Source organism: Canis lupus, chromosome 5 (genome assembly GCF_003254725.2).
Source record: "Canis lupus dingo isolate Sandy chromosome 5, ASM325472v2, whole genome shotgun sequence".
NCBI classification, from domain to species: Eukaryota; Metazoa; Chordata; class Mammalia; order Carnivora; family Canidae; genus Canis; species Canis lupus.
In genome coordinates this window covers 8,582,110-8,632,758 of record NC_064247.1, presented here as the reverse complement: position 1 = coordinate 8,632,758, position 50,649 = coordinate 8,582,110, and the positions used below count along the sequence as shown (strand labels likewise).

General features: G+C 42.6%; 3 protein-coding genes across 14 annotated transcripts; 2 read left to right on the top strand and 1 right to left on the bottom strand.

The window, feature by feature from the left end:
• The first annotated feature begins 10,427 nt into the window (after nt 1–10,427).
• HYLS1 (HYLS1 centriolar and ciliogenesis associated) lies at nt 10,428–26,344 on the top strand. Of its 10 annotated transcripts, none has more exons than XM_025464997.3 (5): nt 10,428–10,547; nt 11,794–11,921; nt 15,993–16,042; nt 22,083–22,200; nt 25,048–26,344. In XM_025464997.3, exons 4-5 carry the CDS (start codon nt 22,187–22,189, stop codon nt 25,973–25,975), a joined length of 942 nt encoding a protein of 313 aa, XP_025320782.1. In that variant the 5' UTR covers nt 10,428–10,547; nt 11,794–11,921; nt 15,993–16,042; nt 22,083–22,186; the 3' UTR covers nt 25,976–26,344. The 10 variants fall into 10 exon arrangements, with proteins under 10 accessions (XP_025320782.1, XP_025320780.1, XP_025320784.1 ...); XM_025464995.3 differs by having other exon boundaries at nt 10,461–10,547; nt 11,790–11,921; XM_025464999.3 differs by having other exon boundaries at nt 10,461–10,547; nt 11,790–11,921; nt 22,070–22,200.
• On the bottom strand, nt 18,635–29,581 carry PUS3 (pseudouridine synthase 3). Of its 2 annotated transcripts, XM_049109784.1 has the most exons (7): nt 29,240–29,581; nt 28,384–28,606; nt 23,889–23,941; nt 21,155–21,590; nt 20,482–21,047; nt 19,429–19,619; nt 18,635–19,294 (listed from the first exon to the last, which is right to left on the bottom strand). In XM_049109784.1, exons 2-7 carry the CDS (start codon nt 28,429–28,431, stop codon nt 18,984–18,986), a joined length of 1,605 nt encoding a protein of 534 aa, XP_048965741.1. In that variant the 5' UTR covers nt 28,432–28,606; nt 29,240–29,581; the 3' UTR covers nt 18,635–18,983. The 2 variants fall into 2 exon arrangements, with proteins under 2 accessions (XP_048965741.1, XP_025320779.1); XM_025464994.3 differs by lacking the exon at nt 23,889–23,941 and having other exon boundaries at nt 29,240–29,580.
• Nucleotides 29,582–29,744: 163 nt separating this feature from the next.
• On the top strand, nt 29,745–49,953 carry DDX25 (DEAD-box helicase 25). Of its 2 annotated transcripts, none has more exons than XM_025464991.3 (12): nt 29,745–29,891; nt 30,474–30,540; nt 30,793–30,837; nt 31,339–31,474; nt 33,038–33,130; nt 33,215–33,317; nt 34,788–34,902; nt 36,086–36,263; nt 44,101–44,338; nt 45,869–46,031; nt 48,089–48,277; nt 49,658–49,953. In XM_025464991.3, the coding sequence occupies exons 1-12, from the start codon at nt 29,829–29,831 to the stop codon at nt 49,717–49,719; spliced, it is 1,452 nt and encodes a 483-aa protein (XP_025320776.1). In that variant the 5' UTR covers nt 29,745–29,828; the 3' UTR covers nt 49,720–49,953. The 2 variants fall into 2 exon arrangements, with proteins under 2 accessions (XP_025320776.1, XP_025320777.1); XM_025464992.3 differs by lacking the exon at nt 29,745–29,891 and adding an exon at nt 29,999–30,091.
• The last annotated feature ends 696 nt before the right edge of the window (nt 49,954–50,649 follow it).

Sequence of the window (50,649 nt, the reverse complement as noted above, 5' to 3'; positions counted from 1 at the left end):
CGGTGTTACCTAGGCAGAGGGGAGAGGGCCGTGCATACAGCACCGAGGAAACAGATGGCTAACGGCTTTCATAGTAAAATATCATTATGGAAATTTAGATTTCTGAAGAAGAGCTCTGATCATTTCTCACTGTTAATTTGAGGAGAAAAATATAAGGCATAGAATTGACATCCTAGGCTTAAGCTTAGCTTTCTTTTTTATTTTCTTTTATATTTTATTTTATTTTATTAAAATTTTATTTATTTATTCATGAGAGACACGCAGAGAGAGAAGCAGACTTCCTATGGGGAGCCCGATGTGGGACTCGATCCCGGGACTCCCAGGATCACGCCCTGGGCTGAAGGCAGACGCTCAACCGCTGAGCTACCCAGGTGTCCTTATATTTTATCTTATTTTGTACTGCACTGCATTGCATTTTTTTCAATGGTAAGTATGCTCTGTAATCCCCATCACCTATTGTACCCATCACCCCAACCACCTCCCCTGTAGTAATCATCCACTGGATTTCTAGTTAAGAATCTGTTTCTTGGTTTCTCTTTTTCCTTTGCATGTTTGTTTTCTTAAATTCTGCAAGAGTGAGATCATATGGTACTTGTCTTTCTCTGACTTATTTTGTTTTATACTCTCCAGTTCTTTTCATGTTGTCACAAATGGCAAGATTTCGTTATCTTCTATGACTGAATAATACACCGTTACATATATATGCCTCATCTTGTTTATCCATTCATCAGTTGACACACACTTGGGCTGTTGTACATAATTTGCAATAAACATAGGGGTGCATATATCCCTTTGAATTAGTGTTTTTTGTATTTTGGGGGCAAATACCCAGTAGTGCAATTACTGGATTGTAGAGTAGTTCTATTTTAAAATTTTGAGGAACCTCCATACGGTCTTCTACAACAGTTTGCATTTCCACTAGCAGTGGAAAAGGATTCCTTTTTTTTCCACCTCCTCACCAATACTTGTATCTTGTGCTTATTTTAACCATTCTGACAGGTATGAGGTGATTATCTCACTGTAGTTTTAATTGGGTGATGAGGGGTGATGTTGAGCATCTTTTCATGTGTCCATTGGTCATCTATATATCTTCCTTGGAGAAATGTCTGTTTATGCCTTTTGCCCATTTTAAAATAGGAATATTTGGTTTTGGGGGATTGGCTTGTATCAGTTCTTTATTTTGGATAATAACTCTTTAGCAGACATATCATTTGTAAATATCTTCTCCCATTCAGTAGGTTGCCTTTTAATTATTTCCTTCGCTGCACAGAAACATTTTATTTTGATGTAGTTCCAATAGTTTATTTTTGTTTTTATCTCTCTTGCTTCAGGAGACATGCTTACAAAAGTGTTGCTGTGAGAAAGTATTGCCTGTGCTCTCTTCAAGGATTTCTATGGTTTCAGGTCTCATGTTTCGGTCTTTTCCATTTTGAGTTTACTTTTGTATATGGTATAAGGAAGTGGTCCAATTTTCCCAACACCATTTGTTGAAGAGATTTTTAAAAAAAGATTTTTAAAAGATTTTATTTATTTACTCATGAGAGACACAGAAAGAGAGGCAGAGGGAGAAGCAGGCTCCCTATGGGGAGCCCGATGTGGGACTCGATCCTGGAACCCTAGTATCATGCCCTGAGCTGAAGGCAGACGCTCAAACATTAAGCCACCCAGGCATCCCAAGAGACTGTTTTTTACTCACTGTATATTCATTTTTCCTTTGTCAAACCTTACTCGACCATATAATTGTGGGTTTATTTCTGGGTTTTCTGCTCTGTTCCATTAATCTATATAAGTGTCTGTTTTTATGCCAGTGCTGTACTGTTTTAATTACTATCACTTTGTAATAGAACCTGAAGTCTGAAATTGTGATCTTCCAGTTTTGGGTTGTTTTTTTTTTTTTAAGATTTTATTTATTTATTTGAGAGAGAGAGAGAGACAGGCAGAGGGAGAAGCAGGCTCTATGCAGGAGCATAGAGCCTGACGTGGGACTCCATCCTGGGTCTCTAGGATCACGCCCTGGGCTGAAGGTGGTGCTAAACCACTGAGCCACCAGGGCTGCCCCTGTTTTCTTTTTCAAGGTTGCGTTGGTTATTTGAGGCCTGAAGTGAGTCTCTTGGGCCTTGTTTTTTTTTTATTGTTTTTTTTGTTTGTTTGTTTGTTTTAATCCATTCTGCCACCCTATGTCTTTTATTGGAGCATTTTACTCTATTAACATTCAAAGTAATTATTGATAGATATATATTTATTGCCATTTTGTTATTTGTTTTGCGGTTGTTTCCATAGATTTTCTCCAATCCTTTCCCCCTTGCTCTCTACTCTCATGATAAGTTCACTTTCTTTAGTGATATACTTGGATTCCTTTCTCTTTATTCTTTGCATATCTATTACTGGTTTCTGATTTGTGGTCACATTAGTTTTGTATATCACCTCTTCTGCATATAGCAGTGTATATTGTTGATGGTCGCTTAAGTATGAACCCATTCTGTACTTCTCTCCTCCCACATTTTAGTATTCAGTGTTATATTTTACAAATCCCTTGACTGATACTCACAGAAGTACTTAGGTTTACTACTTTTGTGTCTTTTTCTTTTCATACTTTCACTTATGGTCTTCCTTTCCACTAAGAGTCCCTTTTAATATATCTCGTAGGGCTAGTTTAGTAGTCATGAACTCCTTGAGTTTTTGTCTGTCTGAGGAACTTTTTATCTCTCTTTCTATTCTGAAGGATAAGCCTTGCTGGATAGAGTATTCTTGGCTGCAGATTTTTCTCTTTTAGCACTTTGAATGTATCTTGCCACTCCTTTAGCCCTGCAGAGTTTCTGCTGAAAAAATCTACTGAAAATCTAATGGGGTTTGCCTCCTATATGTAACTGTCTTCTTTTTTCTTGCTGCTTTTAAATTTTTTCCTTACCACTAATTTTCTTCATTTTAATTACTATATGTCTTGGTTTGTACCTCCTGGGATTGAATTTCTGGGAGGAATCTCTGTGCCTCCTGGATCTTGATACCAGTTGCCTTACCCAGATTAGAGAAGTTTATTTCTTCAAATAAAGTTTCTGCTCCCTTTTCTCTCTCTCTCCTTCTTCTGAGATCTCAAAAATACAAATATTATTACACTGTATGGAATCACTGAGTTCCCTAAGAGTATTCTGAATGTGCATAGTTTCCTTTCCTCTCCTTCACTCAGCTTGATTCCTTTCCATTACTCTGTCTTCCAGGTAATTAATTTGTTCCCCTGCTTCATTTAACTTGCTATATATTCCACCTGGTTTAATTTAAATTCCCTTTACGATGTTCTTGATCTCTGATTGATTCTTTTTTATCTCTGTGTTAAGGGTCTCACTGATATCCTCCACTCTCTTCTCCAGTCCAGTGAATATCTTTATAGTCATTACCTTAAATTATCTTTTTTAAAAAAGATTTTATTTACTTATTCATGAGACACAGAGAGGGGAGGGCAGAGACACAGGCAGGAGAAGAAGCAGGCTCCACGCAGGGAGTCCGATGTGGGACTTGATCCCGGGACTCCAGAATCATGCCCTGGGCCGAAGGCAGACGCTCAACCACTAAGCCACCCAGGGATCCCTACCTTAAATTATCTTATCAGGAATATTACTTGTACCCATTTCACTTAGGTCTCTTGCTGTGGTTTGGTCCTGTTCTTTCATTTGGGACATATTTCTCTGTCTCATTTTGTCTAGCTCTCTCTGCCTGTTTCTCTGTGTTAGATGTCAGCTACTTCTCGGGCAACCAGGTAGCTTAGTGGTTAAGCATTTGCCTTTGGCTCAGGTCATGGTCCCTGGGTCCTGGGATTGAGTCCTGCATCAGGCTCCCCACGGGGATCCTGCTTCTCCCTCTATCTGTGTCTCTGTCTCTCTTTCTGTGTCTCTCATGAATAAATAAATAAAATATTTTTTAAAAAAAGAAGTCAGCTACTTCTCTTGCCCTTAATGATAACAGCCTTATTAAGAAGTCCTGTAGTGCCCTGCAGTGCAGTGTACCCTGTTCCTCAGGACCTGGAGTTTCTGTGAGTATCTCCTATGTGTGTTGCCTGTTTTGCCTCTTTCTTCTTTAGTCCAATTGTCTATAGAGGCTCTCTTTGGTCCCCAGCAGGGGTGGAGTGCATTTTAAGAAGATGTGAGTGGTCTGTTTATGAAACAAGACCTGCCCCTACCACTGCTGGATTTGAGATCCTGTAAAATACACGGTTGGGAGTTGTGTTTTTGGCAGGTTTTGCCTGGGTCTTCTAGGGGAGGGCCCACAGCACCAGGACTGAGATAAGCATGACTCCCAAGGCAGATCTGCTAAAGCATGGGGGCAGGAGGCAGGGTTGATGTAAGCAAAACAGGTAGTGTCTCAGCCATGCTGGGTCCTGCAGATGGCATGTGTTTGTGCCGGGCAGCAGGGGAGGAAAACGGTGCCTGCTAGCTCCTTTGTTCCTGGAGGGGTCTCCTCATAATCCCTGTCTCCCTGGGCCATGCTCCAAGATGAGAGAATCGCCCTCCCTCCCATCTGCCCCCAGCATTTTTCAAAATGTTGGTTCTACAGCATACCTGCATGGGCTGTTTGTTGTGTTGTCTCTTTAAGGGTGAGGATTCCATTTCCTAAAGCCCTCTGGGATCTCCCAGAGCTAAGCCTGCCAATTTTTCAAATTGCAGGTTTGAAATCCTTCTGGTTGTAAAGAACTAATAAAATTTGTGCCTTTTGCTTTCAAAGGCAAATGTTATGGGGATTCATCCTCCCTGCTCATGGGCTCCTCAGTGTGAAAGTCTGTCTTTCACCCTTCTCTGTGCTACTGGCTCTTTCCCTACCATGGATGGTATAATCCATTTCACTCCCAGACTGTGTCTTTGCCTTCCTTATCTTCTTTGATGTGGTCGCTAACTCCAATTTTAGTTGTGAAATTTGTTTTAGTCTTGGGATCATTTTTCTGAGTGATTTATGCTGGTGAGAATGTCTACCCATACTGGTGGGACAAGGCAACCTTAGGGTCCTCCTCTGCCATCTTCTCAGCTGATCTCTTAAGCTTAGCTTTCTTGGCAGGAGCTAAGGTAGGACCTAGCCACTGACATCCTGCCACTGACATCTTGCACACAGGTCCTGAGGCTTCTGAGACTGGAGAAAATACAAAAAAGAATAAAATTTACCTTACTTTTGGTTCCTGCAATAGCCAACTTTATTGTCCATGAGTGAATTGGGATTTGTTTCACAAGGAGAGTAGAACAAAGTCAGGAGATAATACTCAATGATTGACATTCAAAAACAGATTATGGAGAAGACAACTAGATAATTGTTCTAGAAAAAAAAAAGAAAAAGGATTTGTCAACTCTCATTAGCTCCTCCTTTAACAAGTCAACAACTAAAACTGGAGAACTCAGAGAAAATCCTTTCAATGGTTTAGAGCAATTGTCCCATAAACCTATGATGTCCAGGTCTCTGCCATAGAAGAATATACATGATTCAAAGGAAAAAATAAATGGCCTCCACTCAGTCAAGGGTGGGGGAGACAACAGCAAGAGAACAAATATCTCATTTGCCCCTGCTGGGCTCTAGGAGTGGCAATTTGACAGCGTGGCAGAGGAAAATGTTGCCCTATTCCCTGACTGGGACTTTGAGGTGGGGAGGTAGTCCCTTCACACACTGTCTTTTACCAGTTTTGGATAGAGGCTTAATGTTGTAGTCTGGGAGTTAGGTGGTTAGAGGAAGAGATTAAAACGTTTAGGGAAAAAAAATGTTTAGGGAAACTAGAATGTTAGAGTGGACTGTCATTTAAGACCTACTTAACCCTGGGGTTGCGGGGGCAGGGGTGTGTGATTCAGAAGACATACCCCTCACCAATACTTTGACAAATAAATTTGTGAGGGGAGTCCCAGCATCCTTAAAGAGCTCTGTGATCACCCTTCTCCTATAGGCCAGACCTTACAGTGGGAACTGCAGTCACTCAACTGGAAAACCTAAATGCATTGGGAAAAAAATGGACCCCAGGATGGCAGAAGCCATGTGGTGACACCCAAACACCAAAAGCATAGTGGGCCTGGTTACTATAACAGGCAGCAGTCTGACAGTTCGACCTATGCAGACTTACGGCATTGGCTAGCTCATCCTAGCATTCCTACAGGTGAAATAGAGAGGAAGTCTAACGAATTCTTACTTGATCTGTACCAGCAAGAAAGTTCTACATCAGCGATCAAAAGTCTAACTTGAATCATGGAAAGAGAGAGCCATGGCCACTTCAATCAATTCATTGACTTGAGCAAGTTTACAGACCCAGAATCCCTTGGATGAAGGGAAGGTCTCTTTGAAGCACACTATTGAAAATGCATCCTGTCATTCCTGCCAGCCTGGCCTAAAGGGCCCTATGGCCTTCTACCTGGGGAACTGTGCACTGGGGACAAGGAAATAATCAAACCTTTCAGGACTACTAGAAACTAGCTCTGAATTGACAGTAATTCCAGGAAACCCAAAACATCACTGTGGCCCACAGAGTAGGGGCTTAGGTCAGGTGATCAATGGAGTTTTAGCTCAGGTCCATCTCATAGTGGGCCCAGTGGGTCCAGTGGGTCTGTGTTTCCTTTTCCAATTCCAAAATGCAGAAGCCCCTCATTGGTTCCCTGACTGTGGTGTGGGAGCTATTATGGCAGGCAAGGTCAAACAGAAGCCATTAGAAATGCCTCTACCTAGGAAAATGGTGAACCCAAAGCAATTCTTAGGAGGGACTACAGAGATTAGTGCCAACATCAACGATACAATGGAGGCAGAGACAATGATTCCCACCACATCCCTATTCAGCTCTCCTAACTGGCCTGGTGCAGAAGACAGATGGACTCAGACAATAGCAGTGGGCGGTGACTCCAACTGCAGCAGCCCTAACAGATGTGGTGTGGTTGCCTGAGCAAATTAATACGTCCCCTGGTACAGCTACAAATGTTGTTGTTGTTGTTGTTGTTTTTTCTCTATAGCTGTCCATGCACTCACCAGAAGCAGTTTGATTTCAACCAGCAAGGCCAGAAATATATCTTTACTGTCCTACCTCATGGACAAAACTCTCCAGCCCTATGGCAATTTAGTTCAGAGGGGATCTTCATTGCCCTTCATTGCCTTTCCCTTCCACAGGATATCACACTGGTCCTATTATAATGATGACATAATCCCAACAGTCTGGACCTACAGAGCAAGAAGTAGCAAGCGCTCTGACATACTGGTAAAACATTTGCGTGTCAGAAGGAATGAATCCAATAAAAATCCAGGGGCCTTCTACCTCAGTGAAATTTCTAAGGGTTCTGTGACATGAGGCATGTTGAGATATCCCTTCTAAGGCAAACGGTAAGTTCGTTGTTTCATCAGATGTTGGGGGCAACGTATTCCTTATTTGGATGTGCTACTCTGGCCCATTTGCTGAGTGACCAAAACAGCTGCTAGTTTTGGGTAAGGCCCAGAAAAGAGAAGGCTCTGCAATAGGCCCAAGCAGCTTCACAAGTGGCTCTGCCCCTGGACCATATGATCCAGCACATCCGATGGTGCATAGTGTCAGTGGCAGACAGGTATGCTGTTTAGAGCCCCTGCCAGGCACTTACAGGTCAATTGTGGCACAGGCCTGTAGAATTTTGGGGCAAGGCCCTGCCATCCTCTACAGATAACTGCTCTCCTTTTGAGAATAGCTCTTGGCCTGCTACTAGGCCTCAACAGAAACTACTTTTCCATGGGACACCAAGTTACCAGGAGACCTGAGCTGTCCAGTGTGAACTGGATGTTATCTGACTCACCTGCTGACTTCTCATCCTATTAAATTGTATTTACACAGTTCTTGTAATGTTGGTCAAGATAATTTAACAGATTTACCCTCCTGCTTAAAGCCACTTAAAAAATGACTAGATTACAGTACATGGTTCTTGAGGCATTGGATTGGGGCAATGTAGGTCAGTGATTCCTGAGGCACAGAAAACAAAGGAGGTGAGCCGTCTGACTGTCCCAACTGATACCTGAAGATTTTGCAGGTTATAGAAGTGTGCCTGAGTCAAAGAGACAAAACTGAATCTGGGAAGACCAGGTGGCTACAGCTCACAGAGGAGGGACCTGCATACTGACTGGCACATGTGAAGAAGCTGCACAAGGCCGGAAGCACCATACAAAAGCACCATACTCATTCCCAACAAACCAGAGTGGAAAAGCTCACAAACCCAAAGAAAAAAAAAAGATCATTTCTGGAGAAATGATAATACTACTGAAAGGAATATTGGATATCTTATGGGTGAATCCATAGGGAAACAATGAATAGCATTTTAGATATGCTGTATTTGGGAAGACAAAAAGATATTCATATACAAATCTTAGTATACAGCTAAGATAAATTTTAGAAACCAGGAAAGAGGTAATAATTGAAAATAAATATTTTGAAATTATCTTATGTAAAATGAGTAGTGGAAGCAATAAAACTATTAAGCTCTCAGGGGACCTGGGTGGCTCAATCGGTTAAGTGTCTGACTCTTGATTTCACTCAAGTCATGATTGCAGGGTTATGAGACGAGTTTCAAGAAGAGCGTAGCCTGTCTTCTCTTTTCATTTTATACTGTGTCCTGGAAGATCTCATTCTCACCCATTACTTAAATAAGTATCCACCCACACGCAAATATCACCTTGCATCTAACCTCCACACTCAGATTTCCAACTGCCTAGTTTTACCTCCACCTGGATGTCTCAGGGGTATCTCAAATTCACCATGCCCCAAATCTAATTCTGCCCCTCAAAATATGGTCTTCTTCCAGTATTCCCTATCTCAGGACATGGCATCCAGTAGCCAAACCTAGAAAGCTACAAATAATCCATTACCTATTTTTCATAAATGAACCCCAGCCAATTCATGGTCAAGTCATTATGGTTTTATCCCCTAAATATCTCTGTCTGTCCTCTTCTTGCTATCTTTGGCTATTACCATCATAGCTTAACCCACCACCATCTTTGCCGGGAATACTTCAACTGCTTCCCATTTGGACTTCACATAATCTTGTCCCTCTCAAATGCATTCTCCTCAATGCAGCCAAGAAATATTTCAAATACACACGTGAGTATGTTACGTAACACATCCCAAACTTCACTTCAGTGAGTTTCCATAGTTCTTGGAATAAAGATGAAATTTTTTGTCTTGGTTTACGTGACCTACATAATCTGGCCCTTGCCTACCTCTCCAGTTTCATCTTTACCCTTTTTCTCTTTGCTGGTCTTGAATCTTCCAAGCTTCCATCTCCAATAGGCCTTTGCATATGCTTTTCCTTCTCACTAGAAATCTCTTTTCACTCCCATCTCTCCCCCCACACAGAATATTTCCCCTACTCATCCTTTAGCTCTTTGCTCAGTGGAACCATGTTAAATCTCTCTGTTATTAGATGTTTTAATTAGGCCATTCGCCTCTCCTTAGCACTGAACAAAATCGTAATTTTACAATAATTTGTGATTGTTTGATAGCTGTCATTTTCTCCTATCCAACTGGAAGCTTCATAAGGAGGGGATGATGTCTTTTTATTCATCACCAAGTCACTAACACATAGCACCGTACCTACCACAGTTAATACACAATCAGTATTGTGAAACCTAACGAAGATACCTCTTTTAAAATGGAGCAGAGAGGCCAGAAAGGGGAGGTCTCATGTCCTATAACTCATTGTCAATTGTAAATCCCTAATAAAGAGGAGATGTGCCTTGCCTTCCCAACAAGAAGCCTTTATTTGACTACCCCAGAAAAAGGAAGGTAGGTACCTATGTACCTAGCAACAACCTAGCCAATGAAGACTTTCACAACTCAGCCAATGAAAATCCACAATACTTCAAATTCCCAGTTTACTCCCAATAAACTTTTTGCTTATAACAACCCCTCCTAACTTCCTCCTTTTCTTTATAAAAGAACATTCTTCTCCTTTGATCTCTGTACTTGTCCATCATTTTGCTATAACCGGCATGTTCCAAGTTGCAATCCCCTGCTATTCCCAAATAAACACATTTTTGCTGGCAAAAGAACTGAGTTTTATTTTTTAAGGTTAACAGTGTTCAATAAATATTTACTGAACAAATTAGCAAACACTCTCCAAAGAAATAAAAGAGAACTGGAACTAAGCAAAATAATTGGAGATGACTGTTAAGATCACTAGCAACATCTGAGAGTACAGTCTGAATATACTGATGAGGATAGAACAACTGAGCAATAGAGACAGAGATCAGACGAGAAAGCTGACAGGATCAAGGGCAGCAGCATCCACAGAAGCTGTTTTCATTAGGCCATTGTTCTCTGTATTTCCAAGACTAAACAAAGCCAAATTACAAATGTCAGAGATAGGAGATAATGAGTCAAATAAGAGAGGGCTATAGCTGAAGGAGTTTAAAAATGTCAACAAAGGGGTGAGGTAAGCAAACATATCATAAAGGAGGGATTAACTTAAGGATGACAATATAACCAGTTGAAAGTAGTATTTCAATGCAAAGATAAAGATGCTGATGGGTTTATAAACAGCTAAACCTATGCAGGGAAAGCATCTGAAAGAGAGCTGCGTTATAATCAAAAGGTAAGGAAACCATATTAAACTGCATTAATCAGCAAAATCCAGATTATGGGAAACTCCATAGGACCAACAACATGGTTCCTTTAATAAACTGCACAAGAAGAAAATGGAAGTGGAACTTACAAAAAAAAAAACTTAAAAGATCAACCAATTACAACATGTGGACTTTTTTTTAAAAATAGGTTTTATTTATTTATTTGAGAGAGAGAGCATAGCGGGGTGGGGGGAGTAGAGGGAAAGGGAGAAGCAGACTTTCTGCTGAGCAGGGAGCCTAACATGGGGCTTGATCCCAGGACCCTGAGTCATGACCAGAGTCAAAGGCAGATGCTTAAACAACTGAGCTACCCAGGGGTCCCTCACAACATGTGGACTTGATTCGATTGTGGTTGAAACCAGCTATCTAAAGAAAAAAGAGACAAGAAGAAAGTCGAACGCTGGATATTTGATGATATTAAGGAAATACATTAGATATTTTAGGTGTGATAACAGTATTGTGGTTATGCTTTTGAAAAGTCTTTTTTATAGATTATTTATATGTAATATAGATTTCAGATGCCTGGTATTTGCTTCAAAATAATACATGGGGAGGTATGTGGATAGTGATGTAGAAACAAGATTGGTCATGAGTTAAAAGTTATTGGGACCAGGCACTGAGTTCATGGAGCTTCCTTCTATACAATTTGTTTTTAAGGGTGCAATTTTGTTTTCAAGAATAGGATTTTCTTCCATACACTCTATTTTAGATGACCTTGGTTATGGTTTCTTAACCTGGGTTCTTGGGTTCAATGAATTTCAGAGAATCACGAAGATTATTAAATCAGATCTAGGTAAGGATGGAGCATGAAGTGATCCACCAAGAAACAAGGATTGAGTTGAACACAAGATACGACTTGAAATATGACAGGAGATAGACCCTTCAAGTTGCTATTTTTTTTAACATTTTATTTTTCATGAGAGACAGAGAGAGAGAGAGAGAAGAAGAGAAAGAGTGAGAGAGGCAAAGACATAGGCAGAGGGGGAAGCAGGCTCCATGCAGGGAGCCTGATGTGGGACTTGATCCTGTGACTCCAGGGTCATGCCCTGAGCCACCCAGGCGTCCCTCAAGTTCCTATCGATTAAAGGTTTTCAAAGGTCAAACTTTAACATAAAGGATAACAAGAAAATAATTGGGGGTGGAGGAGAAAGGAGCATGTTGAATGGTCAAAGTAGTAGGTAAGAAAAAATGACTGTGCTCTTGTTTCTAAGACAGATTGGCGAGATTTGATGTCCAAGAAAAAGTCATGCAAGGTATAAGATGACCAAACTAGAACAAAGGATATTGGCTCATGAGGAAAGAAAAGAACGAGCGGCATTCGTGTTGATACTGGAGACCTAGGGGTAGGGTCATTCAAATCTTTACAACCTACTTTCTGCCACCTTGCTTATTCCTTTTTCTTTCCCCCAACAAATCCAAAGTGACTCAGAAGTCACTGGAAGGCCCCTGAGACTAAAGGGAAAAGTGTTCGGAGAAAAAGGATTAAATATTATCCCGTCTCTCTTGTAGAATCTTGGATTTAAGAAATAATATAAATGTGTCAGGGGATCCCTGGGTGGCTCAGCGGTTTAGCCCCTGCCGTTGGCCCAGGGCAGGATCCTGGAGACCCGGGATCGAGTCCCACATCGGGCTCCCTGCATGGAGCCTGCTTCTCCCTCTGCCTGTGTCTCTGCCTCTCTCTGTCTATCATGAATAAATAAATAAAATCTTTTTTTTAAAGAAATAATACAAATGTGTCAACCAGCAGCTCCTTGTGTGAAGTGGGATAGAGAACGCGCTGACCCGCAGGACACAGGTCATGTTGCAGGGCAGTGACTAGAATGTCGGTCCGTGGGGACCCCTACGAATTTTCTAGGTCTCAACCTCAGCAATTCCCAAAGCGGGTACATGTAACAAAACAAAATAAAAAATGTTTTTAAAGAATAAGGCTATGGGAAGGGAGCAGGCAGGTGCATTCTGGAGGAAGGCCGCGAGTGCTTCCAGCAGGGAGGTCGGCGCAGCTGCAGCAAGGACGCAGGGGCCTCGGTGGGGACGGGAGACGGTCACGGTCGGAGAGCCTGGACACGGGCCACGGAAGGGGCGCGATGCGCGTCCGTGCTTTTCAAGGAAGCTGCGTGGGTCGGACCCCAGGCCGACCTGCTGCAGACGCGGGTCCCCGGGGCGGCTTCCGAGCTCCGGGAGCTTCGCGCCCCCCGCAGCCGCCCGGAGCAGGGAAGCGCGGAAGCGCAGTCCGCGCAGGTGGCCTGAACGTGGGGCCGCCCCTCCGCAGACCCAGCCAGCGGGTCGCTAACGGAGTTAGGGACGCCGCCTCAAGTCCCCGGGCTTCCTCCCGCCCCAGGGCGAAGGCCCGGGGAGGACGGGCACCAATCAGAACGTCGGCGGGGCAGACGCTCACCCTCGGAGCCAATAGGAGAGCTGGGGGGCGGGGCCGAGGGCGCTGGGGGGCGGGGCCGAGGGCGCCGGTTCGCTCTTCGGGTTCAAACCGCGGCTGCGGCGGTGGGCGGTGGGCGGTGGGCGGTGGCCTGCGGCCTGGGCGCGGGGCGGGCTGTGCGCCTGCGCGAGCTGCGGGCTAACGGAAGCCTGCGGAGCTGCGCTGCCGGGCGGCTGGACGCGGGACGCGGGGCGGCGAGCGGCCCTCGGCGGGGCGGGTAAGCCGGCGGAGGCCGGGGCGGGCGCACGGGGCGGGGGGCCGCGAGCATCCGAGGCCGGCGCGCCGGCCAGGTGGGCGCTCGGGGGCTTGGAGGTGCGGGGACCGGACCCTTCCCAGCCCCGGTGACGCCCTTGGTGAACTTGTGGCCGCAGCCTGGCGTGCAGCCCTCTCCCTGGGCGGCTAGGAGGCCGTGGGGAATCCAAGGGCCCTATAGTCCTACCCGCAGGAGGAAAAAACAAAAACAAAACAAAACAAAAAACACTTTTTTTTCCTTATTATAAATACAGTCTTTTTTTTTTTTTTTTAGAATTAATCCAAGAAGTACGAACCTATAGAGAACAAAAGCAAGAAAATACTAGCTATTCCATCGGCCTCAAATAACTTTTTTAATTTTTATTTTTTTGAAGATTTAATGTATTTAAATTAAACGAGAGGCAGAGACACAGGTGGAGGAAGAAGCAGGCTCCCTGCGGGCCCAGATCCCAGGACCCTGGGGTCACGACCAGAGCCCGAGGCAGATGCTCAACCACTGAGCCACCCGGGTGCCCCTGTCAGATAACCATTTAAAAAAAGCAACCCCCCATAAATAAATAAATAAATAAATAAATAAATAAATAAAATTTTAAAAGCAGCCCACTTCATATTTGGGTTTCCTTCAGATGTATTCATTAGGAATATATATTTACATGATTTTGCTCAGAAAATATTTTTATATAATTGTATATTTCAGATATAATAAGGCATTCGCTTAAAAAAGCAGATTATGCCTTAGAATTTTGTCTGTCAAATATAGGTATACGTTATTTTTAATGACTTCATGGTATTTCTTGCAATTGTTGCCCCGTGTGATCTATTATTTAACCAATCCCCTAATGGTGGACACTTGTTTTTCCAGTTTTTTCATCATAAAAAATAGCATGATGGCTACATGTATGTATACACATTTGCATCCTTGTTCAGTTTATCTCTCCTCAGACTAATTCTTGGAAGTGGGTTATGGCTTAGAAATTGTGATACGGTTTACATTGTGATTCATAATGCTGAACTGCCCTCTAGAAAAATTGAGATCCAAAGTTTTACCCACCCACTGTAAACACAGTTAAACACGCAGTAAGAGTGTTTATCTTCCACCTTCTAATAACATATCAAATGTTATTATTTTAATAAATCTTCTAGGGATCCCTGGGTGGCGCAGCGGTTTGGCGCCTGCCTTTGGCCCAGGGCGCGATCCTGGAGACCTGGGATCGAGTCCCACGTGGGGCTCCCTGCATGGAGCCTGCTTCTCCCTCTGCCTGTGTCTCTGCCTCTCTCTCTCTCTCTCTCTCTCTCTCTCTCTCTCTCTCTGTGACTATCATAAATAAATAAAAATTAAAAAAAAAGAAAAAATAAATCTTCTAATTGGCACTAGGTGCTGAAAAATCTTACCAACCTAAAAGGATATCTTAATGTTTTTATTTGTGTTATTAATGAGATTAAACATCTTTTTCTATGAGTATTATTATTTCTTTGGTAAGCCATCTGTCTTTCCCCTTTTCTGATGTACCTTTTAATAGCTTTTTAGAAGAATTTGAATTAAGTGATTTTGAACCTGTTAAAAGTGTTTCCCCCAGTTGGTTGTCTCTTTGGATTATGGTTGTCTTTTGTCAGTGTTTTGTTGTGACATTGTGGTTCTTAAAGCTGCGTGCTTACCTCCTCAGAGGTAGAGGAATCTGTTGTGACTCTACCGTAGCCCCCCTGTAACGGTTAGAAGCCAAACACCCTCAAAACCCTTTCACTTGCAACTACTAAGCCTGGGACACTGAGTTGCTCAAAAGTTTTGGAAAGAAGGTACTATTGGGTATTTTGGTCAATACTATCAGAATCTGCAAAATATAAGCTGCTCTAGCTTCTATGTGAAAGTTTTGCCCTAAGTAAAGGGGTTTTTATATTAAAAGGAAAGAATTTACAGTTACCTATGGGCCTTTACTTAAGTTTATATTTTATTTACAAATAACCATCTTCATACATTCTAGAAAAAGAATGGGAGTATGCTGTAATTTAAATGCAAAGAAGACAACAGGTTAATCACTGTGTAGTATAGTACATATGCTGTAAAGAAATCTCTGGGTTTTCATGTTGGAGATCCTCCTAACCCAAAGAGTCCTGTTCCATTTATTTCCCTGCTTTTATATTTTTAGTAGGTAGTTTTGTATTCCATGAATATTGAATTAAATGGTCTAGTACTTCTCACAAAACACCATTTTATTTATATATATTTATGTATAATGTTACATATATATTAAATGTTATATATTCATATATAATGTGTATAATCTCATTTAAACTTCATTACCTATTGGAATAATTTCTTAAATTTTGCCAATGAAGAAACTAGGATCTACTTTTCTTCTAATGTTTATTTAGTCCCTACCTTGAGTCAGAGACTGAAATTTATAACAAATATTACTTCAGATAACTTACGTAGTTTTGCAGAATTGCAGTTTGGGATTCATCATTGCTTCATCTATGATAATTGTCCTGAGTTTATCTATGGCAACTACCAAAAAATAGTATCACAAAATGCTTACTCTACTATATATGATAGTATAATCTAGTTAACCTTCAAAGGATTTTACTTAAGATCTAAGACTGTTATCCTGACTCCTTTGCTTCTATAGAATTGCCCAAACATGGCTTTTCAGTTAGTGTTTTTTTGTCCTGTATATCATTTCTTTAGAGTTGATTTTTTTAAAATTGTGATTTCATAAACTCTGTTCTTTTCCAGGTTTTTCTTTAACTTGAAAACTAATGCGAGTGGAGGTACACTGAAATAAGGTAAGAAGTTGAAAAAAATTGAATGCTTCGGTTTGTCCTTACATGTGAAAGTGAGGATACTATACTCAGTGATTACACTCAAAACAAAAGGATCCTTACATCAAATTTAGAGGAGAAAGTAACATTTTAAGAATATTCAGGCAGTATGAAATGTTGAAAAATCAGGTTCCAAAGATCAATGACAGGACTCAAAATCCAGATGACCAGGGGATCCCTGAGTGGCTCAGCGGGTTTGGCACCTGCCTTCAGCCCAGGGCATGGTCCTGGAGTCCTGGGATCAAGTCCCACATCAGGCTCCCTGCATAGAGCCTGCTTCTCCCTCTGCCTGTGCCTCTGCACCTCTCGCTCTCTCTCTGTGTCTCTCATGAATGGATAAATAAAATCTTTAAAAAAAAAATACAGATGACCTGGGTTGTGCAATTGGCTATTAAGAATAAACCTTAGTTGTTTTGTACCACTGTTTTCCTATTTCTAAAATGAGGACCTTGTCCAGTTCCTACTCTGTTAGAATGTGAAAGCTATTGTGTATTTTCTTCAGTACTGCAATGTCACTTCACTTTTCTTATACTGTTTTACATCCTAAACCTGGAACTTCTTAGGTAAAGTCTTGTTTCTGTGCCACATGCTGCTAAGCTTCTATAGCACTTACACAAGATCAGTTTACTCTTTATATATTAACATTGTTTGTAATTGCTCCATATGTTGTCTTAGCTAGCAGCTTGAGGATATACACCATATTTGTATCCCAGGGGTTTGGAGCCTAAGTAGAAACAAAACTATTTGTTGATTGGTAAGTAAAACTTTGGATCTCAAACATATAGTATAATTGTTTCATAAATGTACAGAAGTATTACACTCTGTAGTGATGAAGATTGTTATTGAGGCAGAAGGTCTGAGTTCATTTGGTATTTATTATTTTAATTACTATAAAAGCTAATATCTCATTTATTTTTTTTATTTTTTTTTATAAATTTTTTTTTAAAATTTATTTATGATAGTCACACAGAGAGAGAGAGAGAGGCAGAGACACAGGCAGAGGGAGAAGCAGGCTGCATGCACCGGGAGCCCGATGTGGGATTCGATCCCGGGTCTCCAGGATCGCGCCCTGGACCAAAGGCAGGCGCCAAACCGCTGCGCCACCCAGGGATCCCTAATATCTCATTTAAAAGAACTTTGAATTCTTTTGAATAAATAGTGGTGTTACGTAATAATATTTTGAGGGTTACTTATAATCTTTGAGAACACAGCCCCACCTCATTTTCCTGTCCTTTGTGTCTCAGATGTGCTTCAGTCTGAAACCTAGGTATTACCCTGAAAGCCTCCCTACTTTTGAACCTCACCATAAAACCCTGTTGCTGCTCTTTTCTTGATTTCAAATTCATCTTCTTTCCATCCCCCTTACTACAAATCTAGTCTAAGCCGTCATCATTTAATTCCTTGGTTACTCTGACAGCCTCCTAACTGGCCCCACTGTCTTGCCCTATTCCAATCCACACCAAACCCAGAGCAATCCCAGAGCAGTATTTTTGCTACACGATCCTGGCTTCCCCTCCCTGCCCTGCCCCCAGTGGTTTCTCAAAATAAAATCTTAGGAAGGCCTTCAGGAATCTACAAACATGACCCTTGCTTCCTTTTCTAAACTAGGCTCTTGTCAGGGTCAAGCCATATTCCTTTATTTACAATTATCTGCATTCAAATGCTGCTAAATCTCTAATGCTGTATACAAACTGTATCTTCTGCCTTGGACACACTAAAATGTTATTTCTTTATCCCCTCTTTAACTAGCTCCCACTTGTTCTACAAGATTTAGCTTGGAAACCTCCTCTTTGTAAGTGCTTTCCTTAAACCACTACATCAGGAGGTTGTAAACTCCTATGTTTAAGCCTATTCTTATATGGCTCATGAATAAAGCTAAGAATGCTTTTTACATATGTAAAAGGTTGTGAAGAAAATGATGGGGGCACCTGGGTGGGCTTAGTCCTTTAAGTGTCTGCCTTCGGCCTAGATCATGATCTCAGTCTCAGAATCTTGGGATCAAGGTCCACATCAGGTCCCTGCTCAGCAGGGAGTCTGCTTCTCCTTCTCCCTTTGTCCCTCCCCCCTGCTCATGTGCTCTTTCTTAAATAAATCTTAAAAAAAAAAAAAAAAAAAAGGAAGAGAAAGATGACTGTGCAACCGAGACCACTTGTGGCTCACAGCACTAGACTGATAAGCTTTGTAAGAGATGCTGTGCTTTTATTCAGGTAGGTCATTTTCAGGTAGTATCATGCCTTGCATAAACCAATGTACCAGATATTTAACTGACTAAATTTCTTATTTTTAATTTCTCTCTTAAAAAAATAATACACTGAGGGACGCCTGGGTGGTTCAGTGGTTGAGTGCCTGCCTTCGGCCCAGGGCGTGATCCTGGAGTCCTGGGATCCAGTCCCACATCGGGCTCCCTGCTTCTCCCTCTGCCTGTGTCTCTCTGTCTGTCTCTCATGAATAAGTAAATAAAATCTTTAAAAATAATAAACCAAGGCAAAGTTCTTTATAAGAATTCAGATGAGTAGTGAATATCTCATTTGCTTTTTAAAAAGACAGCATAACAAATTAGACACTTGCATGATCAGGCTTTAATTTGAACACAAGGCACATGTATATGTAAACAACTCTCCATTTCACAATTGCTTTTTGCTTCTTCCATCTCGTAATCCTTTTGGGGAGGAATGAGAATGTTTGAACTCTTATTTAAGCTGGAACTTCCTTTATAGGGCTTAATGGTCTTTGGGTTTTGGGGGGACTTTTGGTTTTTTGGGTTTTTTTGTTTTTTTGTTTTTTTTTTTTCTTTTTCAAGAACTGATCATCTGAATTTTAGGATTTCTTGAAGTACATATTATCTTATATTTCTTTTCTATACCCCTACACTAGCTAGTTGGTTCCCTTCTAGATCCTGTTATGGTTAACTGATGCTTCTAATTTCTGTATCAACACAGACTCTCTTTGTTGGTTTCTCCAAAAGAGTATTTTCTTCCTCCATTGTATCATTACAGTCCCTTTTGGTTTTTGACCCTTCCTCATGAAATGAAAGTGGGTGCTCGATGCGTCCTCTACGTACAAAATGCTGGATCCGGGATTCTAATCCTTCGCATTTAGGACGATCCATTAGGGGTTTATATGTGCGCATTTTCACTCCTTCTACAAAGGCACTGGTCTGCTTTATGACAGAAGGCTTAACATTTCTCCATTCTGTTACTCCATCCATCTTTGGTCCTATAATATATACAATCAAATATTACTTTACTACAGTAGAATCACCTCCAAACTTTATATAAATCTACCTCCCCCATACTCTCTATAGCTTTGGTTCTAGTAAATAATTGTATCCTAGGATTTTCCTGTCATACCTGTCCCACAGGGCACTGCAACAGAGTCCAGTCCTTGTAGCATGCTATACAACATGTGAGTTTTAACAGCATGATTAGCCCATAGTTGTTGTAGATGAGTGACATTGAACTCCTGAACCTCCCGGTCATAAATCCACTTGACATTTTCAAACTTACAGTCATACAAGACTAGAGGAAATTCTACGGCCATACTAGAGAGAAAAAGAGATGAGAAACAGAGTATGAAAATACACAGCAGCCATCCAACAGTTTTTTAGGAACAAGGTCAGGGGGTAGTTGGGTTAAAAGGAGGGGAAAACTTTGTCAGTATTGGGTAACAGATAAGAAAATAAAAAACTGATCCCTAACCTTGAACAACTTTATAATTAAAAGAAGAAAAACAAAAACTATGGATCAGCTAGTTAAACTTGATCTATATCAGGCTAAATTTTAAGGGTAACAGGTCACCCAAAAGTGAGATGACTTGCCTCAACCGTAATGCTATAAAATTATTTTTTACATTTTTCCAAACTTGTTAATTTTGCATGATATGAAGTAAAAACTAGATTTTACTGCTTAGGAATGAATTGTTGGTTTATCTGACCTCAGCCTGCTCTCAAAAGAAAAGTCTATTCTTCCCATCTTTCCTACCATTTCAGACACTGAAAATTAGGAAAAATTCAAAGTATGATAGTTATGACTACTCGGTAATATAAAGCAAGGAAGATTTAATAGTTTGAATGCTTACTTTTAAACTTCACCAGAACTTAACAATAATGCCTCTCAACATAAATTCATGGGGAAAAAATGAATGTTATTTTATTAAGGGGCCTGGTCCAAACACCTGTTTCTTACTAATGAGACAGAACAGTGAGACAAGAAAAAGGTAGCCCTCCTTCATGTTCATAGCATTCTACAAGTTAGAGTAAATGCTTCATGAAGACAAAATAAGTGACCTAGTTAATTAGACAATTGTTGGAGAGGAAGATATGTTAACCTTTAATTAAAGTATTTAATTAAAAACAACGTAAAGGCAACAGTCACTTTGGGGTTTTTTGGTTGTTTTTAACTTACCTGTACTGAGGTTTCTGGGGGTTTTTCTCTATGTTCAGCAGCTCATCAATAATCTCTGGCTTCTCCATTCCTTGGCCAATCAGAAAAAGGATAGCCATCATACAGCGGACTTGATGGTAAAGGAATGCCTGGCCAACCACTTCAAACTGACATAACTGGAAAGGTTCTTGCCATTGCTCTTTATCCAGGCTCTGGCCCACTAGCTCTACTTGAGCAAATAGAACTGTCCTCTGAAAATTAATCACTCCGTTGGCTACATCCATTTTACATAAGTTCCTAAAATCATGTGTGCCAACATACTTCTGAGCTGCGTAGTTCATGGTTATAATGTCTAAATCAGCACGAGGGAAAAAATAGCGGTAAGTCCGCTCTAGACAGCTGAACCTAGCACTGAAGCTAGGTTCCACAGGAGCCCAGGCCAGTACACGGATGTCTGGAGGGAGCACCCGATTGAGAATGTGGGTATAGCGAATCTCTTTAGCAACATCGTTGACTTCATTCTTTAAATTAGAATCCTCCGAAGTGCTGCCCTCCGGAAAGTGAGAACGGAGGTCAAGAGAAATCACCTGTGGAATTAAAGAAAGAAGTTTGGAGACACAATCTGAATTCTTAGCATGTGCATATATTGGTATCGCTTGCTTTGAGAAACTGTATAGTGTATAGTGGCCCTTACCTGTCCAAAGGCACTAACTCCTTTGTCTGTTCGCCCACACCGGTGGTAGTTGGAGGTCTGTCTGCTTTCTACTAGTCGAGTCTTGGTTAGAGCATCAAACAGTTTCTCTTCGATTGTATTGTTTGTGTTTTCCTGACTGGCAAAGCCCTGGTATCCCCAGCCCAGATAGGCTATCTTTAGGGCTACATGTCTTCGGCCATGAGCACTGAAATCAAATGCACGCTTAGCTTTTCTGGCTCCTAAAGAATTTTCTCTGGCGTTTGAGTCTTTGTTGTTGGCCTGTTCTTTTTTAAGTCTTTGTACCTCCTCTTCCAGTTCTTGTACTCTCTTCAGGAGTTTCTCAATTTGGAGTCTATCTGTGTCATTTTCAGCCATGATAAGACAACCAACCCCAGGAATAAAGGAATCATATAGGTCCACTCTATCTGAAAAGAGACTAAAAGGATACAACAGTTTCAATGCAGATTACTTTGGTTGATGTCAGTATCATTCCATTATGTGCAAATAGTACCTAAGATTTAATTTAATGCCTAAAAGATATATTTTGCTTCCATTCAGGGAGACAAGCATTAGCTTCATTGCTATAGGTTGCTCATTCACAAATATTCTTCTTTTCCATCCTGTCTGGCCAGTTCACAGTCAGAAAGGAAAGGAACATCAAGAAATAGCATTGTTAAAATTCAGTCAGAATTTAGGGGAAATGTCTATAGATCCCATTTTTCTCTTCTTTATTAGCTAAGATGATTTAAGGACTGATTACTGTTATTTCTTCCTTAAAGCATTTCCTTTTGACTATTACGCTTGTCCAATCTTTTGAATCATAAAATCTGTTCATATGGAATATATATGTCTGCTCCTCTGCTTTTTCAACATGTCAGATAAAATCAGTGGCTTGTTTGTCCTAACATCTAACAGTTCTGTCTTAAAGGTGGTACAGTAGAGGCTGGCCTGATTGATGAAACTTGCCAATGACTGTATTTCATATTGGAAATAGAGCCTGAAGTCCAGACTTTCCCACTCTAAGTAGTTTTGATGGCAGAAAAAAGGTAATTAAGCATCATGGTCCTTTTTTAAAGTCAAATTTATGTTCTGTACCTCTAGCAGTTAGAAGAGTCAGTCTAGAAAATTTAATTAAGATGTTGAAATTCCTGTCATATTTCAAAAACATGGGGATCGACATACCACATCCTTAGAACTGGGACAGTACTAGACAATCTGTGACTGGTGGTCACTTTAGTTCTGGATTGTCTCCAAATCTGTTCTAAGGTCATGTTACCTAATTCTTGGTAGCTTGTTTAGCTTTTGGCCTTTGAGAGTTTCTTATATCTATGATAGATTAAAAGTTTAAATTAAAAAAAAAAAACTAAAAGTACTAGAAGAAAACCTTTTTTTTAATAGTCTTGGAATGGAAAAGGCATTTCTAAGTAAGATACTGTAGAAAACAAAAAAAAAAAAAAAAAAAAAGTGACTGCCTAAAATTGAATTTGTACCAGCAAAAAAATAAAAGGTAAACAACAAACTTGGAAGAAAAATACTTATGGCAAAGGGTAATTTGCTTGCTCTATAAGTATTTTATGAATATATACATCAGCTTTAATGTAAGGATCAATAAGAAAAAGTTCAACAATCTGAGAGGTAAATGGGAAAGGAAAAGCATTTCATACAAAAAAGAGGAAAAAAAACCTTACATACATATATGAAAAGTTCATGTCTATTCAGTGGCATTTAAGTTGGGAACTGTTTACCAAGCTGACTGCAGAGAAGGTGTACTAGTATACCACTGTGGAGAGGGAATGAAGAAACAAGCTCTGAAGACACCATCAGTGCAGCTTCTTCAGGGGGCGGAGGGCATTTGACAGCAGCTATCAAATTGAGCACACACATCTTTTGACCTACTGCATTTCTAGAAATATAATATACACATATATATGCTTACACAAGTATATACAAGTATATATCTTTTAAAAACTCAAAAGATACTTGTAACATTTTTAACAAGACTGTAAGGTGAATTAAATTAGGAACATATCCATACATCAGAGTTGTGTGCGACTTTAAACAAAATGAAGTCAGTCAACATGTGCTGATACAGCTGGATCACCAGGACTAAAGTTCAGAAGAGTTGTATAATATGCTCCCTTATGGTATAAAAATACACATATGAATATGGAAAATTACTAGAGAAAGTGTAAGAAACTGCCTTTGAGAGTGAGACTTGGTAGGGGGAGGGGAGATCCTTAAAATTATGTGCAGTACAGCATAGGGCATGAAGTCAGTGGTACTGTAATAGCATCTTATGGTGATAGCAGCTACACTTGTGAACTTAGCATGACCTATAAACTTGTCAAATGTACACCTGAAACTAATATGTCGACAATCTTTTTTTTTTTTTAAATCACCATGTACATGTACTAGTTTTTCAGTTTAAAAAGAAAAATTGTAGGGATACAGGAAATGGTGGACAGTAGATGATACCTATCCCAGATCTGGTCAGGAAACTAGTATTGGGCTCCATGCTCAGCACAGAGTCTGCTTGTCCCTTCCCCTCCTCCTTTCCACTTGTGAGCACACATATGGGCGCTCTCAAATATTTAACAAAAACTTCTTAAGCATAGGAGTGTTTATATGCCTATCACTGCTTTTGTGATGGTTTTGGATTAAGTCACTCTCACAGTTAAAAGCAAGGACTCTGAAGCCAGATTGCCTGAGTTAGACTTCCAATTCCGTGACTTACTAGCTTGTAATCTTGGGCTTGTTATTTAACCCCTTTTGCGTCATGTTACTCATCTGTTGAAAGAAGATAATAAGGATACATGAACTGATAAATGTTAAGCACATAGGACAATCCTAGATATACAAACTGCCACTCTGAGTTGGGTAATGTCCATTAAGCTTAAGCCCCATATCACATACCATATCATATAGTCACAAGTTGGTTTATTATTTTTTTAAGATTTTATTTATTTGGGAGAGAGAAAGCATAAGCAGGGAGGGGAGAGTGCAGAGACAGAGAATCTCAAGCTGACAGACTCTGCCAGACATGGGGCTCAATCTCATGATCCACTGAGATCATGACCTAAGCCAAAACCAAGAGTCAGACACTTGACTGGCTGAACCATCCAGGTGCCCTAAGTCACAAGCTTTTTTTTTTTTTTTTTTTTTTTTTTTTAAATTTTTTATTTATTTATGATAGTCACACACACAGAGAGAGGCAGAGACATAGACAGAGGGAGAAGCAGGCTCCATGCACCGGGAGCCCGACGTGGGACTCGATCCCGGATCTCCAGGATCACGCCCTGGGCCAAAGGCAGGCGCCAAACCGCTGCGCCACCCAGGGATCCCCCACAAGCTTTTTTTTAATGCCAGAACTCACCTGTCCTGTCGTAGGACTACTAAAGGTAGCAGGAACTACCAGCCATTAGAAGGTGGGAGCAAGGAGCATCTGGGTGGCTTGTTGGATAAGCAACTGCCTTTGGCTCAGGTCATGATCTCAGGGTCCTGGGATCAAGCCCCACATCAGGCTCTCTCAGCAGGGAGTCTGCTTCTCCCTCTCCCCTTCCACCCCTACTCCACTGCTTGTGCGTGCTCATGTGCATGCTCACTTGTTCGCGCTCTCTCTCAAATAAATAAAATGTTTAAAAAAAAAAGTGAGAGCAAATAAGAGTGGAAATGAAAGCAGATGATGGATTCTCTAGAGCTGAGTTAATGTTCCTCCAAACTGCTCCCATACTACTCTGTATTATAATCTGTATTTTATTATTATAACTATTACATTTATGATTGCCTTAGCCATTCTTTCTCTGTGTAACTACAATAAAATAGTACACAAAAGGGAATGAACAATTTATGAGCTGGGAATTACCAGAAAACTGATGAGTATTTTTTTCTTGCAGAAGGTCCTACAGTGGAGGGGAAGCAATGGAGGAACTCATGGGGCCCAGTGGACAAAAATGGGCTAATATGGATCCAGAAGAACGAATGTTGGCAGCTGCTACAGCATTTACCCACATCTGTGCAGGGCAGGGTGAGGGAGATGTCAGGAGAGATGCCCGGTCTATCCAGTATGATCCCTACAGTAAAGCTTCAGTAACCCCAGGAAAGCGACTTGCTCTTCCTGTGCAACTGCAGTACCCACATGTAGAAAGTAATGCCACTTCAGTAACAGTCTCTGAGCCCTCCCAGAGACTCCGAAAGCCAGTGATGAAGAGAAAGGTGTTGCGGAAGAAGCCAGATGGGGAAGTATTAGTGACAGATGAGTCGATTATCAGTGAATCAGAGTCTGGTACAGAAAGTGATATGGATCTCTGGGACTTAAGACAAAAGCTTATGAGTCTACAGTTCCAGGAAGACATGGACTCCCCAGACGACATTCCACAGAAATTTACCCTACCAAATGAATACCAAGGAATTTCTCAAGATCAGCTCATTTGTTATCTACAAAGAGAAGGAATGGGCCCTCCAGCTTATGAACAAGACCTGATCGTTGCCAGCAGACCCAAGTCCTTTATTCTCCCAAGGCTGGACCAGTTAAGCCGAAATCGGGGCAAGGTAGACCGGGTAGCCCGATATTTTGAGTACAAAAGAGACTGGGACTCGATGAGGTTACCTGGTGAAGATCATAGAAAGGAGTTACGCTGGGGTGTCCGAGAGCAGATGCTTTCGCGACCAGAACCCCAGGCCAAACCTCAGCACATATATGTTCCAAACAATTACCTGGTGCCAACTGAGAAGAAAAGATCTGCCCTTCGTTGGGGTGTTCGTTGTGACCTTGCAAATGGAGTCATGCCCAGGAAGCTTCCTTTCCCTCTTTTTCCTTCTTAAGTATTTTTTAACCTCTTTTATGGGATTGTTTGAGGGTAATCTTTATCTCTGTCCTCTATTTAAATAGAAACAACTAACTTGCAAGCCCATGGAACATTATACAGTAAGGACTTCACCCACCATTGGTCTTTCCTAGGTCTATATCACATTGGTAATCAAATACCACTTCACTTCCAAATTACCACTCTCAAATCTACTAACTGCAAGAGAAATAGGCCAGAAAGAAAAAAAAACAGACCTAGTCTTTCTACTTTGTCAGATAGCACTGTTTCTGTTTTATATTGTTTTTAACCTTTGGCCAATGTGAACTGCTGTTTTTAAAGTTGCTGGGCATTAAGCTTATTCATTAAAGAATTGGGATTTTGTGGACTTGACCTTATTTTTACTTACTAATACTTCCCAAAGTTAAGATGATCTCAAAACTGGGTTATGACTTGCCTCCAGTCATTGCTCCCCATCATACTCTCACCACTTAAATAATGAGAGCCACAGGAAAGGAACAAAAAAACTGTCCTTTATGTACATAATCCTAAAGGAAGAAAAGTAACAACATATCTCCATTACTAAAGGAACACAATAAATCCAGAAAATGTAAGTGCTTTTTAATAGACCCTCAATAACAGTATTATACCACATAAAGGAGTCTAACCCAAGCTGCATTTCAGAAATACTTCAGTAATTTACTGCCCTCTAATTGTCACTTCTAGACTACCACGCTTTTTTAAATAATTTGCCCCTGAGATTTTCTTAGAAATTATGCCTGTCACTTGAAGGCTATTCCCACTCAGAAAAAGAACTCCTGGGCAGCCCAGGTGGCTCAGTGGTTTAGCACCACCTTTGGGCCCAGGGCCTGATCCTGGAGACCCTGGATTGAGTCCAGCGTCGGGCTCCCTGCATGGGGCCTGCTTCTCCCTCTGCCTGTGTCTCTGCCTCTCTCTCTCTCATGAATAAAATCTTAAAAAAAAAAAAAAAATTAACTACGAACCTCTGGAACTAGATGTAAACACAAATCCCAAGATGAAACTGGCATATTTGGGTACAGACCAAAATGCTAATTCTGTTCACTTTATATTGGATCTATTCTTCTAATCCAGTGAGGGACATCTAAAATCTGGAGTTTGTCAGTTTTAGCATTTGAAGCCATTACAGTGACAGCAGAAATAGTTGGCTTATTCAAGGGAAAACAGCTATGTAATGTAGAAATGAGTAACTGTGACCATTACTATCTGCTAAAATATATTTTCTCCATAATATTTAAGCTACAACACTCATCCAGTTCCACAGTGAGGCATTTATCAGGAAAGAATCATTGACTCAAAGATAGGTGTAGGATACGCTCACTGCAAATACGTAAAAACTGCAAACTACCCAACAACAGTGAAATGATTAAATAGAATATTAGCCACTGAAAATAATGGGAAGCTAATGGAAAACTGCAAATTAAATGAAACAGGTTGTAAACTAATATGATCACAGTCGCGTGCACGTACACAACATAGCAAAAGGAAAAATCAAAACCGTAGTGGGATTAAAGGTAGTTTTTATACCTCCTCTCTTCAAAAAACAAAACAAAAAACTACTTTAAAACCATATGGCATTTTTAAATGCAAGTTAAACCAGACTTGGCTCCATCTCAAAGCCCAATAATGACCAACGCAAGAAGTTTCCAGGGATTACCGAGTTCAACCCTTATTTGACCAAAGGCTTGGTCCAAAGGGTTTCAGCAGGTAAGGTTTGCGGCAAAGAGAGGACTTGAGGCCGAGACTCGTCGGCACGGCGCTTCCTGCAGCCCAGCAGCCCCGAGCGGACCCGACCCTGGAGAGCCGGAGTGTGGCTGGGCGCCGACCCCACGCAGAGTCGGCTGCCTACCGCTGGAGTTCCAACACGTTTCCTGAAGTTCAAGGATTTAAATCTCCAACTATTAGTGACTAGTGGAGCACTAGGAAGCATTTCCATGATAAACTTTATTTTAAACCAGAGAGGAAGGAGGAGGAGGGGCCAAAGGGCCAGGAGCCGCGCACTACGATCATTGACAGCGGAATCCAAGCCCCCCAAACAATCTGAAGAGAGTCGCCACGCCTCCCTCCCCGCATACTACTGGAATCCTGACCTCTGGTAGTGTTTAGTGTTATGAGCACACCGTTCTGAGGCAGCAGAGACCTCGAGTCCAAGGGCCCGCTAAGAACCCAATTACCAAGTTCCTCCTGCTGTGCGTTTCCGCCAGGAGCTTCAAGCAGCAGCAGATACAAGAACAGGGTCCTAAGCAAGATGCCGCTCCCTCCCATCAGGGCTCCGAAGGGCAAGGCATGGGCAAGGCGGAGGGGGAAGCCCGTCCAGCTATTTGTCCAATTATCCGTTCCTCTTTGTATAACCCAGAAAATAATTCATCCCCAAATTCCCTTACTTACCTTCCCGTGGCCCACCACGCAGCTTTTCGCGAGACAGGAAGCTGTCATTTTGTGTCTTGCGCGCGCGCGCGCGGGCGCGCCCAGAGTCTCATGGGAAATGTAGTCCACCCTTGTGGGAAATGTAGTTCCAAGCGACGGAGGCGCAGTCTCGACGCCGAAATCCGCCTAACGTTTTCTAGTCTGGCCACCACTTCTCTACCTCCGACAAAGCAGACTCTGGGGCCTATGGTAACACAAGAATAAAAGATAGGATAAATTCTAGTGCAATAAAATAACGGAAAAGCGGTTTTTCAAATGTCTGCTATCCTTATATGAAAACTAACATTTAAGAACCTGGCCCGATTTTATACGTACTTAAATTAGTAGAAAGTTACCATTGAGAGATAATAAAAACAATAAATTTGCTATTAGAATCCACATGTGGAGTCTTAAGAGCAGTTTGATAACCTCAAAACAAATGAGGTGCCCGAGAGTGAGCGAACAGTGCTGGGGAGTCTCGCTTCAGCACCACGGAGAGGTCATAGCTCGGTCTCGGTTTGCGGAGTTTTGCAGAGACGCTCATCCAAATCTCACGATTCCAGTTAGAAAACGGAAAGGGATCTGGTTCTTTTGTCCAAATTCATTAGTCAGTGGTACAGGGAGTGGATGCCGGATTATGCAGGCACGGGTAGGAGGTTGGAGGTGGTGCCGCCAGGAAACCAGTTATCCCAGGATTGCTTTAGCGAAGGGCACACATCAGAATTAACATCAAAACAAGCCGGTACGCGGAAACGTCACAGGTATTGGGACAGGGGCAACAGTTAGAACCCGAACAACTTCGCATCTTTCGCATTTGAATTTGTCAGATGAAACTCACCCGTTCCGACCCTCTATATTCCTATGGAAATTCTCTGGTCTTTCTGACATCTTGTCATGTGGGAAGCAGATGTTTCGGAGGACACATGGGCAGGACTGCTTGAAGCCAGGGGCGGGGTTGGGGGGAAGTGGAGGGTTCCCCCTCACCGCCTGGAAAATTGTCTGGGTAGTGAGTGGTAGGACTCTCGCTCGAACCAATGCGAAAATTGCGGCGGCTTAGAGTGCCAAGCTGTTGCTGGCTCAGCAGAGGGTCAGGAGCAGGCGAGTGTTCCCGACAGCGGCGCCCCGCCGAGGGTTTCCAACACCTGCGGGGGACGCGGGGCTGGTGGAATGGAAACCTGCCCCTGAACGCACTCCCCTCTCCCGCCCTCCGCCTCCCGGGCCCCGCCCCCCGCCCCGGGCCCCGCCCCCCGCCCCGGGCCCCGCCCCCCGCCTCCCCGGAGCTCGTGCGCCTGCGCGCCGCGCCGCGGCAGGTCGAGGGCGCGTCGGCCCGCCCCCGGAGGAAGCCCATTGGCCGCGCGCTGCGGCCGGGCACGGCCTCGTGCCGGGGGAGGGCGCACGTGCCGGGGGCGGGAGCTGCGAGCGCGGCTATGGCGTCGTTACTTTGGGGAGGCGACGCCGGGGCGGCGGAGAGCGAGCGGCTGAGCAGCCATGTAACCGCCGCTGAGCCGGGGAGGGCAAGCGGGCGGGGGCCAGGGCCGCACTCGGGGGGCGGGGGGAGCCCCGCCGGCGTGCGGAGCGGGGTGTCGAGCGGTGGAGGGGAGACGCGGCGCGACTCGGGCAGGGCCCGGGCAGGAGACCCCGAGACTCGCGAGACGAAGACCCCTAGGAGTCCCGGGAGGCCGAGCCGCTGGTAGCCCCAACTAGACCTTGGAGTTTTTTCCGCTCTCCCCGTTTGACCATTGAGCCTCGGCTCCTTCCCGCTTACCCACCACCGCGCGCTGCCGCCCACCTGCCCTGGCTCGGGCCGTGACCCCGCGCCCTCCCCACCCCCCCAGGACTGGCCACGTTTAGATTAGAGGAGCCCTAAGGTACAGGGGCGGCGGAAAGCCTCCTTCGATTTTAGCACGATTCACAGAGGTGACCTCGTCCTGAAAAGACTCCGGTGTCGGAATCCGTAGCTGACCCCGCAGAGGCAAAGAGCATTGGGGTGGGACCCTCCCTGCCCCGGGGGGAGCATGGGCTGCTGGCTGGCTGGCTTCCTAACCCCGGCTGAAATTTGTGTCTTTCGATAGTTCTCAAACCTCATCCATCCCCGGAAGAACCTTCGGGGTATTAAGACCACTACGGTCCCGAACGTAGGTGAGTGCTGTTGGATAAAGCAGATGGGCCTCCGTTAATTAAAAAAAGCATCGCTCTCCTCGGGGCCCTGGCAACCCAAACGCCTCCGGCTCCCATTAATTTAACTGCCAAGGCCCTCCGCGACCTGCCTGTTGTTTTATCCCATGCTTTCCCCTGGATGCCCCTTGCACACCGAGGAGTCAGTGAGGGTTTGGGGGTCATGCACTTTACCTGTCTTGTTCGGTACTTACTGTTTCTCTTCCATCCTTTTAGATGGTTCAATTAATAACACGGAAGAAGATGATGAAGACGATGTAGGTAGGAGATACATTTATTTGCATGCACCTAGCCCTCTGTATCATGATTTTTACAGTGTGGGTGAATCATATAATCTCGGTTGGAAAAGAGCTGTTTTTTCTTCTATTTTCTTTATAAATAGTGACTATCAGAGAAATACAAAAATTAGGAGTAAGGCCATATTTCTGTAGGGGAAGTTGATATGGAATGTGCAGGAATGGGTTAAGAGTTTTCAGCGGGCAAGGAAAAATTAGGCCTGGTGGTGATAGATGTAGGCTTGCTTAAGGTCAGAGGTTGGTGCAGCTGCAGAGCATAAGAAGCTGGATTCTCGGGTAAAAAAGGAATTGTCGGTGTTAAGTCATTCTTTCTAGAACCTTCTTTTAGAAGAAAGATGAGAGTAGGAGCAGTTGCTTGATACACAATCTCTGAACGGGAAGGAGCGATTTATTAGATATCACTTAGAAGGCTGGATTTTTCTCCTACAATATATCCTTTTTATTATTATTATTTTTGCTTTTCTAGTGGATTTGGCAGCTAATTCACTCTTAAACAAGTTAATCCGGCAGTCCTTAGTAGAATCCAGTCACCGAGTTGAAGTCTTACAAAAGGATCCCAGCTCTCCACTCTACTCAGTAAAAACATTTGAAGAGCTGCGGCTGTGAGTATTTTTTACTCATTTAATGTTGGGAAAATGCCAGAAGGAATGGTACAGAACAATCTGCTAAATAATAAAAACCCTCAGAATCCTCTTCATGTTCTAATAAGCAGTATTAAAGTGAAATGTGCACATTTTGCATGCAATTGAAATGTAACTCAAAAAGGAGCATTAGGATACCTGAGTGTGCAGTAAATGGAGAACATCTTGAAAGTAAAATATTTTAATCTTGCTGTGCTAAGGGGGCTAGCTAAGCTCGACAGAGCCGTGTTGCTATTCTCCATACCATAATACAGATGCAGGGACGTCAATGGACCACATATCCTCCATCCCTCACTGTAGATAAGTTATAAGCTGTTATCCTCCTAATTATGTTTTATTTCAGATGGTATTCAAATGAATAACTTTCCCAAATGGGTTTGCATTTCCTAGGTATCTGTCAACTCACATTAAGGAAATTTATTTTAACAGGAAGAGTTACTGATAGGGACTTACGTAAAGGGGAGAAATCCAAAATCCCAATGCCCCAAACTGTTCTAGGTGGAAGGAGAAGCCTACCTATGATTAACAGTTGGCTGCCAGTAATCTGCCAATTAAGCAAATGCAAAATGTGCGTGTATGTCATTGAAGGTGGAAGTGTTCCAGCCTACTTCATTTTATCTTCCTGTCATCTACCATGAGACACCAGGAAAGATGTGTTTAAAACTGATGGCTCAGGGGTGTGTCAGGGCTCAGTCAGTTAAGTGTCCAGCTCTTGGTTTCAGCTCAGGTTGGGATCTCAGCCTTGTGAGATTGAGCCCTGAGTTCGGATCTCTGTTGGGCATGGAGCCTGCTTAAGATTTTCTCTCTCCTGCTCTGCCCCTACCCACCCCCCATCTGGCACCCACTTGTTCTCTCTCTAAAAAAAAAAAAAAAAAAATTGGCTCATAGGATGAGGTAGTAATGTGTCTTCCACTTCTACACAGAATTGATGTAAGAATTACCTCAGTAAAATCTGTCTTCTCTGAAAATAGCTGTTAAAGAACCAAAGTTTGTCATTCATGAAAAAGAATTAAACAGTATGGGCATCTGGGTGGCTCCATTGGAAGAGCATAGGACTCTTGATCTGGGGTTCATGAATCAGAGCCCCATGTTAGGTGTAGAGATTACTTTAAAATCTTTTTTAAAAAGGATTATACAGTAAATCTCAGTTTTCTCCTTGTATAGAAAATAAGACTCTTCTGGCAAATTGATACATTTCTTTCAGATGAGTTTTTCCTTTTTTTTTGGTTCAACCAAAAGTTCAATGTTAGGCTATTATTACTGTCCTCAGCATAGGCTTATAGCATAGCGTATTATTGGAGTGGTCCATACATACAGCCATGATTGTGTGTGCTTGGGAGTCGAGGTATAAATTGTATATTTCTAAATATTACTTTTGAAAAATTGTATTTTTCTAAATATTACTTTTGAAATTTAGTTGCAAAGTGGCTTAATTTAAAAATGCACCCTTTTAGTTTGTATTTCTGAGGCTACTGACCAATCATAGGCTTTAAGTGTTTGTTTTTTTTTTTTTTTTTTCGATAGGAAGGAAGAGTTATTAAAAGGGATCTATGCAATGGGATTTAACAGACCATCCAAAATCCAAGAAATGGCTCTCCCTATGATGCTGGCACACCCGTGAGTTTCCAGGGCAGTGCTGTTCCAACTTGGTTCTTAGTTTCCTGTATGCAGTTTATCCCAGATGTCTCTTCTCTTCTACAGACCCCAGAACCTCATAGCTCAGAGCCAATCTGGAACAGGAAAAACAGCTGCTTTTGTCTTGGCAATGCTAAGCAGAGTTAATACCTTGGAATTGTTCCCACAGGTAAGGAAAGGCTGAGGGAGAAAGGGGAATGTTTGCAATGCCAATGCTATTTTAGTAATGGGCGATATTACTGCCATGATATGATAGCATTTAGAATAGAGATTCCTTCATAAAACCAGAGCTTTGGGCAGCAGTACGGGACAGTGACGGGAACACGGGCTTTATGGTTTGACTGGTTCCAGTCCCAGCCTCTCTACTTCCTAGTAGAATTGTTAGGTGAGTTAGTAGGTCTTTCCATCTCTGTTTCCCTGTCTGTAAGGATAACATCTGTAAAGGCATGGATCCTTCTTGACTCTGAGCAGCACATTGCCTGGCTTGTTGAATGAATGAATGGCTCATACGATTGTCACGTAGATTAAATAACGTGCCTCTTTCACACTGTGCTTGGCCTAAAGTGAGCATTCACTGGTGGTAGCTGTATACCTTTAGGACGAGAGAATCACCCAGTCCACCTCCTCCTTTAGCAGAGGGGAGTCTGGGGCTTGGAGAGGGGAGTGTCTCACATGGGATCACAGATGTCAGAGAGCGACTGAGCAGGGACTGGAGCTGCGCTTGCCCTTCTCTTGACTTAGCTTCCACTCATGGAAAGTGTCTGGCGTTCTTTCCCTATTTCTCCAAACTGTACTCCTCAACTCGTTTGACAGGCTGACTACCTGAGTATTGAACCCACCCCCTGGCTGTGGGGAAAACAAGGGTTCTTTTGGGAAACTTATAGTTTGATCGGCAAGATAAGCTGTGGGTGTGAATGATGCTGGGCGTACGAAAGTGTGTGCCTTCTTAGGTCCACTGACGTATATATTCAGGGTTTGATATCATGAATAAAAATTCTGGAAAAGCTGTGCTTGAACCCATGTTGAGAAATGTGTGTGGAAACAATTGTTAGCACTTGAACTGTGTTTTCCTCTCCTCTGTATCACAGATCTTTAATTGAAGCCCGTAAATGCATTACATATCTACCAGTTTCTTCCATCAACATCTTCATTTATCAGCAACCACCAGATAAAGGGGGATGGAAGTAACAGTTTTAGGAAATGTTCAGCCAGAGGTGATGTAGTGGATTGGATCAAGCAGGGAGTGTTCTGGAAACAGGCAGACTTGTAATAGCAGGCAGGAAGTCATGGGGGTGATACTCAAGCGGTGATGCGCCTTGCATTTCCTTTCTTCTACATTCCCAGCCTCCCTGCACCCCACTGTCTCCCACAGAAAAACTTGATCTGTGGTTCTTCATCACTCTTTAGAAAGGAATATATAAAAGGTATTTCTGTATCCTTCAGCCCTTCTCCCCTCCATACTCAGCGTTCACCTCAGACCTATCAAGTGCTAAATCACGTTCAACCGAAAATACCACATTCAACCAAAATCTGTCTCCCAATTTTGCACACATGCGTCTCCCTGTACAGATGTTACTTGTACTTCAGATGTGCATGGTGGCTTGTGTGAGCCTTGGGACCTCCCCCTTCTCTCTCACAGTGCCTCTGCCTAGCTCCTACTTATGAACTGGCTTTGCAAACTGGTCGTGTGGTCGAACGGATGGGAAAATTCTGTGTGGATGTTCAAGTGATGTACGCCATTCGAGGGAATCACAGTATGTACCAGTAAGCCAGGCCTGGCTGGTTTTCTAAGTCCTGACTCCACCACCACCAAGCATGTTCTGTACCTTCTTGGCTTCCTTGTCTCTAAAATGGGAGCTATAGCAGCACCTGTACAAAGAGCTGAGATTGGAATTAAATGAACTGATGCAGGTGCAGCACTGCAGACATGCCTGGTGCATAATAAGGATCCCGTAAATGCTAGTCACACCATTTCCACATCTTGCAAGACACTGCTTTTGTATATTCTTTTTTTTTTTTTGAGGCTCAATTGTTTTGTGCAGAACAGCTTGTATTCTTTAACGCTTTCATAAAAATATTACATGTCTGTAGCAGAAAAAAAGTCTTTAAAACATGGAAGATGGGAAGGTAAAAGTGAAACAAAGTTCTTGTTTGTCCTCCAAAAACCAATTTCCAAGGATAACTAGTTTTTTTTTTTTTAAGATTTTATTTATTTATTCATGAGAGACACAGAGAGAGAGAGGCAGAGACACAGGCAGAGGGAGAAGCAGGCTCCCTGCAGGGAACCCGATGTGGGACTCGGATCATGCCCTGAGCCAAAGGCAGGTGCTCAATCACTGAGCCACCAGGCGTCCCTAAGGATAACTAGTTTTATTCACAGACCTTCATTGTTTGCTTCCTTTTTTCAGTTCACACACATATGGATGAACATACGTATATTTGTTTTTGTAGAGCATTTACGACAATGGAAGCATTTTTTTTCATGGTGTCTAAAAACATACATGTTTTGAACATCTTTCCATGTCCACACATATGGTCCCACCTCCTTGTTTTGACTAACTTCATAGTATTCCATAATCTATTTAATGTAACCTTTTGGTAGACAGTTTTGCTTTTTTCCATTTGGGGACAGTTTGTAGATTTTTTACCACTGTGCCGGTGTTTCTGTAGGGCAGTGGGATTGCTGCAGGGTAGCTTTTTAACTGACCGTGGGGCAGAATCATATAGGCGGGACTATTCTTACTCTAAACCTGGAAACTGGGGAATTTATCCAAAAGCTCTGCAAAATCAAAATTTGCAATGACCTTTAGGGTTTGCACTTGGAAAATCATCACGAAATATACTTTCGCCTAAGGAGTCCTGTGTTTCGTGGCCTGGAATTGTAGACTGTTAGGGTTGTTCGCATCTGAAGGAGTCTTTGAACCCTTTTCTCCCTAGTTCCCAGAGGCACCGACGTCACCAAGCAGATTATAATTGGCACTCCTGGGACTGTCCTGGATTGGTGTTTCAAGCGAAAATTAATTGATTTGACTAAGATTCGTGTGTTTGTCCTGGATGAAGCGGACGTGATGATCGACACGCAAGGATTCTCAGATCAAAGCATTCGTATTCAGAGGTAAGTTTCACATTCAGCCTTTTCCTTCCTGGATCTTGAGTCTGGAGGGGGAGTTTCATTTGTCTCCTCCCAATTGTCTTCACTACTTAATTCCCGGCTTCCTTTGCCTTTAAAACAAACTTGGGTGTTCAGTAGTTTCACCAGCTCCGCAGGTCCTTAGATTGCTGTCATTTTCCCACCTTAGTAATCTTGCCCGACTGCTTTCGTTTTCACTACAGGCCTTCACATGGAACCCACGTGGTGGATCGGCACCAAATTGTGCCACTAATTTTTCTGTTAAGAGCAAAAGTCTAAAGAGAGTTTATTAAAGCCTGATAATCATCAGGCTATTGTGAGGATAACTGCTGGAGAGTAGAGAATAGAGAACACAGTAACCTGGAATCAGGAGCCCCATGAACGAGTCCTGACATTTGTCAAGTCTCATTTGTCAGGTAAATCCTATTGTTTTCCCAAGCCTCTCTCAGGATTACCCAAGAGTCTTAAATTTACAGATTACCACCTCACTGGTTCAGAATTTCTGGGAGTGGGCTCTAGGAATCTGCATCACGTACCATTAAATAAAGCATATGTTCAGTGTTAAATTCAAATAGTACTGAGGGATGCCTAGATGGCACAGTGGTTTTGACTCAGGTTGTGATCTTAGGGTTGTGTTTGTGCATGCACGCGCGCTGTCTCTCTCTCGCTCTCTCTCTCTCAAATACAGCTTTTTTTTTTAAAAAAAAAAAAAAAAGCTAGATAGTACTGAAATGGCCACTGTAATGAACAGTGGCCCCTCTGCCCTATCTTCTAGAGAATACTGCTCTGTTTTGGTACTAACCCTCATATAAACCCTTAAATGGCTATTTTTTAATGTGTCCCTGTGTCTGACTGCTAGTATAGGAGGTGGGAATCCAGCTGTTTTGTACCTCCACCCTCTCCCACCTTCCTGTCCCCTTTGTTGCCTCTCTGTGGTCATATCACAAGAGTTGCTACAATAACCGTTGTTATCATTAGGGCATTATAAATATTGCTCACTATTGTGCAGTAGATTACCATAGCCATATTTGTTTCTGTATGGCTGTTTCCCCTTAAATTAATAACTGCCTATTTTCCTTCATTGGGTTAGCATCACTGGGTAGGGATCTTTAATTTTTCTCTGCCTATTTCATCATATTGTCATAGATCAGTGATATCTCCATATAGGCAAAAACATGTAAAAACTCCATCAATTTCTTTTTCTTCCTGAAACTCTTGCAAGCTTGCTCCAATTTCAGTCTGGACTGGTTGTGAAGCTGTCACCATAGTTCTTCCTGACCCTCATTTACAGTTTGGAATCTCCTGTTTTCGGGGTCATTTTTATTGGTTTACTATCCGTATACTCGGTCTTTAGGAGGGTATTCTCTAATGGCTTCCTTTTTTTAAAATTTTTATTTATTTATGATAGTCGCACAGAGAGAGAGAGAGAGGCAGAGACACAGGCAGAGGGAGAAGCAGGCTCCATGCAAGGGGCCCGATGTGGGACTCGATCCCTGGACTCAGGATCACACCCTGGGCCAAAGGCAGGCACTAAACTGCTGAACCACCCAGGCATCCTGAAAATGAACTTCCTAATGTTCTTTTTAAGAAGCCATTAGAGAGGGATCCCTGGGTGGTGCAGCGGTTTGGCACCTGCCTTTGGCCCAGGGCGCGATCCTGGAGACCCGGGATCGAATCCCACGTTGGGCTCCTGGTGCATGGAGCCTGCTTCTCCCTCTGCCTGTGTCTCTGCCTCTCTTCCTCTCTGTCTCTCTCATGAATAAATAAGTAAATTTTTTTTTAAAAAGAAGTTCATTTTCCATCTCCCACAGGTCTGAAAATGTCTTCATTGTGCCTGTAATCTGCTCTTTTGATTGGATGTGGAATCCAAGTTAAAGAATTCTCCCAGTAAATTCAGAGTCAGTGGTGAAAACAGAAATTTTTAAAATAGTCTGATTAATACTCTCTGTTCCATTGCTTTGCTGACAAGTTTACTGTCATCCTGATCCCCCAACTTTTGTATGTTATCTGTTTTTTTTCTCTCTAGAAGCTTTTGGAATATTCCTTCTGCACAGTATTCTGAAACTTCTCTGTGATATGTATTGGTTTGGGTCCTTTTTTTTCTCATCCATTGTTCTAGACACATTGGGCACTCACTGTGTTCATTTTTTTTTAAAGATTTTATTTATATATTCATGAGAGACACAGAGAGAGGCAGAGACACAGGCAGAGAGAGAAGCAGGCTTCTCGCAGGAGCCCGATGCGGGACTCGATCCCAGGACCCCAGGATCACACCCTGGGCCAAAGGCAGACACTCAATCGCTGAGCCACCCAGGTGTCCCACTGTGTTCATTTTTCAACCTTGTTCCTGTCAGACCTGAGAAAATTTTTTTAGGTTATTCTTTCCCTACAGTGACCAACATTTTAGAGAACAGGACACAGTCATGCCAGACAAAAGAAAAAAAAAGTCTATATGATAATATAATATAGAAAAAACAAGTCATTTTTTTACATAAAATATACATGTTATTAACATAAAAATATGGGAAACACATGTTTCTTTAAAATTCTATATCATTCTATATTTTTTGTTACTAAATGCTACTACTTAAGCAAAACAATAACTGATTAATAGGGACAATTAGTCATAATTATTAGTACAACTAATTAAATGGATAATATGTATGAGAAAGACATAACAGTGTTTTATGTCATCTTCAACAGCATTTATTTTAATCTTAAATTATTCTGTGCCATTGTACATTCTTAAGATATTTAAATATAAGACTTTTTATGAGGAGAATGTGACTACAATAGGACTAATTAAACAGTGTTACCTGTGTTTAAAGACTAAACCAGTGGTGACCTATTTCTTTTTGTCTCATAGGTAGGCTGTTTCTACTCTTTCACTTTCATCTTCCAGTGATAACTGCAGCCTTCTTTTTTTATATGTGTCAGTAAAACAATACATTCCAATGTAAAATTCATTTTGACTTGTAGCTCTGGTCTTAGCAAGCTCACGCTACCCCTGGTATTAGTCCAGCGTGACGTCCTCTTCACAAAAGTGTTCAAGCATGGACTATTTAAGAGTTTACTTACTAGCAACAGTTGGTTTTTAAATGCACAAGAATTCGTATCTAGCTTTCTAGAAATGTCCACATCAGCTCTGTCTTCAGGCTTATTTGGTAGACCAGCTGTTTGTTCAGATCCCTCATGTCTATAAATCCACCATTTAGATTGTCCACGTCTAAAATGTCCATCCATCATTTTTAAATGCTCTGAAGTACCTTAGCTACTATTGCAGTTCTCAGGGGAATGGCGGTGAAGGATGGGAGCAATTTAAGCTTGTGAAATCAGGAGCACCTGGGTGGTTCCATTGGTTAAGCCACTGCCTTTGGCTCAGGTCATGATCCTGGACCCTGGGATTGAGCCCTGCGTCCAGCTTCCTGTTCCTGTGAGGAGTCTGCTTCTCCCTCTGCCCCGTCCCCTGTTCATTGCTTGTGTGTGCTCTCGCCCTCTCTCCCGAAATAACTAAAATCTTAAAAATGTATATTTAAGCAGTAAAATCAAAGATGGATTCTGAATAAGTTACATTGTTTAGCAAAAGAATGAGAAGGTCTTGTTGAACTGAACTGCCCTTTTCTGGTGACATTTTTTGAGTTTTGCAGCAGCCTTATTTCTTTAAAAAAATGAGTTGTTTTTTGTTTTTTGCTATGAACATTTGTTATATAACCTGTCAGTAGCACCAGAAAGCTCAGGGCATGCAGTCCATCCTTTTTGTCTGTACCCCTGAAAGAATCTTCACAGGTTATCACACAATTTTGGAGAAACAACATATCATTTCTGTTTTACTATAATCCTTTCTTCTGCTTTGAAGATACGATTTTATGACCCGCCAGCATTTTAACTCTTTTCTGTGGCCTCAACAATGATAATCTGATGGACAGATGTTCAAGGTGACTCTCTTCTTCCATTTCCATACAGGTAAAAATTTTACTAAGTGCCTCTGCAAGTTTTGAGCACACTGAAAAGTAAACAAAAACTCTGACAACGAAAGCTCAGTGTCACAGTTAAGCATGATTCACCTTTTGGAAGTGCTGTGCACAGAGTATGTGGGATATTTAACTGGCAAGATCTTTTCATTTTCTTTGATAAGTACAGACTGACTGGAATCTGCATTTGCACTGTGCTGCACGTGCAGACAGTTGAGCAAAAGCTAGTTTGTATTTGGATATGAGATCAGCAGTCTTCTGTTTTAGATTTTTTGGTGTCTTCTTAAAACTTCTTAGAAGTCACAAAGATATTTTGAGCTCCATTTTTCAAGTCAAAGTACCTAAAAAATAGGGGGGAATATATTTTTTTGCTGCTGTGACCGGACATATCATCCTCTATAGTGTACAAAGTGTGATCATTGATAAGATCTTACAGAATTAGCTCTACACTGACTGCTGACAGTGGTAAGACATCTGAGGTCAGAATGTCTGCGTTTGTTCCCCCACAGGACATTCTGCTTGCAAACACTGATGCAGGAAATGTAACTTCACTAAGTTTCCTAGAGATGTCAAGGGAAGAATGCAATGATGCATGTCCATTTGTGTGTTACAGCGAAACAAATTCAGCATCCACTGTTTCCAGCTGAGCTCTGTGTACTTTAAAAAGGAAAAAAAACTTGGAATTTGGAAATGTTGCCTGTCTCATCCTGACTTTGGGAGGTTCAGTCTCCATATGTGCTTTTCATGTCTCCTTCCCCACCGTGCCTTGCACTCAGTTCGGCCCGTCATGCAGTACTTTGCCCTGTTTTTGGTGTTCATCTCTTTAACCTAGTTGAATGTGTCCTTCTGTCTGTCATTAAAATAACACATTTGGCCTTTTCGGTCTTGTCTGGGTTGTCCTGGCTTTCTCTGTTTCTTCTCTGTAACTTCCTTTTCTTGTTATGGATGCCATATGCTGCTGTTGTCTCTCTGAGGATGTTAATTATAGTATTTAAAATTCTTTTCTGTTCTCAACATTGGCTCTGAATTGTCTGTTTCTTCTTTTGTTTGTTTGCTACGTCTCTGTCTCTTATGATGGACCTTTCCCCCTCATATCTGGTGATACATGGCTAGTCTTCCATAGTCTGTATCAGTACCCAAGAAGCTTATTGACAGGTCCAGGTGCATGGCTGGGGCTTGTGACCTGGGCAGCTCCCCTCTAAGATGATCATTACCTGCGGATTGTTAGGACTATGGAATGTCTCTCATCTCATCCCTAGGAGACATACACTTGGCTACTGGCCTCTTGGGAACAGGGCCAGGGAATGGGCTGGGCTGCATATTCTCATATGCATATTTTCACTCCCTATTTTCAGTGATCTGCTTTACTTTCACCTTCTTCTGAGGCTGGTATCCCCAAGGGATTTCTGCACAGAATAAACCTCTAGTCTCCTACTTGTACCTGCTCAGCTGCCTGAATGAAGGTGGGATTCATCTGCTCCTTATACACATGCTCAGCCAGTCTTCCTATTTAAAGTAATTTTGGCCAAAGATCAAGTAAGATTTCCTTCTTACCTCCCCTTACCAATAAGTGTTAGTTTATGTATAACCGAGAATGAAAGATTCAGAATTCCATGAAAGATCCAGTAGTCAAAAAGGGCTTTCTACTCAAGAGAATATTAAGTAATAATTAGAGCATCTATATTGGTTGGTCATCCCTCCATTGTTGATTTTCTTCCTTTTGCTTAAAAAGATTAAATCATAGTCTCGTCCCATAGAAAAATACATATTTTTTAGGATTTTATTTATTTATTTATTCATGAGAGACACACACAGAGGCAGAGACATAGGCAGAGGGAGAAGCAGGCTCCATGCAGGGAGCTTGATGCGGGACTCCATCCTGAGACTGCGGGATCATGACCCGAGCCGAAGGCAGACACTCAAACCACTGAGCCACCCAGGCATACCTCGTCCCATAGAAATATAATGCAAGCCACATGTGTAATTTTAAATTTCCTAATAGCCACATTAAAAATCAGGTGAAATTCATGTTTTATTTAGGCCAATAAATCAAAAAATAGCATTTCAATAAGATTAAATCAGTTTAATCACCAGAAAAATTCTTAATGAAATGGTTTATATTCTTTTCTTGTACGAGATCTTCAAAATCCAGAGTGTTCTGCAGAACAAGCCCATGTTTCCTTTCCTTGTGTAATCTGTGTACGTTGTCTTTTTGAAATGAAATGGTGCAGGATGCCTGGCTGGCTCAGTGGCTGAGCGTCTGCCTTTGGCTCAGGGTGTGATCCCGCGTTGAGCTCCCTGCTGGGAGCCTGCTTCTCCCTCTGCCTATGTCTCTGCCTCTGTGTGTGTGTGTCTCATGAATAAATGAGTAAAATCTTTAAAAAAAAAAAAAAAAAGGAAGGAAGGAAAGGAAAGGAAAGAAGGAAGAAAAAAGAAAGAGAAAAAGAAATGAAATGCTGCAAGCCTTGGGATGCAAGTCCTGGCACCATCTTTTTCCAGAGGAAGGACTGTGATACAGGGGATGGCCAAGAGAGCCCCCCTCACCACCCTGCAGCAAGCTAATGCATAATTTCCCTTGTTTTTTCTAACACATCACCCCTGCTTTCTCTGGGCCCTGGTCCTTGCAGCTCTGAAAGCTCTCAGGGGTTGTGAGGAAGCCACTGTCTTTGCAGCTCAGCCACCCTCTGCATCACCATGTCCACCTGTAGCACTCCGTGAGGGCATCATCCACATTCCCATCTTCCAGAAACATAATAAGATACCTCATCCACCACTTTCTCCTCTCCTCTTTTCCATGTTGTTATGGGTTTGTATCTTTCTCTTTATTATCATATTAGTTGTATGTGGGAAGCTGAGGAGGTACATACGTGTGTCACAGTCTACCATACTTGCCCAGAAGTCTGTCAGATTGTTACTTGGGAAAGCTCCCCAGATGATCCACGCCCCCCAGCTTGGCGTAGTTAGTGCCTGAGAGTCGCCGCACTCCACGATCTCTCCCACTCTCTTTCAGCACTAATGACTTATCTTTTGGGTGCTCTGTCGTCTTCCCAAAAGTGGTGATTTTTGTCTGAAATAAAATTAAATTAAAATGTATTTATATGTAAAATATGTTCAGAGAAATACATGAATCACAAGTGTACAGCTGAGTGAAAATTCAAAGAGACTGTGTTGGTGTGATAATGGCCCAGACCAAGAAATAGAACATCACTGGCTCTCCAGAGATCCCCTACGGCTCCTTTCCTATCACTAGTCCCTGCCCCAACTCTCTCCACGATTGATTAGCCTCTGTTCTGACTGCTAGCTCCATAGACTTATTTTGCCCACTTTTAAACTTTATGTAAATCATCCCTGTGTTTGTTTTGGTCCACCTCAAGTTTTGCATGCAGTAGCTTTTCCCCTTTGGTTCCCCTTTTGTTTCCATCCAGGTCCTTCCCATTCCAAATAAAGATAGTATGGCTGTTCTTTTCCTCCCAAGAAATGCAACACCTGCCATTGAATAACTAGCCTGTTTCCTTCTTCCTGTTTAACTTCGTGTGAGACAAATACCATGAAGAGTATCTAGACTGACACTCATGACTCCTGCTTCTGCCTCTCTTAAAAGTGGCATGAAACACCCCAGACCTTCCAAAAAACATATCTAAACTTAGCTCTTAAGCTCCACATTCAGCAAGTTCTTGGTTCTGGGAGTCAGGGAGGCAGGACACATGGCCCTTTGCACAGAGGCAGAGCTCATTGCAGGCGGCACCTCACCCGCTGACCCCTGGTCACAGTGGCAGGACCTGCTCGAAGCTGCCTCGGAGGAGGGCGACAGGGACAGCCGTGGCTGACGGCGTCTTCCCTTCTCTCTACAGAGCTTTACCCTCTGAGTGCCAGATGCTCCTCTTTTCAGCGACCTTTGAGGACTCTGTGTGGCAGTTTGCAGAGCGAATCATTCCTGACCCTAATGTTATCAAGTTACGAAAGGAGGAGCTGACCCTGAGCAACATCCGACAGTATTACGTGTTGTGTGAGAATAGGAAAGACAAGTACCAGGCTCTGTGCAACATCTACGGTGGCATCACCATCGGCCAGGCCATCATCTTCTGCCAGGTAATGGAGCCAGGATCTGTCCTTGTTGTGCCTGGACTTGGCCTGGCCACAGGAGGGGAGGGGACGGCCTTAGGGCCAGGCACCCTGCCAATACGTTGTGTACAGGGCATTTAATATTCAGAACAATGTAGGATGGAAATGAATCTGTGTTTTATGGATGGAACCTGAAAAGATTAAGTACTGGAATAGGACTTGAAGATGATGCTAAGTAGAGGGCATTAGTTTAGGAGGATTGCTCCTGACGCTTCCCCATATGGGTAGATGTTTATTGTGGGGTTTTTATAGATCCCCTTTGTCAGATTCAGAATGTTCTTGTCTGGTTCCTTACTATAGTAAAGTAGCCACTCTATCACTCACTATTAATATTGCCCTATTTTTACTTGCATATTAATTTTTTTGCTCTCCCGATGTGTTTCATGTTCACGCATTGGCTGTATTTTCTCTCTACCACGTGAACACTGCAAGCACTATGAGCACAGGACCTCATCTGTCTTACTTTCGTAGCCCCACTAGAATGGTACCTGCTGGCACAGGGACGGCACTGAAATGAAAATGTACGTGTAGAATGAAAGAAAGCTCGCATCTGCCATGAAACCTTGAGCAAGTGACTCCCATTTTTTGTAAGCGTTGGGTTTGGGACTTTTTAAGTTTTTTAAATGAAATGAGGTAGCTATTTTGTTAAATTGTCTTGAGCACAATTACCATAATGCACGTAAAGATTTGAACAAGACACCGGGCAGAAATGAGCACTCTTACAGTGCCTGTGGTTATTCCGTTTCATCCTCATGCTGCCATGTGAGAGAGGTGAGTGTTTTATTTCGGCTTCGTGACTGAGAAGCCAAAGCTCCTGCAGGTTGAGAGGATATGACCCGGAGGAGCACAGGAGGTGCCCGTTCTAAGGATCTCTAGGACTTGAGGGAGGGGGAAAGCTAAACTCCCATGCAGCCCTTTCTGGTTTTCCCACCCTGCATATGTGAGCATTGCAGACATACCCGGTGTGCTTTGACTTGGGGTGCTCTGCTGGTTTTTTTGTTTTGTTTTGTTTTGTTAATTTATTTTTTATTGGTGTTCAATTTACCAACATACAGAATAACCCCCAGTGCCCGTCACCCATTCACTCCCACCCCCCGCCCTCCTCCCCTTCTACCACCCCTAGTTCGTTTCCCAGAGTTAGGAGTCTTTACGTTCTGTCTCCCTTTCTGATATTTCCCACACATTTCTTCTCCCTTCCCTTATATTCCCTTTCACTATTATTTATATTCCCCACATGAATGAGAACATATAATGTTTGTCCTTCTCCGACTGACTGACTTCACTCAGCATAATACCCTCCAGTTCCATCCACGTTGAAGCAAATGGTGGGTATTTGTCGTTTCTAATGGCTGAGTAATATTCCATTGTATACATAAACCACATCTTCTTTATCCATTCATCTTTCGATGGACACCGAGGCTTCTTCCACAGTTTGGCTATTGTGGACATTGCTGCTATAAACATCGGGGTTCTGCTGGGTTTTGTGTTTTCATGTAGACTCGTCGAAATGCCAAGTGGTTGACTGTGGAGATGATGCAGGACGGCCACCAAGTGTCTTTGTTAAGCGGAGAGCTGACCGTGGATCAGCGAGCCTCCATCATTCAGAGGTTTCGGGATGGGAAAGAGAAAGTTCTTATAACAACCAATGTCTGTGCTCGAGGTATGTGTGTGCGTGTGTGCATGTGTGTCTACACACACATTTAAAATCAAATTTATTGAAGTATAATTTACAGATGATAAAACTCACTGATTTTAAGTATACAGTGAGTTTTGACAAATAGTCATGAGACTATCACCATAATCAAAGTACAGAACCCTTCCTTCTCCATCCAGAACTTCCTCGTGCTCTTTTGCAGCCAGCCTCTTCCTTTCATCATCTGATGCCTGGCAACTCCTGATCAGATTTCTGTCTCTTCCAGAATGCTATATAAATTAAATCATACAGTAGTTAGCCTTTGTGTCCGACTTACTCAACTTGACATAGGCTTTTGAATTCACCGGTGGTGTGACCTATACCAGTAGTTCAGTCCTTTTTATTGCCAAGTGGTATTCCTTTGAATGGATGTACCACAATTAGTTCATCCGTTCACCAGTTCGTTGATGAATATTTGTAATGTTCACAGTTTGGGGCTATTTTGAATAAAGTTGTAGTAAACGTTGAGGTATAGGTCTTTCATGGACATGTTTCATTTCTCTTGGATAAATACCTTGGAGTAGACTGAGTCATATGGTAAATGTACGTTTAGCTTCATAAGAAACTGTAAAACTGTCTTCCAAAGTGGCTACTGTTTTTTTATTCCCATCAGCAGTGTAGGAAAGTTCCAGTTGCTCTGCATCCTTGCCAGCAATTGGTATCGTCACTCTTTAATTCTAGCCATTCTAGTAGATGTGTGTGATATCTTTTGGGGTTTTTAAACTCAGGTTCCCTAATGACTGATAATGTTGATCATCTCTTGAAGTGTTTTTAATTTCAAAAACTGTTGACTACTTGCAGGAAGAAATTCTTTTTTTCAAGAGATGGGCCTTCCTACATTCGTCATCCTTCCTGTACCCTTGCCTAGAACCTCCCCACACTCAAACCGTGTTTCCTAATTCATTCTTAGTTCAGCAGATAGAAATGAGGACCTGCCATGCTTGTGGAGCTCAGCACTATGGAAGAATAGCCTGAAAAAGGATGAGTTTCCAGCCCCTTGGAGCTCAGTGCCTAGAGGCTTGACTGTCCAGAAGCAGTGCTGTCCAATAGAACTTTCCACATTGATGGAAGCGTTCTACTCTGTGCTGTTCAGTTGGTAGCCACTGGCCATATATGGCTGCCAACACTTGAAACATGGCTAGTGTGAGTGAGGAAATGAATTTTTAATTTGAATTAAAGTTAACCGTATTGGGTGGTATGACTGTAGACCTTGGAGGATAGAGGGCACCAGGAACTCCCAAGGAGGACGAGGATTATGACCCAACTTTCTAATGCTGGGGGACAGAAGCACGGGGAATCTCCGAAGTCTTCTAGCGGACAGTAGATATGAAAGGTTCTGAAGGAAGGGTAGGGATTCCAGTTTGGTAAGAATTGACAGTTTGCTTGTGAAATGGCACTACTGTGAGACTAGTGTTGGATTTGAGTCAGGAGTAGAAGAGATGAGACTTCAGGTAGTATGGGAATCTGGAGTTGTTTGTACTTTATCCTGGGCCACTGGGGCAGTCGGGTCCTCAACAGCAGTGTTCTCAGCGTTGCCATGGTGACTATGGTTGGAGAGATCAGAAGAAGAGAGAAGGGAAGTCCAGCTGGAAGCTGTTGTAACAGTGAGGCAAGGCATAAAAAAAGACCTGGGTGGGATGATGGCCAGGGCATGGGGCTGAGGGGGATCCTGTGAAAGGTAGAGGACACTAGAGCGGGGGCCTGCTGGGGGCTTAGTACAGTAGGAGTGGAGAGGAGGCAGTGGCTCCATGGGCTTGGGGAGAGCCCGGGTCCACAGCACACACACAGCTTTTGTACCTATTTAGATTCTGTGGAATTAGCTTCTACTGACACTCTTAAATCTATCATTGTAGGCATACTGTGCCAGCAAACTGCCTGACCAAGGTATCCGCTTCCATGATGTAAAGCCAGGTTTTACTGGTAAATTGTGGCTTTAAGGACAGTTTCCTTGGCAGATATGGTTTGTGAATAGGTGTGTCCTAAGGAACCAGGTGCAGGACCCTACAGCACCTCTCCTCTTCCAGGGATCGATGTGAAGCAGGTCACGATTGTTGTGAACTTTGACCTCCCTGTAAACCAAGCAGAGGAGCCAGACTACGAGACCTACCTTCACCGCATAGGGCGGACAGGACGCTTTGGGAAAAAGGGCCTGGCCTTCAACATGATTGAAGTGGATAAGCTGCCCCTGCTCATGAAGATCCAGGATCACTTCAGTAAGTAGCACCTTTCACAGTGGGAACCGCGGACCCTGCTGATGGTGACACTGATGGCATGTGTCACGAACCTTGCACCCAGAGGCTTAGGGTAGCATGGCGGGGGCAGGAGCCAAGGAGTAGGAGGCTTCTGATTCACACTGCCAGGGTTCCTAAAGTGAGACCATTGGTTAAATCATCCATATAGGGTGTGGCTAAGGAACAATTTAAAAATCAAGCAGAATTACTAAGAATTCAGGTTTATGTTATTGCCCATTGTGGGACCTGGGGCAGCTTTTCACGTCCTATAAAGCACCTTCCTAAACAAAGTAATAAAGTCCTTTATGATAAAATTGTCCCCAGCTTCCTCTTTTATTTACATTTGTCCCTTCCTCCATCCCCCATCCAAACAAGGCAGGCTCTGATAACCTGCTGGGGTTCTTGGACTGGCAGCTTGCCCTCTGATGGAAACTGGAAGCGTGACCTAAACTGAGGTGTCCACTTCTCAAATTAGTCCATGCCCCAAACCCATGGATAGGGCAGGGGAGCCGGGAAAGAGGAACACAAAAATGACCCTGAATATATCTTCGCCTATTTGGGAAATGGTACTTAACTTTTGTGGGAAGAATGGAAACTATCCTGGGGAGGTGCACAGAAGTGCATGTATGCAGTTTGGAATACAGTTCTGAAAAGTCTGCAGACTGTAGCACGTCTGTGGCCCTGCAGGGAAGTTGATTAAGCACCTCTGTGTTAGGAGAAGCAAGGAGGGATGCAGGCAAAGAGAACTCTTGCTATGGTAAGTGCGTTATGACCTCGTTTTGAGAAGTGACAGTGGAGGAGCCTTCACCCCTCTCCCTGTTGCCTTCCTACACCCCCTACACATACACTCACCCCACACACACCCACTTCATTCCTCCCAGCACAGCCAGGCTCCCTTCCCAGGCTCCCCTCACTTGCACTCTGGTCTATTTCCTGCCCCAGGGTATCTAGACCTCTGTTCTATTATTTGGTGCATTTGATGTTACTTTAGTCATTCTTATTTGATTATTTTGATGCCATCTCTTCCTTAACTGATCTCGAGAATGTTCATCTCTTAAGGCTTTCCATGCAGCGGATCACAGGAACACATATTTGCAAAATATCACTGTCTTCAGAAATTCAGAGTTGAGGGGTGCCTGGGTGACTAAGTCAGTTAAGCCACTACCTTCAGCTCAGGTCATGATCTCAGGGTCCTGGGATCAAGCCCCATGTTGGGCTCCCTTCTCAGCAGGGAGTCTGCTACTCCTTCTGTCTCTCCCTGAATAAATAAATAAAATCTTAAAGAGAATCCGGAGTTGAGTGGAATGACATTCCATTTAGGCCCTGGGCTCAGACTCGTTCCATTCTCTTTCCTTCTTCTAGACAGCAGTATTAAGCAACTCGACCCTGAAGACATGGATGAAATTGAAAATATTGAATATTGAATATTGAAGACAGAACTTTATTGCTTGTGAAATATCCTAGTTTATGTGAGACTGTCCCAGTAGGTTTCAAAGGTAATTTTTCCCATTGGGGCTTTTTCAAAGTGAAACTGTTAAATATGGCAAAATAAATGTCATGGTAGCCTTAGTCTTAAGATCTGAGGTTGTTTTGAAACCAGATTGTTATGAAGCACATGATCTTTTTGAATAAAAAAGCAAGATTATTTCTTACTCTAATCTCACTGCAGGTTAACACCTTTGTGTGGGCTACTGGGATGTTGCAGGACTTCGTTTAAGGATCTGAGCACACTGTGCCTCTTGTGAACATGTTACGGTGCCACGAGATGGCAGTAGAACTTCACTGGTTTCGGAATATGAGCTAGTGGAGCCAAGAAGCCACCCAGCTCTGCCTCACTCACAGGTCGCCCTTTCTAGCCACTCACTCACGTCCTTCCCCCTCACATATCTGCTCCCCTCTGCAGGCATGCTCGGGAACAAAGTGTGTGTGTGCGCACACACACACAGACGCATAGACACACATGCACACACACCTACCCATTAGGTGGGAGTGCAGGGTGAAACCTTCAAAAAAGAAAAACAGTTTGAAAGAATATTTTACTTTTCTAATGTTTCAATTGACCTACAGAATGTGAAAATATTTTCTCTGCTTGGCTTCTTAATATGTTCAAATTAGAGCCGATTTAATCCATCATCAGCTATCTTATAGTTTCTCGAAATGTGGCTTTGTTATAGACATTTCTTCAAAACAGGTGGTGGAGGGGACTATTTGCCTTGTAAAAGAAGTAACATTTCATTCAAAGTATATTTGAGAATCCCAGACGTTCTCCTAGAGGTCCCATTGAGATGCTTTTCATTTCTCACATTTGCTGCTAACAAGTGAAACGGTGGGCTGGAGGCAGCCGGGGAAATTGA

What these genes read in the sequence shown, in the direction of transcription:
- PUS3 (XM_049109784.1), bottom strand. Translation starts at nt 28,431, where the DNA reads ATGACAGCTTCCTGTCTCGCGAAAAGCTGCGTGGTGGGCCACGGGAAG. An exon ending in GCGTGGTGGGCCACGGGAAG is followed by an intron (nt 23,942 to 28,383) that starts GTAAGTAAGGGA and finishes TTCTTTCAACAG; the next exon opens with ATGAGTAACATGACGCAAAA. An exon ending in TGCAGTGCCCTGTGGGACAG is followed by an intron (nt 19,295 to 19,428) that starts GTATGACAGGAA and finishes TATATATTATAG; the next exon opens with GACCAAAGATGGATGGAGTA.
- DDX25 (XM_025464991.3), top strand. Translation starts at nt 29,829, where the DNA reads ATGGCGTCGTTACTTTGGGGAGGCGACGCCGGGGCGGCGGAGAGCGAG. An exon ending in AGGCCATCATCTTCTGCCAG is followed by an intron (nt 44,339 to 45,868) that starts GTAATGGAGCCA and finishes GTTTTCATGTAG; the next exon opens with ACTCGTCGAAATGCCAAGTG. An exon ending in GAAGATCCAGGATCACTTCA is followed by an intron (nt 48,278 to 49,657) that starts GTAAGTAGCACC and finishes TCCTTCTTCTAG; the next exon opens with ACAGCAGTATTAAGCAACTC.